We start from the raw sequence: 72089 nt of genomic DNA, 5'->3' as shown, positions 1-72089 counted from the left end.
ATACCTAGCTGGAATGACGGATAACAAAATCCATTAATATTGCCAATCTTTGAGGGAGAGGACAAGGAGACCCCTCACCCAGCAGCTTCCCATTGTCCCAGAGTCACTGAAGCTGAAATATAAGGAGAGGAAATAGCTCTGGCCTCGGCCCAAATAGGGCAAGGGAACAGAAAGTAGTTCAAATGGCTGGAAAAGCCTAAGGGAAAGAGTAACCACTAGCTATGCAGAGGGCGGGAGGGGCAGGGGACAGGGAAAATGGCAGGAAGAAGCCCAGAAGCAGAGACATGTCAGCAACGTCATCAAGTCGAATAAATGCACACGTGCAGCCAAGGGCAATTTCCAACTGGGTTAAAGGATTGAAAGTCAGTAAAGGTGACACAATGCGGATATGGAATGATATATAGTTCCAAACATCTGAAGTTGCAGATAGAGTGGGAAAGTATAGACCAAGTGATGACAGAAATTTCTACAATATATGACAAAACAAATGACTCCGTGAGAAACCAGATGAGAGCCAGACACCGGATAGGCTATCAGAATAAGCGTGTGGCAGAAGGCCAAGGTAGAACATATACAGCATATCTCAGTCGTGATGGCAGCTGGACCAGATCAGTGACCAAATGTAGTCTGCATTCGGGGACCATAATCACGAGATGACCTTAAAAGTATATAACTTCGTTCATCCCAAATGTTGCCCAATATACAAACAGAGCAGAGGCTGACTGACTCTCCTACTGAAAGGAAGGAGCTAGTTCTCGAACAGCTAACATCATTCTGAAGCCACTTGGGAAAGGAAGGACTTTTTTCTGGCTAAAACTGAAGGGGGACATTATCTCTGCCTGCTACAAGCATGGCGCAGTGGACAGAGCATAAGCCTGGGAATCAGAAGGACCTGGGTTTTAATTGCGGCTCCGCTACTTGCCTGCTGTATTACCTTGGGCAGTTCAATTCACTTCTCCGTGCCTCAGTCACCTCATCTATGAAATGGAGATTGAGGCTGTGAGCCCCACATGGGACAGAGGCTGGGTTCACCCCAATTTGCTTGTATCTACCCCAGAACTTAGAGCAGTGCCTGGAACATAGTAAGCGCTTAATACCATAATATTAATTATCATTATTATAAGTGGGTGAAGAGAGGCAAGAAGAGGGATTGTCTTTGGCTATTTGCATGCAATCATGCTGGTGCCCAATCCTGCACTCTAGGAAAGATTGAATCCCACCTCCATGACTTCATGTTGGGTGTGAATGGCTGAGGAAAAGATTGGCACCAGAGTCAAGTGTGAGTCAATGAGGGCAGAATTTAGCTCCAGAACTAGAGGTCATGGAGCAGAAATGAGAAACCTACGATAAGGTTCATGGTGCCCACAGTCTGTCTCCCCTCCTGTCAGCCCTGGCTCCATGACGGTGGAAAGCAGGATCCTCGCCGGAACTCGGACCCTCTGGCCCTGGTCCTGGGGTGGGTGGAGGAGTTGAAACTGCCCAACTCGATTTGCTTGCATTCATCCCAGCGTTTAGTAGAGTGTCTGACACATAAGCACTTAAATACTGTAGTTATGAAACAAAAAGCCTTGGGTTTGTTGTCTAAAACCAGCAGTGGACACCCCAGGTCAGGAAGACCCCCAGATTGGAGAGCACCGAAGCTACTGCCCAGCCTAGCGGGGCCACATCAGTGCCTCTATCACCAGGCCAGCGTCAGATTGTACAATATGACTGTCACTGGGACGCAGTGCCACGCTAGGCCATAATTCAACCAAGATACCCGTAGCGAACACGAGCGTGGAACTTGGCTACTCAAGCTTAGATCTGAGCCCAAAGCCACTCCTTTCTAGATGCAGAATCCTAGTTTAGGAATCAATCAATCAATCAATCGTATTTATTGAGCACTTACTATGTGCAGAGCACTGTACTAAGCGCTTGGGAAGTACAAATTGGCATCACATAGAGACAGTCCCTACCCAACAGTGGGCTCACAGTCTAAAACTCAGCTTTAATCTTCATCTGTGGATAAGCCAACTGTCCTACCCAGTAGAGCAAGCCTCTGCATCCCGTCATTCTGAAGTTGTCAGAATGTTTCCTTGCTTAGTGGACTTTATGGTAAAATTACATTACAATTCCCATGGAATTACTTTTTACGTTTTCATCAGTGCCAAAATGATTCATCGTGATTAATTCTATTACAGTGAATACCAAAGAAAATATGTATGATTTTCCATTTTGTATAGAATACTGTCACGTGAAAAAGCACCAAAGGGAGTTGGTGAGTAATGTCGGAGGGCTCCAACAGTCTCATAGGAAGTATGAGGAGTTTAAGAAATTATAAGACAAACAAATCACTGTGTGACCTTTGTCACACTTCCCTTGTAATGTAGTTAACATAAAGACTCTCCTGAAAGGATTTCATGTGTTTGATGTCAAGGCAACTCCACAATTTAAAGCACATTCAAAGCTCTTTGACAGAGCTTCGTGTTGTATTTAGATAATCAAATTGCATTTATTGAGCACGTACTATGTGCAAAGCACTACACTAAGTGCTTGGGAGAGGACACTATAACAATTTAACACACACATTCCCTGCCCAAAATGAGTTTACATTGTACCAGGGCAGACAGACATTAATATAAATGAATTATGGATGTGTTTTATAGATACTCCTCCAGTTAATTAATAACCTGAGCTCCATTTTCTCCAGGGATGCAGGTTTGCAAATTAGGAGGCCAGAGAAGAATAGAGCCTCACTGGGTCTCCAACCCATTCAAAGTTTGAAGTGGAACAAGTGGACATCAGTCACTGAATCACCAGGCTATGAAGACCTTGTGCTCCGGGCACTGCCATGGTCTAACTGCAGGCCACAGCTGGCTCTTGGGCCACAATCCATGAGTCCCATTGTCTGTGCATTTGAGAAGGGTGCGATCTCAACCAACCCAGCTCGAGTTTTTTCCCCACTTTTGATAGAATGTACCCCACTAGGTCCCCATAACAGGGGAAGAGACTAAGGCCAGAAAGCAGCATAGGGCAGGCCCTCTCGAGGCAACCTGAGGTGATCCCTTCAAATCAATCAATCAATCATATTTATTGAGCGCTTACTATGTGCAGAGCACTGTACTAAGCGCTTGGGAAGTACAAATTGGCAACATATAGAGACAGTCCCTACCCAACATTGGGCTCACAGTCTAAAAGGGGGAGACAGAGAAAAAAAACAAACCAAACATACTAACAAAATAAAATAAATAGAATAGATATGTACAAGTAAAATAAATAAATAGCCCTATTGAGAGCTCACCTCCTCCAGGAGGCCTTCCCAGACTGAGCCCCCTCCTTCCTCTCCCCCTCCTCCCCCTCCCCATTCCCCCCCACCTTACCTCCTTCCCCTCCCCACATCACCTGTATATATGTATATATGTTTGTACATTTTTATTACTCTATTTTATTTGTACATATTTATTCTATTTATTTTGTTAATATGTTTTGTTTTGTTGTCTGTCTCCCCCTTCTAGACTGTGAGCCCGCTGTTGGGTAGGGACCGTCTCTATATGCTGCCAACTTGTACTTCCCAAGCGCTTAGTACAGTGCTCTGCACACAGTAAGTGCTCAATAAATACACTTGAACGAATGAATGAAGGTTACTTCAGAGACCCACGTTAAAGGAGGAAGTATGCAGGATTTCACCCTGGCTGTTGGAGTTCACTTTGGCAACAGAAGCACTAGAAAGAGTCTCCAAGCCCCTCCTTATCCCCAAATGTTCTATGAACCGTGGTCTTTGCGTAGTGCCGGAGTGGAGGCCTCCTGCATAATCCAGGCCTGCTCGGGAGAGATTAGAGTTCAGTGTTTTAATGGCCCAGTGTGATCTCTGGACAATGCTACATTGACTCTGACTGGTGAGAAAGTATACTTGGAGGTAAAATTCAATCCACAGTTATAAAACAATCACTGATGGATCAGTATGATCTGATTTGAAGTCTGTAAACATTTAATGACGCTTCACAAGTCTAATGATATGCCATCTTCATATAACTTCCTCATGCTACCTGAACCTACTTATTCAAACAAATCTCATTTCTCCACCCTCCCCCTTGGATTCCTGTCTGATGTACATCCCTGATCAGAAGTGGGTGCAGAAGGCAGGGGGAAAATAGTCTAGAAAGCTGTGAGAGGGACCAGTTCTTGGCAACATGCCAGAAGCTGGAATGGCTATCTTCCACAAATAGCACATGACTGAAGCAGCCAGCCAGGAACAGCAATATCACCACGGGGCTACTTCCCTCACCACCTTTTGAGGGTGATGAACAGGGAGTCAAATGTCTAATTTAACATGGGAATTCTGCACTTACTGCAGGCTGTAAATCCTACAGGAGATTGCTTTCATTTTGAATAGAACATGGTGGAGGAAGCCAGAACACACCGGATCAGGCTGCACCAAGAAAGCGAGAGCCGAACAACCATTCCGCCTTCACGGACCCATACCAGACCTCACAGATCTGGAAGCAGCACACAGGGCCCTGGCATGTAGGGATATAATAATAATAATGATGGCATTTATCAAGCGCTTACTATGTGCAAAGCACTGTTCTAAGCGCTGGGGAGGTTACAAGGTGATCAGGTTGTCCCACGGGGGGCTCACAGTCTTCATCCCCATTTTACAGATGAGGTAACTGAGGCCCAGAGAAGTGAAGTGACTTGCCCACAGTCACACAGTTGACAAGTGGCGGAGTCAGGATTTGAACCCATGACCACTGACTTCAAAGTCCGTGCTCTTTCCACTGTGCCACTCTGCTTCTCTGGAGCATATGGAGACATATGGCACATGGAGACACCCACCCTTCCCACAGGAAATCCTCGACGACTCTGGGAAGCGGGGGAGCTAGCTGAAGCTCATTGGGGTGCTCGGTGGGAGTCGGTTAGACAAATGGAGAAGTAGAAAGAGTTGGGTCTAAGCATGAGATGTAGTTCCACCCTGGATGACTAGCCCCCTCTCCCCCAACTCACTTGAAGTTCTTTGTGGGGAGGGATTGTGTCCACCTACTTTATTATAGAACACTTTCCCAAGCCCTTAGTTCAATGCTCTGTATGCAGTAAGCACTCAATAGATACCACTGATTAATTGACCAAACTAGAGGGATCAGGGTCCCCTCTTGGGAGTTTTTCATCTCACCCTGACCAGTGGAGCCCAACCCATCCCCAAGTTTCGCTATGTGCCTGGACTAAAGGGTGACATCATGGGCATACAGGTCAGAGACATTTAATTCAAACTCAAATACAGTCTCTGCAGGGTCCTCAGCATAAAAGATTTTGATCTGCCCTGAAACTAGTAAAAAGTTCCCCCCCACAACATTTACTCCTTCTTAAAGACTCTGATAATCTAATGAGGTGGGAGAAGAGGGGAAAGGTTCAGGTCTGTTTTCCATCTGGAATACATTTTATCATTTAAAGGAGTGATAAAGCTATTTTGAAGAAGAGAATGCAAAAACAAAATCAGTAAAATTGCATCATTTCTTCGGATTCAGTGGGAGGGGGGACTAGAATATGCTTTTCTCTGCCATGAGTTTCCCATAAGGCAGAACAAAAATAGCATCCAGTGTGGTCTAATTCCCATTGGAGTCTACTTCTCTCCCTCACCCTGATGAAGTTGTTTCATTGACTAAATCCTTACTCTCCTCTTTGTTAGGGTGTTCATGAAAGAGCCCTACAATGGGGATAGGTCTGAATGGAATTGGATATGTGTAATAATTTAATTTCAAAGAACCCCCTGGTGATTATTATTTCTGTTTATCCCATCTTCCAAGGAACTATGTCCTGTTATTGAATAAACTCAGAAATAAAAAAAATGATGACAGAATAAATGCTCCATATACACTCTATAATTCATTCCATCTCTGGCAGGAAATGGTCTTCTATTTTCTTTAGGGAAATATACAAACATCTGGATAATCTTGATGTCTCCTAATACCAAAAAGTGGTGATTACCCCAAACTTATTGCACTCCATTTTCATTTCCCATTTTCAGTGATTGGAAATATCTGTTTCAACAAAGATTTCAAGACCACCTGCCACAGAATAATAGCAAAAACCCAAAACTACTTTATGGCATATTTGTAGATCCAACCCATGGAGGGCCCAATTCTTAGCCTAATCCCGCTGAAGTGTTCAGAAATGACATTTTTACCAGGTTTCTTCATAACAGCCAAGTGCCAAATTACCTAAATTTGCGGATGTTCTATTTGCCTGCATGACTTCCTGTGGTTTTGGCTGTTGGTACAGAAATGTATTTTTAATTGAATGAGCTGTATTCTATGACTACTCTCTAGCCTAACCCACTCATAACTACATTTCCATCCATCACCACCCTGTGAAGAATGTTTGTAGGCAACATGTAGACATGACATTCATACAAAAGCATATGTCAGAGATATGAAGATTCTGGGAGGATTCCATATAATTCTCAAAGAAAATTCCCACTGGGTTACCTAAAATGCAAAATCAGTACTGACATTTGACACCTCATTTGATAAAAAGCAAAATGCTATTTTGGAGTTCCTTACTATTTAGGCACCTTTGCACCACAAAATTTGTTTCCAATATGCTTCTTTGCCCTCCTTCACTGTGTTCCGGGGTATTGGTTCTTCATTATTTTATTTGTTCTAGCATCCTTAGGATGTGAAATTTAACATTTTCATTATCCTTGTCTACCTCCTTTTATTTTAAATTCCCATTCCCACTTTACATGTTTCTTCCTTGAAAGTTCAACTCATCTGAAATTGTCACAGGGAGTCTACATTACCATGCCTTCTGTTTTCCAGAACGGGTTTTAGGGTTCCATCCTGAAGGTGTTGGGGCGGAGTGTGAGGAGAAGCAAAGTGGTTTTGCTGCCTGCACTGACAAATAATCCTCGTTGAATAACAATAATTGTGGTATTTGTTAAGCGCTTACTATGTGCCAGGCACTGTTCTAAGCGCTGGAGTGGAAACAAGCAAATGGGATTGGACACAGGCACTGTCCTACATGAGGCTCACAGTCTTAATCCCCCTTTTACAGATGAGGTAACTGAGGCTCAGAGAAGTGAAGTGACTAGTCCAAGACCACATGGCAGACAAGTGGTGGAACCAGGATTAGAGCCCAGGTCCTTCTGATTCCCAGGCCTATGCTCTATCTATTATGCCAGGCTCACTTGGTATTGCTAGGGAACCTAAGGCCCAACAGTTACCTGAATTGCTCAAGGTCATCCGTAAGGCAATAACAATGTGGATAAGGGTACTAGCCTAACTCACAGAATGACATGTGACTACTTTTCTGAAAAGTGTTTTAAGTCACAAAATGTTATATGACAGTTTCATTTAGCGGTACCAAACCTCCCTCTCCGCATCAAACAAAAACTCCTCACCATTGGCTTTAAAGTTCTTAATCACCTTGCCCCATCCTACCTCACCTTGCTACTCTCCTACTACAACCCAGCCCGCACACTTCAATCCTCTAATGCTAACCTTCTCACTGTACCTCGATTTCGCCTATTTCACTGCCGATCTCTTGCCCACACCCTACCTCTAGCCTGGAATGCTCTCCCTTCTCATAAAAGACAGATAATTGTTCTCCTAAACTTCAAAACTTTATTGAAGCTACAGCTCCTCCAAAAAGCCTTCCCTAAGCCCTCCTATCATCTTCTCCCACTCTTACTTGCTCCTTCATTCATCCTCCCTCCCATCCCCATGGCACATATGTATATATTTGTATATCTGTAACTTATTTATCTATTTGTTCATATTAATGTTTGTCTCCCCCTCTAGCCTGTGAGCTCACTGTGGGCAGGAATGTGTCTGTCTGTTATATTGTACTCTCCCAAGTGCTTACTGCAGTGCTCTGCACACAGTAAGCACTCAATGAATAGGATTGACTGACAGACTGACACCCTACCTCGTAGGTGAGAATTGTCCCTGTCCCTCACCTTGGGGTGAGGCAGGGGAGGAAAAAAAAATCACACTCTAAGAATAAAGAGAAAAAGGGAATAAATAGATAAGGAAGGATAAAACAATTAGGACATGGAGATAAATACAAAAGAAAAAACCCAGTAGGATGCTTTGGCTATCAAAGCAGGGTTTTGGGATCCTTGAGGCTCAGAGTCCAACACTCAAGTGCTATTTATTGAGCACCTACTGTGTGTGAAGCGCTTTACTAAGCAGTTAGGAATATGGCAGGATTTTGTTCTTACCTGCAAGATTGAAGGGGATTCAGGGACCCGAGAATCATCTCACTGAGTACGGAAACAGGCTTGCCTGCTGGACGAGTTCTAAATACACTCTGTGTTTCTTTATCCTCAGTGCAGTTTGTACCCAAGCAACTCCTATAACAAGAGGGCCAAATCATATTTGCCCAGTGAGCTCTAGGAAGATGCGTTTACCCACACACACTAGCACCTGTCTCTCATCCCATCTGCAGCTGGCTGAAGATAATGGACTCAAAACGGCCCATATACAATGAAAACTTCCGTTGTCATCACTGATCTGTGGGTGGATCTAGCCAGAAGAAAATGCCTCCAATTGCACATTTGTCGCTCAACTGCTATGTCCCTGTTGATGCCATGCTGCTCTCTCTCCCCTTCATAAACTCATTTGATGCCCTCCTTCTCCACTGGCACCCAGGGTCAGTCAAGCTCTAGCTTAGATGTGATCATTACTGCAGATGTGATCAACCTGCCCATCTTCAGTAAATTGATTGCCAGAAATGGAATCCAGGATGTTTCATTTCTAAACCTTACTTTAGTGCTCACTGAACAGTCCAGAATAGATGCCTTCAGGAATTGGAATTCAGCACATTTATGGGGGTCCTGGGGACATTTTAAAACCATCTTCCCCACTCCAGCTTACTGGAAACTTTGAGGGGGTATGCGCCTTCTCCCAGTCCTTCTGCATTGCTCCCAGGAATAAAGTGGAAAAACAGATCTCAGGGTTGGGGTGTGGAGCAGAAGGAAAGGGGGAGGAATGGAGGCACTGCACTCTGTGGCTCTGCCCTGTAAGCAAGAAGTAAGCACTTGCGTGGACCCTTTGTAACCACACCCTAAGGGAGTGGGCAATGATAATAATGGTGGTCTTTATTAAGCACTTACTATGCACCAGGCACTGTGCTAAACAATGAGGTAGGAACAAGATAATCAGGTCAGACACACTCCTTGTCCTTCACTGGGCTCAAAGTCTAAGTAGGAGGGAGAAAAGATATTTCATTCCCATTTTACAGGTAAGAAAACAGAGGCACAGGGAAGTTAAGTGATTTGCCTGAGGTCACACGGCAGTTGAGTGGCAGAACCAGGATTAGAACCCAAGTCCCTTGACTCCCAAGCCCAGGCTCTTTCCACCAGGCCCCACTGGTAACAGGGACAGGGGGCGGGAACCAAAGCCTGAGTGCTCTGGCTGAAGAGGCAGAAGAACAAGAACCACCAGGGCCTTGGGAAGGACCGGGGCTGATCCAGCTCAGCCTGGTACCAAGGAGAACCAGATGCAGCTCACGAGCTGTTTGTTGGTTGCCGACCCCTACACTATGCTCTACTCTCTTCTCATTTGCTATGTGAGCCAATGATCCTATGCTGAGGCTAAACTATCAGGGATTTGGGCACATTGCTGATGATCTGGATTTAGGTGTAGTCCTCACTCCTGGACAGAAGCAGCATCCATGAGCTGAAACATCGCAAAACACTCCAGCATATTGGCAGCCCATAACCTATACCCATTGGCCTGGTATGGGTTATTTTCCTCCAGGATGGTGAAGTTGAAGATCTGAAAACACTTGGCATTCACAAAGCTAGTCAGCATCCTTCCATACACACCAGGTAGCTTGAGACCAAAACCCGATATCACTCCCAGTGCCCTCCACTCAGAGATATTCCATTTACAGCAAGAGCAGCCCATGGTCAGTGTGGTAAATCCAAACTGTTGCCAAATTCCAGTCTACTTCAAATCTGTCAGCAAGGCGTCCTCTTGGGTCTGTTCTACCTCCCAAGGGTGAAACTGTCGACACACTGGGGAAAATAATAATTTTCATCGCTGACGATAAACAAACTCCTTGGCACAAAATCTCTCCTCTGACCCTCTGTTTTCTACCCATAATGTAATGCATCAGATTGTCTTGAAAGGTTTTGGACTAGACAAGGTCATTTACACCTCCATCCTTTACAGCAGATTTGATGTGAACACTCAAAAGTCAATGCAAATGGACACTGATGAACACTGCCAACAATGCCTTCAGTCTTGACCTGCTGGAGTCCCAAAATGCGTATTAAACGGAGCCATGATTAGACTACCTCCTGCTTCTTAGTGTTGGAGATTTACAAAGGGGTAAGGAATGAAACATTATAGACAACTGGCCCAAAAAGATAAGACTGGGCATTCTCTGGAAAGATCTTTCTGGATAACCTAGAACGGCTACCAGCCATGGCAGCTGGGAATTATATGTTAGCATCACATAAGGATTAAGTTTAATATGTTGCTTTCCTAGGCAGTGTTGTTGATTCCACAGAGATCCAAGTTTCAGTGGCAGGTGAATACTGGTTAATGTGTTGCAAACAAGAGTTGAGCAGTGCTGTAGGTTTGATTTGCATTCCTGTGCCCAAGGCTCAGAGTTTAAGTTCAAAGTTTGACTTGGGGGATTTTGAATGAACTGACTTGGTTATGAGTAATTTAAAAATACCTCTTTGAGGGTCCTGCTTTGCAGAATTCCCAAGTTCAAAGAAAACATTGTATTTTCAAAAGAAAAGAAAATCAGGTAAGAATGAAGTACATAATTTAGTTTTCTCTCAAATGCTTAGTACAGTGCTCTGCCCACAGTAAAATACTGAATAAATGCAATCAGTAGATATGAGGAAGGGATATTTGAATGCATAAGATATTTGAACAGCTAATTATAAATATAACCTCTTTTCCTGGGCTTTATAGAGATTTCTAGGAACACCTCTTCAGACAAATCACTGTTTATCCCTGCCCTCCATTTATCAGCACTTAGAAACAGTGCTTGGCACTTAACAAATACCATTATTATGATTATTATTATCACAAGGAATTCTCAGAGAACAGAATTGACAGAGTAGTCAATACAGAAAGACCCCATTACCAGCATTGATTTCACTGGGATATTTTGAGCCAAATCTCTTTTTTTCCTCAGGGATTCTATTCTCAAACCACAAACTTCAGTAAAAATACCCATTTATTAGACAAGGATATTTCAAGGAGAAATACAATCATTCAATCAATGGTATTTATTGAGTGCATACTGATGGCTAAGCATTGTACTAATCAATCAATAAATGGTATTTATTGAGTGCTTACTATGTGCAGATCACTGTACTAAGCACTTGGGAGAGTACAATACAACAGGATTGACAGACATGTTCCCTGCCCATAACGAGTTTACATCCTAATCATTCACTAGGGCAGAAAATAGTAGCAAGACGTGCTTCCTGTCCCTCAAGGAGCTTATAATTTTATGGAGGCGGCAAATCAATCAATCAATGGTATTTATTGAGTGCTTTCTGTGTGCAGATCACTGTACTAAGCACTTGGGAGAGTACAATACAACAGAGTTTATAGACACGTCCCCTGTCCGCAATAAGCCTACAGTCCAGAAGGAACAAAAATTATTCACAGATCATGAAAGCTGTGAAAAGTACACAGATAAATCAGGAAGCAGCACAAACACATCAAGATGAAACATATGTGTGTATATACACATATATACACACATATTCAAGTGCTGAGGATAGGCATAAAATACACAAATACAATTTCAAAAAAATATTTTTATGGATATAAGTCTACCCTGCAGACTTTAGAAATGTTAGGTAACACTGGGCAGGGAATGTGCCTGTTATATTGCACTCTTCCAAGTGCTTAGTACAGTGCTCTGCACACTGTAAACACTCAATAAATGTGATTGATTGACTACCACAAATGAGGAATTTTAAAATGAAATGAAGCTTCCTTAACAGAAATATACCCAAACTTCACTGCTCAAGAGCCTTGTTGAGGAATTTCATAATATCATCAAAAACCTTAGCAGTGCCAAAACCCTAGGGATAGCAAACCCCTCCAGGAATTGTGTTCTTACTAAGCTGGGATTCTACCAGGTCACTTGTTAGGCCTTCGCTGTAAATCTTTAAATTATAATACTCCCAGATTACATCTTTTGAGGGGATTTTATATTTGAAAAGGAAAGACCTTTGCAATTGCATTGGCTCGTTGCCTTCTAAAACAGCAATTTGGAAGATGCAACTAAAATCCTTACCTGGAAGGTAAAACTCAACAATGATTTCTTTCACTCCTAAGTATCCAAGCTGGTCAATGTCAATCAGAATCTCATGAAGATTCTTCCCTGCTCTTTCACCAGGGTCTTTTCCTCTTAGGGGCAAAGTGGACTTCAAAAAATTCCTTTCATCAGTCAGAATTTCCTGAATCTTCTAACGAGGAAAGTTTGCAGTAGAAATGTGTGACTGTCCACATATTCTGACTAAAAGAGGAAGGCTAAAAGGAGACTAAGCCCTCATGTCCTCTTCTCCCACTCTTGCACTTGGATTTGCTCCCTTTTTTCAACTTTCCACAGCCCCAAGTCTCTTATATACATATCCGTAATTTATTACTATTAATGTCTGTGTCCTCCTCTAGTCTGTAAGCTCACTGTGGTCAGGGAATGTGTCTACCAACTCCATTAGATTGTACTCTCCCAAGCACTTAGTACAGCGAAAAGGAAAGACCTTTGCGAGTACATTGGCCCATTTCCAGTCAGCGTTCAATAAATACAATTGATTAATTGATTGAGAAAAAGCATGGCCTAGTGGGAAGAGTATGGGCCTGGGAATCAGAGGACTGAACTTCTATTCTCAGCTCTGCCAATAGCTTGATGTGTGACCTTGGCAAGTCACTGAACTTCTCTGTGCAACAGTTCTCCTGTTCGCCCTCTTACTTAGACTGTGAACCCCATGTGGGACAGGGACTATGCCCTACCTAAATGACTTCTATCTACCCTAGTACTTAGACCAGTGTTTGACATTTATTAAGCACTTAAATACCATAAAAAATGCTAAAGATTGAATATGAGTTTCTTTTCAGTGGCATCTGGACCCAAATTAGGAAGTTAGGGGTGAGGGATATTATAACATATTTGTTGAAGGAGGTGGTCTATCAGAACGCAATTTAGTGATAATCTTTTTTAAGTATTGGGAAGACCTAGAAGTTGATGTTCAAGAGATAGTTTTATTAACAATACTCCACAATGACAAGTGTGATCTAGAGAGAATGGCACAGATCTAGAGATTCTAGCCCTAAGTTTGTCCCTTTCCTGCCACATACTTTTGGGCAAGTAACTTAACATCCCTACTCCTCAGTTTCCTCATATGAAAAATGGGGATAATATTTGCCTGTTAGTAAAGAATAACAGAAAAGTGCCGTACAATTTAAAAGATACCCTATAAAAAACAGATCCCAAGTTGGTGATCGATGAGAAGCAGTGTGGTTTAGTGGAAAGAGCCCGGGTTTGGGAATCAAAGGTCATGGGTTCTAATCCCAGCTCTGCCACTTGTCAGCTGTGTGACCTTGGGCAAGTCACTTAACTTCTCTGTGCCTCAGTTCCCTCATCTGGAAAATGGGGATTAAGACTGTGAGCCCCAAGTGGGACAACCTGGTTTCCTTGTATCTACCCCAGTGCTTAGAACAGTGCTTGGCACATAGTAAGTGCTTAACAAATACCATCATTATTATTATGAGAGGGCTTTTAAAATTCCTGTGAAGGTGTACATCTAAATAGAAGGAGTTCTAGTATCTTGATTAATAGGACTGTTGAAAGACCTACTTTAAAGTGTTCAGACTGCGGCACATATCAACAGCATTGTAGGCCAGGAAAAGAGAAAGGGAGAGGCAAGATCCTCAGCTCTGGTCACAAAAACACTAGGGCAGAACCTTAGGCTTCTTCCCATCAGAAAATCCTCTCACACACTTAATCTAACCAGGTACTTGTGCTTTTTACCTTATATAGGCAATATAATTATTCCTTCCATGAGTGATCTTTAGTTTGCCAAGAAGAAGCCTTTAATGTCTAAACTCAAAATCACTACTCCTGGTCCTGCACTATTATGCTGGTATAGCCATATTCCTGATCATCAAATAAACACTATGTCCCAATTTCTTCTCCCTTTCCAGACTGTTCCCTTTTCATTTTCAAAAAGACCAGGCTGTATGAACATTTTATATCTACTTGACTGAAAAAAAAAGACATCAATCAGAATTTTCCCTTTGATATTAGAGTCACTGGATGGCCTTAAATGTCCTGCCATTATATGCTACTCCCTTGCCAAGAACAGGAGATAAATCCTAGATTATCATTTCGCCAAATGTAATATGAGTTGGCTCCAACTTGAAGGGGTATAATGCCCTGCGTTTGTTTGCTGTTGAATTAAGCTCAGTACTTTCAACTGATCACCTCAAAGACTTCTCACCTTCACAATAAATTTTTACAATACTCCCATCAAAAAAGAATTATTAACTCCACTTTCCTGGGAGAGAAACTTAAGCCCAAACAGACAGGAAATTTTGTTCAATTCAAAGAAGATAATGAGCAGAGTTAGTCAACAAATCCTCTTTTTCCCCCTTCTCAATCTTAGTTTTTATCTGTTCACCACTGAGACAATCTGCTTAAGCATGTTTCTCCAAAACATACCACATCTCTAGAAGTGTCCGCTGGAAGACTGACCAAATATGGCCCCAGCATGGAATTAAAAATTTAAACTAACTGAAAGCCTATGTGTCCAATAAAGTCTTTTTTATGGCTTTGAGATTTGATTCTATAAGGCACATCCAATTTCTAGAGCAGTTCCACTAATGCATTTAGATACAACTCATAAAAGCATTGGCAAGACAGTAATGTGTTAGTCCCCTCACACTGTAGTTTAGGACATGTCAGAAGAATGGATGACAACAGAGTACCAGAAGAGTGACTCTATGATAAGCTGAAAGGGATAAACAACAAATATAATGGCAGAAGAAATATTTTCAGGACACAATGAAGCACAGGCTCAATAAAACGGCTTAGCCATGGGGAAGACAGCAGCAGCAAATCAGCCTGACATAGAGCAATTGGAGCAGAGGCTTTGAGAAGATGGTGACCCTGAAAGAGGGAAACCCAGTACAGCAATGCACAATGAGACAATTTCTTGATATGCACCCAATATGTAAGGAAGTATTCATATATTGGTCCCAACAGTTGCAATTGCTCACATCCATAAAAATCTCTCTATGAGTCTTGCCTTATGAAGTCTAGTCATCTCCGAGCTATAGCGATGCCATGGACACATCTCTCCCAGAATGCCCTACCTCCATCAGCAGTCATTCTGTAGCATAGCCACAAAGTTTTCTTGGTAAAAATACAGAATTGGTTTACCATTGCATCCTTCCATGCAGGAAGCTTGAGTCTCCATCCTTGACTCTCTCCCGTGCCGCTGCTGCCCAGCGCAGGTGAGTTTTGACTTGTAGCAGATTGCCTTCCACTTGCTAGCCACTGCTCAAGCTTGGAATGGAATGGAACGGACAGGCCTCCGCTTGACTCTCCCTTCCATGGTCGAGACTGGTAGAATACTGGAAACTCTCCAGGTGTGACCCTGAGAGGGGCCCCATCTGTAGACTTAGCATAAAACTAGAAGGATCCATCTTCAACTAGTTTAGAAATAAATCTTAGAAGATAAAATGACTTGTGACACTAGACCTACATACGGTATGCTTACATGGTACATCACCTAAGGGTAGTTATAGCATTTATTAAGCATTTACTGGTGCAGACCTCTGTACTAGATGCTGGGAACAAATATATCAGTGAGAATTAGGCATGGTCCCTGACCTCCAAGGGGTTAGGGTCCAATAATTATAATGATGGTGGTATTAGATGAGTGCTTATCATATGTCAGGCACTTTATTAAGTGCTGTGGTAGGTCAGATCCAGCTCTAGTAAATACATAGAAACAGATATGATAATAGGAAATATAAAAATGAATGGAAAAGTATTGATTGGAGATAAAACTAATACTAAAAGGAACTGAAGCAAAGTTGCTGCCTGACATGGATGGCCAAGCCTATATAGCAGCATATTTACAACATACTAAAAATTAGATTAGAACTACAGAAGAGTTTAGTGGCAATAAGCAATTTTTATCATTATTAAAAGGCCAAATGTGGCTATTTGGGGATTTAAAATATGTGTACCAGTTGAATTGAAGTATATTTTTTAACTTAAGTAGTGTAAATGCTAAAGATCGATAAAGAAATTTGAATGCATCTGGAACTTACACACCAACTTATTGGGATGTAATCTTTTGAAAACTCAAATGAATGCACCATAAGCTTTAAGGAAAAAATTGAAAGGAGGAACTTATTAGAAATGCAAGGAACAATATAGAAAGTTGACAGACCTATGGAATTCATTAGTGATGGGAAGGAGAGATCACTTAGATTGTGTTTGGATTGCCCAAAAGTTGAATAAAGGAATTGAGATCTCATTTTCCCATCCCTAGAAGAGAATGCACTTTTGGTGACATGGTAAGAGGCAAATTACTGTCCTCTCTAAGAAATATCTTCTGGGTTTGACAAATACTAATGGAAGAATCATGAAAGCCAGTTGAATATACTCAGTTAACCATTTGAAAGGTAATAATTTACAGGACTTCCCTTCAGCTTGTGTTTGGCTCCTGAGTTTTCATAAAAGAGTCACCAAATGCTGGATAGAAGTTCAAAATTCTCAATAACACTGATTTGGAGTGCATCACTAGGGGAACCCAATAGGAAACTTGAACGAAGTTTGATTTATATACGTAAATTGAGGAGTAAACTGAACAAAAATAAATGTAAATTTAAGTGGAAAGAAATTTTGAATTTCAGAAGAAAAATTGTCAGCAGATGGTGCAGAAATAGATCAAAACAGAATTTGGGCGATTACAAACATGACTGTTCCAAAAGAGTAGGAAAGGTTACAGAAGGCACTGGGTATGTTTAACTTTGTTGGAAAGTACATTCCAAATCTGTCACAGAAACAAGACATTTAAGGTTGTCTTAAAAAAATGCAGTGATGTTGGGAGTAAGATCATCAGAAAGATTTTGACAGGCCTATTTCACTTTTTTAAAAAAAGAGTACCAATTCTAAATAGGGTACTTTGATACTAAAAAAAAGAAATCTTCATGGAACTTCAAAACAAGGGCAAGGAGTAGCACTCATGGAGAAATGTGGGTCAGAGTGGAAGCAGTGGCCCAGTCTAGTCTATAACAAAGAAAGAGACACATTAGGCTCAACAGAAAAAGGAGGTTTTAAAATTTGTCTTGCATAAAAGCATTTTATGTGTTGTGGAATAGAAACCCATTCCCCATTCCTTACAAAAACTTATCATACACCACTAGCAGCAATTTTTAATGAAACCATGGGACGTTTCCACAATTCACCTATATTATATTAATTTGTGTTACACTCCAGGGAGGTAATTATTTCAGACCACAACAAATGATGGCAATATACAGACCAGAAATATAAACAAATTTAAAAATGAACTGGGATGGCAGATAAAAAGTAAACGATGTTTGCAGAAGGTGCACATCAAGAAAATACCCTGGAAAAAAAAGTGATGAATAAAATTCAGTTGGACTGTTACATAGGGAATTACATTAGTCAAGTTACAAATATAATAGATGGGGCATTTCTCATAGGCAAATGGGCATAGTGACTGCTACTCTGAGCTGAAGACAATCACAAATAAAGAGGTCCTGAAACACATCCAGATCGGCAGCAACACAGCAATACTTGTCATATCATATTTAAGCTACGAGGGACATGAGGAAGATAGCCGTCAATGAGACACTGTTACACTTTACTCCCTCAAGCACTTAGTACAGTCCTCTACACATACTAAGCGCTCAATAAATATGACTGCTTGACACCCAAACTGCTGATCTGTGAATTCAATTGGTAAAACAAATATTATCAAAATCATTCAGTGAATACTTTCTGTATATAGAGCATCATACTGAGCTCTTGGGAGAGTAGTCTAGACTCAGTAGACAGGATCACTGCCTTCATGGAACTTACACTCTAGTGGGGAGAAGAGACCGGAATAATTTACAGGTAGGTTGATGTAAATGGAGATATGAATATGAGTTAGGGCTTTCTAGATAGGGAGAGCTCTAGTCTTCTGGATTTGAATAGGAGGAAGTTCCAGGTAGTGGGAGAAAGTGAGCAAGATGTCAGCAGTAGAAATAATGAGAAAGACACGCAACTAATAGGTAAGCTTGAGAAGAACAAAGTGAAAACCTGGGTGCAGTGGGAAAACAGAGTGGTTAAGTAGGATGAAGACAAGTGCCTTAGCACTAGTCAGGAATTTTTGGTCGATTAGGGAAAGAATGTGTTACCACTGAAGGTTTCTTCTAGACTGTGAGCCCACTGTTGGGTAGGGACTGTCTCTATATGTTGCCAACTTGTACTTCCCAAGAGCTTAGTACAGTGGTCTGCACACAGTAAGTGCTCAATAAATACGAACGATTGATTGATTGATTTGCTGAGTATTGGGATGTGCACAGACTGATGTTTCAGAAAAAAAGATCAGGGCACCAGAGTGAAATGCATACTGAAGAAGGCAGAGACAAGTGAGGAGACAGGATAAATCACTGAGGAAGTTGATAACAGTAATCAATCCATTACATGACCTGGAAATGTTGTGAAGTAAGAAGTGACATGATTTGGTTCCAGACAGACTATGGGGATTGAAAAAGAGGTAGGCCTCAAGCATAATGTCAAGTTTGTAGGCCTCAGAAATAGGAGTAATTGGCATTTGAGAGAGGAAAGTTAAGTGGGAGAATCAAAAAGTCCACATTGAGGTAGTACTGATGGGAAAGATAGGCATTCCAAAGGAATGAGTGTAAAGTAAAATTAGAAGAGGACTCGGAACAGAGTCTGGAGGGCTATTTGCAGTTAAGGTGTAGGAGATAGAGGAAGACCCAGCGAATGAGATGGAGAAAGAGCAGGTAGAGAGGTAAAAGATGAGACAAGAGAAAACTATGTCAGTAAACACAAGATGAGATAGCATTTCCAGGAGGAGTAAGTGGTCTATGGTGTTGAGAACAACCAAGAGGTAGAGGAAGATTAAGATAGAGTAGTGTCCAGTGGGTTTGGCAAGAATGACATCAAAGGTGACCTTGGAGAGAGCAGTCTCAGTGGAGTGAAGAGAGCAGGAACTAGACTGTAGATTGTCAAGAAGGGAATTGGAGAAGAGGAAGAGGTGGGTGGACACTAACTACTTAAGGAGATTGGACAGGAAAGTGAGCAAGAAGTTGGTGTGGTAGCTGGAAGATAATGTGGGATCCAGAGACTTTTGGGTTTTTTTTTTTTTTTTAAGGTTAAAGGAAATGTTATCCTGTCTAAAGGCAGAGGGTAAGTAGTCATCAGAGAACAAGTGGTTGAATGGGAGAAGAATGTGCTCCAGTGTTTTAGAAGGTGAGTAGGGATGGGGTCAGAGATACAGGTAAGGAGGCTAGATTTTGAAAGCAGTAGGGGATGATCTCCATAAAAAAGTCAGATAAAAACACTCTAGAGATTTGACAAAGCAGAATTTCATACAATGTTATTTGGCAATGGACAATTGAGAGGCAGTAGCAGAAGACAGAAAGATTAGCCTGGCATACCACAATTAGAAATAGGCTGGCCCACAAGAGGAAATGAGGAAAATGGAAGAAAAGCTGTGTGATTGACACTAGGAAGCCTGGAGAAATGAGGGGAAAAAACATGAAGTCAAATAGAGCAAAAAGACAACCAAATAGACCAAATGAATTGGTTTCCAGTTTTTAAATTGTATATTAATGTCAGAATAACAAACGTGCTAATATCAATTATTTCACAGGAAAAGAGGTTAGTTTCATCTAGCTCTAAGAGGTCAGGAAGTGCCAAGCAGCAGCAAAAATAAGCAGACCCAAGGTTTATTTGTACCAAGTTAAATCATATAAACTGACAAGTTATTAGTCATTTAATTGATTCCAAGGGAACATATACAAACAACAGCAATTCCAGAGAAAACTAAGTTGTTGAGATCAGTCCCTGGCAGACTATATATGCATGCACGCGCTCACATAGACCTCCTCCATATTCCAACATGGCATTACTGACTAAAATTTTTAACAGTGGTCTTGACGGTCAACCTCGACAGACAAGCCAACTACTTCCTTTGAATACAGTAGGTTTTGGCTTGTTTTTATGCCAGCAGCAACTATATTATAGTTGGAGTGAGCCATCAATCAATTAATCAGTCATATCAATTGTACTGAACACTTACAATGTGCAGGGCACTGTACTAACAGCTTGGGAGAGTACAACACAATAATATTACAGACACATTCCCTGTCCATAACGAACTTACATCTAGAGAGGGAAGACATGAAACCAAAGGATAGACAGAAAAGGGTCTGTTTTCATTTTAGGAGGTGGCCAAAATGGACACCAACAGCCAGCTATCCCAAGGCAAGAATCAGGAGGTACTGCCTGGGCTTTTTTCTTCTTCCCCATGTCCCCATCATGCAGAGAAACCATGCTACATAAGGGACAGACTTCAGAGGGCTAATGGACCAGAAAGCCACATGAGGGAGGCTGGGGAAAAAAAAAAACTGTGGCGCACCAAGACCTGGAGAGCCCAAACCTGAAAGTTTGGAAGCTCCAAATCCTCAAGGAACTCTGATGGGTTACTTACATCCTCCTATTTGTAATTTATTTTGGTAGATGATAAAATCCTTGTGGACAGGGATCATATACCAATTATTCTGTAGTCTCCTAAACACATATTATAGTGCTCTGAATACAGCAGGTGCTCAATAAATAAGGACTAATTGATTACTAGCATGGGCATCCCTTCAGGGTGCTCTCCAAACTCCTTTTTGCTCCACCTACCCAGAATTTTCCGCATCCCAATTTTACCATTGTATAAAGCTGCTAACAGTTCTGGTTACCACATATTATGAAGAACATAACAGAGCAAGAAAGGTTTCATAGAGAATAACTAAAACGATCAGGGGAATAGAGCTGCTTCTGTACAAGGAAGTCTAAAAAGATTAGGACTCAGTGTGGAGAGATGAAAGCTAAGAGGGGCATGATTGAAGTCCACAAAAATCCTGAAGAATGCAGACAGAATAAACATGTAATTGTTGCTCACCAAATCCCACAGCACCAGAACTAGGGAACTGCCTTTGAAGATTGAAGATAGCAGATTCAAGACTAACAAGACACTTCTTCACAGAACAAATAGTAAGCTTATGGAATTCAATATCTCAGGAAGTTGTGCAGGCAGAACTATCAAGGATAGGAAGGAAGTGGATAAATTCTTGGACAATGGATCATTAGAAGGAAAACATAGAGATGTTGGAAGATACACATACCTAACCACGAGGTTGGGTAGTAAATCTTCCACAATCTCTCCTTTAGTGTCGAACACAGAATAGTGGTCTGATTGGACCACTGATCTAGACCCCTAGGGTATCCATTAGGAAAGCAAGAAATGCTTTAGCATGCTGACAGAGAGAAGGCTGAAATATGACCAGAGAGGTGGTAGCTTCTCCCTGGAAAGATTCCCCAAAGATAGAGTCACTGGCAAAATTGGAGGCGCTAATGCCAAAGCTAAAGTTAAGGCTGCAACTTCCGCAGTTGATTGGAATGAGGTTGATATTCACCACCAGATTCTTCGTCTCTCTCATGTTTTCCATCTATCTGCCATTTTCCACATTTATATTTTGCTTCACATTCATTTTGTTTGCTGGATTTTGAGTGAACGTGCACTTTCAAATCCATGAGAATGTGTGTGTGTGTGTGTGTGTTTCTGTGTGCTTGCACGCACATGTGGAAGGTAGGGGTTGGGAGAGAAAAGGAATAGCTCAGGCTCTTCATCAAAAGCTTGAGGACTATTTTCCAGTAGCAAAATCTCTCTTAAAACACCTTCCCTTCTTTCTGCCCAAAGTTCTTCAGAATCCATTGTAAAAGCCTCCCTGTATTGGAAAGATAGGGATAAGTGATGTCTTCCAGAAGTGCAAAATGTTATATATTTTCTTAGCTTACATCAATAAGAATGAGCATACTGGTTTCCAACTCTAAAAGAGAAGATCAAGTTGGACATTAGGAAACAAAAGTGTGCCAGTTAATGGATTAATTCCCCAAAGGGAGGACTGAAATAGTCACTCAAGTGCATTCAAAAAGACTAGATTAGAAGCAGTGTGGCTTTCTGGAAAGAGCAAGGGCTTGGGAGTCAGAGGTCATGGGTTCTAATCCTGGCTCTGCCACTTAGCTGTGTGACTTTGGACAAGTCACTTCACTGTGCCTCAGTTACCTCATCTGTAAAATGGGGATTAAGACTGCAAGTCCAATTTGGGGCAACCTGTTTACCTTGTATCTACCCCAGTGCTTAGAACATGCTTGGCACATAGTAAGTGCTTAACAAATACCATCATTATTATGATTATTATCATTATCCACAAATATTTTGTAGGGTGGCCAGGACTTGGAGGTTATTTTCAGTACTAAAACCCAGAGGGGTGAAGAAAAAAAAGAGTAACAGGAGGGAACTACTCTCAATTATCAGCTCCAAAACATATTCAAGTGGTATAACTAGGCGGCAATGACTTTCTAATTCAAAAGATAATCTGCTGATGTCAATGAGGTTCTCATCATCCTGAGTTTTTTATTCCATCAAAGGAGAGGAAAGAAAAATGCCTGATTGTGATATAGCTCTAACAAAAGGACACCTAGCATACAGGAAATGCTACTTCCTCTTGACTCACTGTCACTAACCAACAAAAGGCTAACGGGAGGTGCAGGTGTTTCCTGGGGAATAAGACATATTGGAAAGGGATTTTTTAGGCTTCAGAATTGGCCATGAGTTACCTGAATTGACTTGATATTTTGTTCTTTTGAGGTAAGCTTGTCACAGCAGGCCTGGTAGAATCTCTGTTTGCTGAGTTGTTCCCCTGCGGAGGACCATTCTCATGGCTCTTCATAAGAGGGGAATCCTTGCTCCATATCACCCTTGATGAGTCTCTCGCTCAGGGTCGGGGCTGAGAACCCAGCAAGAGGTAAACCAATCAGTTGTCTTTGTGAGGAGTCTATTTATAACATCGGGCCAGGTGGCAATTAGCCAAGTCAAAGGGAAAAGGTCTTTTTGGCCGTTTTACCTTAGCGGTCAGCCCCTGCTAGAGGGTAGGGCCTACTCTGATGGCAAAGCTACTAAGGAGATGTGAGGCTGCACTTAGGCCACACTGACTGATATTATTTTTTTTCCATGTTGTCATCCAGATTAACCATTCACTGAAGTAGACCCTTAGGTGCACCCAGGATTAGTCACTGTTTGTCGTTTTTTTATGCTGATAGATTTGATCCCTTTTCCCCTTTCCCCCTCCCTTAACCCCAGGACCAGAAACAAGAGGGCTCCGGGCTTGCTCTGCGGCAGACGTGCCTTCCCCAAGGACTAGCAGTACTTTCCCAGTTTGTGTGTCCAAACAGAAAAATAGAGCTGCCGACGTGGCCTTGACCCAGCCTCTTCTTTCCCCCTTGCGATCACTCCTTCGGAAGAACGTGCTTGCCTGACAGGACACACAGCATGGGCACTCTTCAGGACATCACTGTCTGTGAAACTGTTTCATTAATCAGACAGCTTTCACAGGAGAAAGTCCTTGGTTACCATGTCTTCAAAGCCAACTCTTTGGGGAATTTATTGAGCTCAGGGTTAGAACTTCAGCTCGATGTGGATAATGGTTTATAGTATATTAAGAATTGAGACCTGACAGTATTTTTTTCCTATAAAACCAACGAACTTTACTGTTGCTGAGAGAAGCAGTAGCACTGAAGTAGTCCTATTCCCCACTGGAAAACATGGAAACCAATTCTCCTTTAAGACTACTTGAAAATGTATTTCAAAGGTCTTTTCGTAGACTTTGAAGATAGTGGTTTTCATGGGGCATGAATCAATCCAAGTTTTAGGTCACAAAAGACTTTTTCCCAGCAATTCTCATCCCCCGCCCTCAGTTTCCCATTAGAAATTTCTTTCTCAATCTACTTTATTTTTCATTTTGCATAATTACTATTTATGCCTCAGGAGTTTTGAGGCCTTGGAAATGAAAAGATGCATATATAAACTTGTCTTAAAGGGGAAAAGCTTACTCTCCAGGACAGCGAAGTAAAAATTCTGCCAGTACAGTTGGGGTTTCGGGAAAGAAGCGATGGGGGGAGGGGGCGTGGCAAGGGAGCAAGGCTGCTCCAGATGATTGCAAATACCAGTGTGTTTTATGGGCACAATCCTTCCAAGTTTTAGTCCCTGTAATTAGAGGGTGAGCTGTACTTCAAAAAGAAGGACTAAGTATGAAGCACTTGTACATTTCGATAGCTTTATCTGAATTGAAATGAAAATGATTCCTTCTTTCCTACAGAAGGTATGTTTCTAACATATTAGAGCTACTGAAAGGTAGCACTTGAGGGAAATAATCAAAAGCACTAGAGCACTGTAGAGTATCCATTTCTCAATGAATGGAATTATCCAAGGCCTGAAGTTTGCTCTCGTTCCTGTCCCTTCAAGGCTAGCCTGGGAAGATGGAAGAGAGGGTTACATTCTCTAATCAGTGGCCTGTCACCAGTGAGCACATCAGAGAATTTGTGGCAGGAGTGAGGGAAATGGGAATGCAAGAGGCAGCTGAGGAGAGCAAAGTGGAAAAACATGGGGCAGGAGAGGGCCAAGGAGCCGAAAGCAACAGCGCTTCAGCAGCTGCACAACATGGACTTCGTTAAATTTTAAGAAGACTTTAAAAGCATTAAAAAAATTATCCCTTAAAAAAAAAACAACAAGCCCCTGTTAGGTAGGAAACAAAGTAAACCAAACAAACAAATGATTCCGGAAGAACTCAGGCTGTGCCATGTTTGCCTGTTTGGAACTTTTCTGAAGTGCGTGAAAGCAAGCCAGTATTCACATTACAGCTTTCGGGAGCAGAAATAATATCTCCAGAGAAAAACAGAATATTTTTTAAAGGACCTGTTGAGGAAGCAGCTGGTTGACCGGGGTACATACCAAACCCATAATCTCCTTCAGTCAGTGAAAGCTTTTGAAAGAATTTGGTATTCATGGGAGGTAACTAAGTACCTTTTCTTGAGCAGTGAAGTGATGAAACAGAGTTGAACTGTTTCTGTTGTTCGTTTAAAAATAGATTTGTTTCTAAAATAACAATGGTTCGGAGACAAATTATAAACCCATTTGGAGAAACATTTAACTTCATTCTCTATACACCGACTAGCACATTGTTGGTGGTCAGTGAATGCTAAATCATTTTCACCCATTTTATTTCTGTGCTATGTATGGTCAATTTCCTAGCCCTAATGACCATTTCCCCAAATCCCCTCAGTTGAAAAGAAAAGAAGAGGAGCTTAAAAAAGCTCCCAACCAAACAAATCTATGCCAGGGGCTAATGAATGTGAAATCAACAGGGAGGTCTCCATGATTTCAACCAAGTTCTAGCTCTCCTAATTGTGTCCCTAAATTTTGGGCAGCAGGCCAAGGGGCTCTCTAAAATATGGCAAAGAGTCTTCCCAAAGTATAACTCCAGAAAAAGCCAAACAGCAAACTTCTGGATAGCCACACATCTCCCTTTCGAGAGGCATCGCTATACCTCTGGAACCAAATTACATTTCTCAGTTCTTTCCTACGTATAAGAAGACTGAGATGGCATCCCCAACTAACTCAGCCCTTATCCCCAAGTTTAGGATTTAGCACTCTTTGAAACCAGCTCTCAACCATTCCACTAAAAGCCATTTTAAATGTCAACATTTCATCCCATCTTAACTACTAAATTTTAAAATAACTTTTTCCCCCCATTTTAGTCCTCTTTCCTCCAACATCGTCCTTTAGGTTCAGTTTAAAGATATTCAGCATCCTGTTGGCACAAATTCATAAACTGGACTTTGACTAACTATCCTGCCTTTTGAGAAGGAAAAATTCAATCCTCATTCATTCACTCGTTCAATCATATTTATTGAGCACTTCCTGTGTACAGAGCACTGTACTAAGTGCTTGGAAAATACAAACCAGCAATAACAACTATTCAGTTCATGACATTTACCTCATCAAAATATAAATAATAATCTACAAAAAAACATATCTCCTGGGTGGCAAATCCTGTTAAGGTAGCAAGAACCCTGCTTACAGAGGACAGCCAATAATACCATGATCTAGAAAAAACAAAAACACCTACTAGTTCATTTAATAAATGATTTTGAAAACAAAGAAAACCTTCCCAGGTTTTGCAACAGTACTGGCGGTCATACTAAATCCAACGACTTGTCTCAAATCAGGATTATAATTCCTCCAGGCGTCTAGCAGGTCGCTGGCTTATAAAATGGAAGACAATTCTTAGTCAGAAAGTGGGTGAGGTTCCAGATGGTTTCTGTTTCTCCATTGATTGTACAATAAAATCCCCTCCCATATGCAGAGAATGAGGAGATTGTCAGTTGCTAGGGAAAAAAGTTGAAAAGGAGAAATCCCAATAACTCCTCCTCCTGAATAATACACCTAAATCAAGATCTGGTGTTGATCTGGTTTAAGTTAGCTTAAACCTTAATTTTCCTTGGACAATTTCCTGCACAGCAAACCAAATCAGGCTTAAAGTGCTCTGGGAACCAAATAGCAGCCCAAGTTCTGAAGTTGGATTTGTGACTAAACAAAAACCTCTCCCTCCCAGGCAAAAAACCAGTCTGCTTGGTTCAAGCCACGAGTGTGTGTTCTTGCAGAGAGAGAAGAATTAACTCTTTTGTAGCAAATAGCCAAATTCCAACATTCATTTGTTTAGGTTCATATCAAATTCTTTCAACTATGCATTGTGTACAAATCGTGTAAAAGTCAGAGAGGAGAGAGGAGAGAGGAGAGAGAGAGAGAGAGAGAGAGAGAGAGAGAGAGAGAGAGAGAGAGAGAGAGAGAGAGAGAGAGAGAGAGAGAGACTGATAGAATGAGAAGGGCAAAGGAAAATAGCTTAAGGGAGGAGAGAGCATGCACTAGGATTCTGAAAAAAATGCAAATAAAAGGTTTCTTCCAGTTTCTAACACCCATTTTGGGCAGAACAATATAATTTAGCCATTGATTCCTATAATTGTTTAATCTATCTTCTCTATAAGCATTCTCCTTGATATAGGAATCAAACATGAAGAACTTTGGGGTGTCCTTTCTTCCATCATACTTTACCTCAGAAAGGTGTTTAGCACAGTCTTGGCACTGTGAGCATGCTGAGTAAACTCAATAACTAATATCTGCCTCTCCAATTCAATAAGGCTGACAACTGAAGGCTCTGGAAAGACAAGGGGAAAGAAGAGGAGGGCTGAGGGAGGGGAGAGGGAGACATGGTAATGCAGCTCAAAGCCAAAAAGCAGCTGTTGCAACAACGGAAGTATTAAGGCAAGACTGTCCTATGCCAAGGACAATACTGGTGCTCACCAAATACATATTATGATTAAATGAAGCTGCCTGCACAGCTCAGAATTATTTTGAATCTTCCACTTTAAGCCTGGATACTGTTACCAGCCCCCGCAACACCAGATATGCTCTTTATTTCAGCAAGCGGATTGTCTCTCTGGGGGTAAATCAGCAGTGGGAGAGAGGGAGATTGGGGGCAGGGGCAGCATCTGCACCCCAGTGTCCAATAATTTGCAATCGGAGCAGCAGCCGGAGGGTGCACTAGTGAGAGAGATTGTTCTCTGAACGGAAAAGGTAATGTTTACCTAAAACTACCCTCATTTATGCTTCCAGGAGATGTAACACACAGATTGCCTGTAACCATAGCAATCAGCTTAGCTGTGAAAGACCTCATTTATTCAAAGCACCAAGGCAGTCTAAGACAGCAAACACTACTGCAAACAGGAAAAGTAAGGGTTGGTTTTGGTTTTGCCAAAACCTTATTGCTTGTATTTACAATTCATCAGGAAATGGAGCACTTAAACTTTCCTGGTTTCAGCCTGTCTTGGAACATTCAAATGCACCGAGAATCTCATTTTCTTCCAGAAGTAATGATTACCTTGTTTCCAGAACTACTGAGTAAAATGAAAACTATGCAAAACTCAGTATCAGCAATGCCAAAACGAATGAAAAGGGCTTGAGATAACAAGTCTTCCCATTGGAGGTGCATGTTACCTAGAAAAAAATCTTCACTGCTATTGTCTCCCCTGTTGAGGCTAGTGAGCAATAAGTCATAAGCTTGGGTCTAATTCCCTCTCCCTGCCCCTTTCTTGCTTTCTTATGTATAGAAGTTGAGAAGAGGTTCCTTCACTCTAACTCTGCTTCTGGGAGACAATAGGTGCCTTGGAACCTGTGTTCACGAGAGATTCATTCAATCGTGTTTATTGAGCACATACTGTGTGCAGAGCATTCTTTATGGTTCGAGTTAATGACACGGACTCTCACTCCATTTCTGAAAAGGGTCTAGAATGCACCCTTCCAGGTGGAAAAGAAAATGTATCTCTACATTCGTCCTATATTCTCTCATTTAACTGGATCAAAGTGAAAAATTGTCCCTCAGGGGCCACAGGGAATCATGGCTCATGTCGAAAAAGAATTGTCAAACTGCTCTATATGTGGTATTCTCTAGAAGATATAGAACAGTGAAATTCTCATAAGAAACTCTAAGCAAGCAAGCAGGAGGGCTTGGGACAGTTTGAGGAGGAGCAAAAAATCACTTCAATTTCCATCTGCAATACCACTCTAACTGGCTCCAAGCCAGTAGTCATCCTGAGCCAGATGCAGATTGGGCCTTACTTTATGCACCTGCAAAATGGAGATTCACTCCCTGTTCTAACTCTTACGTAGACTGTGAGCCCCACATGGGACTGTTGACCACCTGATTATTTTGTAGCTACCCCAGCTCTTTGGTACCATCCTTGGCACATAGTAAGTGCTTAACAATTACAATTATAATTATTGTGGATGCCTGCCCCCTGGGACTTTCCAGTTGGCCCCAATATGGCCCTGATCCCTCCCTCTCCTGGCACCCCGCTCTGGGCCAGGCACAGATTAACCCACCCAAGGTCATGCTTTAATGAGTGGAGGGGGTCGAGTACTTCTCATAATCTTTGACAATTTTTTTCCTACAGTCAGAAAGAGAGGGGAATTGAGCAGAATATAATTTGTGTCAGCAGTTTTGTACAGGCAACCGAGCCCTTATTGAATCAACCCAATAACAATCTCATTAATCATGGAAGTACATAGAATAATAAGAAGAGAAAGAAGGCCTCTTGAAAGGGAAAACCAAGACCAAAACTTGCCGCCCTCAAGTGACCTAGCAACCAGACCAACAGGGCCACAGAAAAGAATGTTTATTGCACGATTGTATTTGAAGCTCTTAGGCTAATGTAGTCAATTGGGATGACATGTTTGTCTCAATTGAACATACTTGGGCAAATCTTCAAAAATTTTCAATAAAATACTTCTAAAGTTTCAAAAATACCAGTTTCATGTCCCCAAAGCTCACATCATCATTTAAACATTCACTCTGCTCATTTGACTGTCCTACTGATTGTGCTTGACAAGGGACAGGAACAAGACTGTAAGCCCTTGAGCACAGGGACCATATCTCTGCCGTAATTTTAAGTATCCCAAACATAGAGTACAGTGTTCTGCCCACAGTAGGCACTCAAAAATGACTGACTGATCAAGAGGAGGGCCATCCCACTCTTTTCAGGAGAATTTGAAATCATTCCAGTGCTTAGTACAGTGCCTTGCACATTGCCTTGCAAATACCATAGTTACTATTATTATTATTCTGATATCTTTAGGGGTTAAATCTGGACCAGAGATACACAATCTTACTCTCCCCACTTTCAAAGGCTTATTAAAAGTGCATCTGCTCCAAAATGACTTCCCCAACTAAGCCTTCATTTCCTCTTCTCCCACTCCCTTCTGCATTGCCCCCTCCCTCAGCCTGACAGCACTTACATATACCTGTGTGTAATTTATTTACTCATATTAAATGTCTGCCTTCCACACTAGACTGTAAGCTCATTGTGGGCAGGGAGCTCTGCTATACTGTACTCTCCCAAACACTTAATACAGTGCTCTATACAATGTGAGCACTCAATAAATGACTGATTTGCTCTGTTTCTCTCTCCAAACACTGATTTCTCACTACTGCCAGCCAATGAACAAACTGAACGAATGAACAAGCCTCTTCTCTTGTCAAAGTTCCTGGAGAGTAGGAAAGTCAAGGTGAGGGTACAGTGACCAGAATTATTCTGTCCTTTAGCCAGGGACAGATATAATTTAGGAAGGTGTCATTTTTATAGGATGTCAATACTTCCCAGAAAAGTTGATCATGGCCCATTTTTTTTGAACAGCAAAATAAAAAGAGCTTTAATAAATGGAATTTTGGTCTCCTACAAATGAACAAAGTATTGCAAAACTACCTTGCAAATTTTAGTTAGCAATTAATTACCATAGAAATCAATTGACTATAACTCCTCAAACCCATCCCCTAATTTTCGGAAGGCCAGAAGCAAATCAGGCCTCTGACTCACCCAACAGTAGTTGAAGGCTACTCTTTCGTATTAAGCAACTCTACAGTACTGTGTGACACTGCCCATGTTGAGTATTGGGGTTTTTTTATTTGTTTGAAACTGGCATTGTTGTTGTATCTCCACCCCATTAACAAAATAGTGGTGATAACAGGCATGTCTGAAGCTACTCAAAGCCCTTTTAAATGGCCCATACCTCTGGAGGCCTGGTTTTGGGGGACCAAAGGAGTTTGAGTTGGAGAGGCCAGTGAGACAGGAGTCAGGGGAAACCCAGTCAGCTTTCTGATGGCCAGGTTTGTCACTGGTCCCTGTTTCTGTATGTTGATTGCCAGAATCTTCTGGCAAGTGTGCTGAGATCCTTTGTGTGTAATTTAGGAATTGGTGGGTCTAATGCAGTTTTAAGGGCATGACAGAGAAGAGGTGCAGCTGTGCCCATGTCCTGGGATCAAAAAAGTCTGGGATAGCCAAATCCCAATTTCTGGAAAGTGGCCTCACTTTCTGATTTTGGTAACAGGTAACTCTACCCTCCATTACAGACCTATATAATGTATTTAGTACCTTAATCTGGCTTGCATCAAGACCTATCCATCTGTACCCATTCCCACATCCCTCCTGCGGGTGTCTATGATAGGCCAAATTAGGTAAACTGTAGGCATCTCAGGCTGCCATGGAAAGATGGCTGCTCTAATCATCATCATCATCATCATCATCATCAATCGTATTTATTGAGCGCTTACTGTGTGCAGAGCACTGTACTAAGCGCTTGGGAAGTACAAGTTGGCAACATATAGAGACAGTCCCTACCCAATAGTGGGCTCCTCTTCCCAGTGTTTAAGTGACCGTCTCCTGCTCACCCTGCTTTCTTCTCCTAAGGATGGAGTCATCTGCACCAAGTCCAAGGCAAAAGAGGATGTTTAGGAAGGGAGAAAGGAGGAAGGAGGAGAAAAGAAAGGGAGGAAAGGAACGACTCTAGGCTGTGACACAGCACTGGCTATGACTTGGTTTGGCATTCTGATGGTGGCTGTGGCTACTCCTTCATTAATTCGAACAGCAGATTGGGCTCACATCTGACCTATTCCCTCATCTTGACCCAAATCATCCAATCCAAATCCCAATCTTTTATGGGAACCCATAGGCCAGCAACTTGAAGATACGGCTTAGTGGAAAGATCACGGGCCTGACAGTCAAAGGATGTGAAGTTCTAATCCCGGTTCTGCCACTTGTCTGCTGTGTGACCTTGGGCAAGCCACTTAACTTCTCTGTGCCTCAGTTACCTCATCTATAAGATGGGGACTTTGACTGTGAGCCCCACGTGGGACAACCTGATACAAGGTAATCTAATCCAGCACTTCAATGCTTGGCATATAATAAGCACTTAACAAATACCATAATTGTTATTATTACATAGGTCACAGTCACCAAGACAATTAAACACCCTTTGTGATGGTCACTGAACCTAAATATTTGTTCTGAAGTGGCCCAATCCCTAGAATATTAAAAAAAATGATTGCTAACATTTTGGGGGAATAAATAAATTGCACCTTGCAACACCTTACAACTAAGTCTTCAAAACAACTCTTAATTTTCTAATGAATCCCCAACTGAGGCTAGAAAACCTTTCCAGAGAAAAGAAACATAGAGAAGTAAACACCTCAGGTCATTGAGAGAGTTATTGATGGATCAGGAATGGAATTTCTAAAACCTAGACCTTTGTCAGATCTCCCCACTCTGATTTCTGGAGCTGGAGGCAGGATCCCCCAACCACTCTGATCTCTGATGGTGGGTACCAGATCCCCTCAGTTTTCAGACAAGCCAGACACATTATTGCCAGAAGTCACTCATTTCCTTCAATTCTAGTCATGAACAAATCAGTCTTACTCCTCTCCCGGGGGAAGCTGATAAATTGACCATAATGTGCCTGAACAGTAGAGTAATCTTATACTCACCAGTTCACCCCTTTCCTTGAATTTCTTATGAAAAGGCAGGATATGGAGGTGAAGCAAAAACCACAGTCCAAAAAAATGAGCAGCCTATTTCATCCAGTAGCATATCAGCTGGCATTCCTGTGGCTTCATTCTTCCTGTTTATCAGTGGCTCTTGAGCACACAGTCAGAGCTTGGAGGGAGATATGAGCACCTCTTGATTGGATGCATATCATGTACAGTAAGATTTTTATGGGCTTAAAGTAAATCTGCTCTTCCTCCTCTGAGAAATCAAACTGAGGGAAGCCACTCTGTGAACCTGTACCATAGATGTCGTCTCAAGTGTCTGCCTCCTGAGTTTGCTCCGCAGAGGCCTGATCCCATAATCTCTCCCACTGATGTCAGTGGGAGTTTTCCCTAACACCTGGCTGGGCCTATGTCGATTTTTAGCCAATAACTGTGTGTGCACTTTGTTAGAGGATTATAGGTATTTTATTACAATCATTTAAAAATGTTTATAAGTAAAAGTAAAACCAGAAACTCCTGTACTATTTGTATTCTCCTTCTGGAAGGACAGAAAAATGAAGTCAGAGAAATCTCAAGTTGTGTTTCATTTAATATAAGTAGTTCTAACCAATAACTCTGTAAGAGAAGCAGCGTGGCTCAATGGAAAGAGCCCGGGCTTGGGAGTCAGGGGTCATGGGCTCAAATCCCAGCTCTGCCATTTGTCAGCTGTGTGACTTTAGGCAAGTCACTTCACTTCTCTGGGCCTCAGTTACCTCATCTGTAAAATAGGGATGAAGACTGTGAGCCCCACGTGGGACAATCTGATCACCTTGTACCTCCCCAGCGCTTAGAACAATGCTTGGCACATAGTAAGTGCTTAATAAATGTCATTATTATTATAACATAGGTAAAAATCACAGAACCTATGAGTTTCTGCCAGAAAAGATGATAAAATTAATTTCCAGAACAGAGGAGAAATATTTTTGTTGTTGTTGGTATTTCTTAAGCACTTACCATGTGTCAGACCCTGTACTAAGCACTGGGGTAAATACAAGCTAATCAGGTTGGACACAGTCTCTGTACCACTTGGGGCTCACAGTCATAATTCACCTTTTATAAATGAAGTAGCTGAGGCACAGAAAAGTTAAGAGACTTGCCCAAGGTTACACAGCAGACAAGTGGTGGAGGTGACATTAGAACCCAGGTCCTTCTGACTCCTAGGTCTGTAACAATAATAATAATAATAATAATAGCATTTATTAAGTGCTTACTATGTGCAAAGCACTGTTCTAAGCACTGGGGAGATTACAAAGTGATCAGGTTGTCCCACGGGGGGCTCACAGTCTTAATCCCCATTTTACAGATGAGGTAACTGAGGCACAGAGAAGTGAAGTGACTTGCCCAAAGTCACACAGCTGACAAGTGGGAGAGCCAGGATTTGAACCCATGACCTCTGACTCCAAAGCCCGGGCTCTTTCCACTGCGCCATACTGCTGTACTCTATCCATTAGGCAATGCTGCTTCTCATCTTTCCATTTTCCTTTCACAAATAATACCCCAGAGACTGTGCATAACAGAACTAGACTCATAAGCTTGCCCAGTGGGACAGAGACTTAAATTGGACAGGAAAAAAAAGTAATGCGTTCCCATATTTTCCTCCATATTTCCAAGGTGATGCTATAGTTCATTCATTCAGTAATGTACCATTATGGGATTTTTCCCAGAATTCCCTTGAACAGCTACATAGAGGTAAAGAGTCTTCTACAGATAAATGATTAAAATAATGTGCACCTAACCGATTCCACGGCCTGGGGAAAGAATAAATCCTCAGAACTAGGTCCACATCTTCAGGTATATTATTTTCAGGCCTAAACACTTAGAAGAATGAAAGCCTGCTTCTAAGGGCCGAGAAGACTAGTCTCAAGACTTTGAAAGAACTGCATAATCTTTGTGTCATTTTCAGAGAAAATGATTTGGAACTTGAATAAGAATTTAGCAAACAGTCTCAACTGGCCTGCTGGGCTCAACTCAGAGAAATATAGACAAAAAGTTGGTTAGGATAATTTGGTAAGTACAGCTGAATGTTCCACTATAGTACCAAGCTGTTCAAATGAGCCCGATTCAGCTAGGAAAGATATTGTCTTTATTCCATGAAAAGCAAGCAGATTTGGATCTTGTTTATAGCTTAGAAAAATCTATGATAGTGTGGAAGGTCTGTTCCAAGGGATTGGACAGGTTTGTTATAGATTAAACAAACTTGGCAAGGCATATGTATCCTGAAACAATCAATGGCCCCAGCCCAGTGGTGAAGGTTGTAGACAGGGGCAAGGGAGAAGCCATAGTCATCCAAGGGCAGTAGGAGCTCTTCCAGGCTGGAGGGAGAAATAATAATAATGATGGTATTTATTAAGTGCTTACTAAGTGCCAAGCCGTGTTCTAAGTACTGGGATAGATACAGGGTAATCAGGTTGTCCCAGATGGGGCTCACATTTTTAGTCCCCATTTTACAGATGAGGTAGCTGAGGCATAGAGAAGTGAAGTGACTTGCCTACTATCACAGAGCAGACAAGTGGCGGAGGCAGGATTAGAACCCATGTCCTCTGACTCCCAAGCAAAGCAAGCACCAGTCCAGAGAATTTTAAGGAAAGAGAGGCTGGAGGGTCGGCAAGAGACACACCCATGGGGAGGTTGGCTTCTCTTCGGCTCTTTCGCCAGGCAAGAGGGAGACCTGGCTGGAGACTTCTAGGTGAGAACAGAGGCACACAGTGGAGCCTGGAATCTCTCCTCCATTCCTCTTGTCACCTGACTTTCTCCTCTATCATTCTGTCCCTCCTGGAAAGTAGTGGCCGAATCAGCTGTAGTGCAATAATGTAGAAAGAGAATACACAACTGGCAATAAAAGCATTAATTTCAAATTCACCTGTATGATTTGGAATGATTGTCCTTATGAGGAATCACAGTGCCTCTCTGCAGCTCTGCTGTGCCTCTTGAGATTAACAACAGGGAACTAGAAGAAGGGGGCTAACCAAATAGATCAGCAGCTCCTTCTGTAATTTTACAAAATCGAAGTGCTTTGGCCAAAGGGAGGAGCACGAAGTCCATCAAGATGTAAGCATGATCCTGATTATGCTGACAGAATAAAGAGCTCTGGAATTTGACAGGGGAGTGAAGTTTGTTGGCATTTCTCAATTTTTTATTTATAGTTTAATCTTTTTCTGTTTTGAGCAGGAACACAGAGGCTGTTGTGATGTAATGGGGGAGGAAATATAATCTCCTGTTGCCACAAACATGTCCGTTCAACACTCATCCTGTGCCAGAGAGTGACACTGGTTAAATGAATCCCCAAGGTTATTAGAAATCTCAGAGATTAAGAATTTCAAAAGGAGATTGCAGGCCTATACATTTTATTGAATTAGATGCAGATGGCCCAGAGATAAAACTCAGTTCATCTGCAACTGCAACCATCTCTCTCACTCAATAGTATATATATTTGCCCTCCAGAAACTAGTAATATAGCATGAGAAGACATTCAAATAAATCAATTAAAGATAGGAGGACGTAATAGAGGATGCAAGATGTGAACATAAACAATAATAATAATAATTGGGGTATTTGTTCAATTCTTTACTATGTCCCAAACACTGGGGTAAGCATATTGAACATAGCCCCTGTCCCACATGGGGCTCACTATCTAACTAGTAAGCGCTACTTGGGTTGTAAATATTGAAGTTTTTAAGGGATGCGGAAGTGCTGAAGTGGCTGGCAGTTGAGAGGATATAAACTGGGGAGATTAAAAATTAATCAAGGAAGGCCACCTGGAGATGAGATTTCAGAAATGCTTTGAAGATGGGGAGAGCTGTAGTCTGTTGGCCACCAAGGGAAAGAAAGTGACAGGTGGAGTTTAAAAGGAAGAGTATGCGTGGGACAGGAGAGAGAGCTGATTGAGGGTCTGCAGAGAAGAACCAACAGGCTGTGGTGAAGAATCATGAAAGAACTGTGTTGGATAGCATTTCCAGTAGAAAGGAGTGGTCCAGGGTGTTGAAAGATGAAAGAGTCCATTAGATCTGGTAAGAAAGCAGTCATTTCTGATGATGGAAGTGTGGTCTCAGTGGAGTAGAGTGGGTAGAAACAGGATTGTAGAAGGGAGAGAGGAAGTGAAGTAAGCAGATGTCTATAATACATTTGAGGAGTTGCGATAGGTTGTGGGCAGGAATGTGTCCGGCATTACATTGTACTCGTCCAAGTGCTTAGTGCAGCACTTTGCACACAGTAAATCGGATTGAATGAATGAATATGGGAAGGAGGAGACAGTGCTGTGTGATCCACAGAAGGGTTTTTTAGGATTGCAAAATTGGGGTCAGTTTTGAAGGCAGAGGGGGAGGAGCCATCACATAGTAAGGGGTTAAAAAGGAGGCTGGGGAGGGAAGAAGAATGAGCGGAAGTTTTCTTAAAGGTGAGAAGGGATGGGGTTGGAAGCACAGGATGAGGAAGTAGCTTTTGACAGCACAGGGGAGATCTCTTTAGAGATGGCTGATAAAGATAATAGAGGGAGACGTGGATGGAGATAGGAAGGAGCTGCAGAAGAGAAGGAATTGTTTTGTCAACGAAGTACTTGGAGAAGTTATCTGGATTGAGAGAGGTGAGGAACTAGGGACTTCAGGAGGGAGTCTGAAATAGTTGGGGTGAGACTGAGGTCTCTCTGAGGGAAAAGAACAGTTCTGCGGGTTGAGAGGGTGCAGAAGAAGGGGCAGGTTAGGGAATTGTGAAAAGAGGTGAATTTATCTCAAAAACACTGATGGGCTCAGGGCCTCTTTTTTCAAACTGACCCTCATAGAAGACCTGTTCGGTTCATAAACAATACACTCTATATATTGATATCCTAAGAGCAAACTCAAAGCAAGTTCCTGATTATCTAGCCCTCTTTCACAATTGAGATATTATTATTGGTGACTTTTCAGCCCTCAATACTGGACTGTGCTGGATCATGCCCTCCTGGAGATATTTGGAGCATAATTACATTAAGATCCTACTATTTCTGCACATAGATTAACACACCAAAATCCCCTCTGAACCCCAGAATTCCACCAGTTACAAATTCAAGCCTGGGATCCAGAACTATCAATGCTTGCACTAAATGCACAATTCCCCTTTATAAATTCCCACAGTGCAGTAAACCAAATGCCAAGTGGGAATATGTCCTTGGGAATATGGGAGTACGGGAATTTGTTTTTCTTAGTTGGGTTGTAGCAGTTGGGTGGGTTTCTGTCCCTCTCCAGGACAGAAAGCAATTTCAAGTTTCCCAAAGTAGACAGTACCACACTACTACATTATACTGCTAATCCTGGCTCTGCCATTTGTCAGCTGTGTGACCTTGGACAAGTAACTTAACTTCTCTGTGTCTGTTACCTCATCTGTAAAATGGGGATGAAGACTGTGAGCCCCACATGGGACAACCTGATTACCTTGTATCTACCCCAGTGCTTAGAACAGTGCTTGGCACATAGTAAGCACTTAATACCAACATTATTATTACAGTAGAGCAGACCTGATTTTTCGGGGTCTTCACCTGGTCCCTCCCACTTAATGGTTGTATTGGAGTTGGTGAGACTCAGGACTCATTGAAAGCTGCTGAGCTCCATTTTCTGGGCTCCATGAATCTTAACTGGTCAAGTCCTTCCTGGTGTGCAGAGCAAGAGGACTGAAAGCAGGGAGAGTGCTGATGAAGGTGGAGAGAGAGAGGGTTTCTCAATCCCAGCAGGAAGATGGCTTTCCACTTTTTAAAAAAATGATTTAATTGTGCTGGGGGAAGCACAGCTGGCTTGCAGGGTGGCTGGGGAAGGGAGTTACCTACAGTCTCAATGACAAGACATTCCCTCCAGCCATTTCAACTCCCTAGTAACTGCTAGTTGGAGAAGAGCATGGGAAAGGGACTGTTGAAGTCAGGCAGCCCTCTCCATAACTCTTCCAGAACCTTCTCTCTTTCCTTAAAACATCATGGCCTTCCCCTTTTCCAGGCTGTGACTGCCTGCTGGATTGTAAATCCACTTAGGTGGGGGCTACTTCCAAATCAGATTACTGCGGATAAAAATGTAACTCAAATCTGGCCCTTGGTAAATTTATGCTTCTTTCATCATTCAGCATGTTTTAAGGTCTACTGTAGAAAGTGTAAATACCAGAGTCTCTCCAAGAACACGTAACAGCTGTACTAATTAGGCTGCTTTGGTAAACAGTTGCCATGTACTGCAAATAAATGGCTAACAAATACTGCACTCTTTGTGCCTTTGGCAGAAAGTTGTTCCTACCTGTAGAAAATTACTCCAATATTTTTTAAATGCATTATTCTTGTGCTATTTCTGATACCAGTACGATTAAGGAGCTTTGGCAATATTCACGAGAAAATTTGTTTTCATTGTATTTTACAGACCAATGAGGACAAAGATTAGGTCAAATAAACTTTGGAATGTCAGCCAAACTTCTGTACCTTTTGAGCATTTCACCTACTGTGAGTTAAGCTTTGCAGAAGAGAAGAAATTTGATGTCCTGAAATGACCTAACAGAATACTCAGTATCAAATAACACAGGGCATAAATTGTTCAAGGCTAATTTTGCTGAAGTGACAGTTCATTTGATTGTCCTTGATTTCACCTGCTGGGGTAGCCAATGGTAACTAAATGCATTTTATATTTTCTGCAAGGCATTGTAGACTTAAATGAAATTCTCCTGGGAATTGACTCCCTACGGCATTCATAAGTCTCAACTGTGAGTTAGAAACATTGTACTTCTGAAATGCTTCCTCTTAACCTGGAGTAAGTTTCTTAAATTTGTGGTACCCTGATGCTACTGTAAATTGTGCAGCAAGACAGGATTATACACAATGAAGTTCTGAAACAAAGTCAGTCTTCTAGCATTGAAGCTCTGTTCACCCCAACCCAGTTATGATGATGATGGCATTTATTAGGCTCTTACTACGTGCAAAGCACTGTTCTAAGCGCTGGGGAGGTTACAAGGTGATCAGGTTGTCCCACGGGGGGCCTCACAGTCTTGATCCCCATTTTACATATGAGGTAACGAGAACAGAGCAGTTAAGTGACTTGCCCAAAGTTACACAGCTGACAATTGGCGGAGGCAGGATTTGAACCCATGACCTCAGACTCCAAAGACCATGCTCTTTCCACTGAGCTACAGTGCTGCTGAGTGGGACACCTGAAAAGAAGGAACAGCAGCACGGTGCCCAAACAACTGCTGTATGGTGAGCTGGAATTGAAAACCTGAAAGCCAGGAAGACAGAGGAATTGTTTTAAGGAACCTGTGAAATGGAGCCTCAGATAAAGTTGCATCCCAGCTGAAAACTTTGAGTTAATTATAGAGGACGAACCAATAAGGAAAAAAAGCAGTTCTTTTTGAGCAAAGGCTCCTTAAGGAAAGAGAGACAAGGTGACAAAAGCATAAAGAACACCAGAAGCTTCAAACATGCCATCATAAGGGACTGCCTCACTGTAGGCAGGGAATTTGTGTACCAACTTTGTTATACTGTACCCTCCCAAGCACATAGTACAATGCTCTGCACACAGTAAGCACTCAGTAAGTATTATTGATTGATTGATTGTGCACACAATGTGTCCAGTCCTGCTTTGACATTTTCCAACTCACTCTCTCCCTCAACCTCAGTGTCATCTTCTTTGAACTTGAAGAATATATATATATATATATATATTGCTCCTTATTTCAACTGAAGTGAGTGAAAGTGTTTAACTAGGTGGCTTCCCCACCTCTTTCTCCAGAAAACATTAACTCAGAACTCTACTTAATTTGGCTTTTCAAATAGCGTGCTTTACAGCCCCTTGAATTATAGTAGAGTTTGTGTAAAGGTTATGTCAGCATTTCCATTATAAGGCCATATTTTTCATGGGTTTATAACTAAGCCATAAAAATTAATCCTGGCTGAAACTTGGCATACGAAGTCTTCACCTTGCAACACAAGATTGCCCCCCAAATTAAAACAAAAGAGCTGATGCAATTCAAATGCATCTGAAATGATGCATTTTCCTCTTTTAGAAAACACAAGCATCATCAATTTTCATGAAGAACTAGAATGAGAGAAAATTGATATTCTTGAAATGAAAGTAAATCATTTTATCTTCTAAGGTTTGCTAGCTATGCCTAAATGTATATTTTGGAAAATAGAAAATAAATTGAATGACAAATGATTAGATTATTTTCCAATCATATTTATTGAGTGTTTACTATATGCAGAGCACTGTACTAAGCACTTGGGACACTACAACAAACATGTTCCATTCCCATTTACATTCAATTTCCACTGACAAAGAATTTGAAGGACACTTTGAAGAGTCCAGATCAAGATGTCTATCAGTGCTTATCAAACAACTGATGCCTTGGCAGAAAATGTATGTACTTTTCTTTTGTACCACATACTAAGTCTCATACTGATCCTTTTGAAAAACACGATCTATTCTTTATGAATTAGATACTTTTGATTCTTATTTTATGCCAGCTTCATTCTAATTCACTTGCAAATTTGATCTACTGCCCTTGGAGCTGTTTATTAAAAAACTCATCCTTACAGCCACAAATACATTTGGCCTGCTCCTGTTCCTGGTAAGTCATTTAAGAGACATATTCATTTCCATGTTATATAAATCTTGCCTTTCTAGTATTTACCCATAAAAATAAGTCAAATTCTGGGACTAGAATTACTCTGTCCTATTTAAACTCTACCCTACAATCCAAAATATCTTTTAATCATGCTTTGTGTTCCCATTTGCGTGCTGTTTACTCTTTCTCAAAGGTCCCCACAAAATGTGAAATACAGTGCCGTGACCCTTTCAAATGCACATTTACATGCCAATGCATGATAGATGAATTATGAAATATCCCACCCTGAAAAATTTTACAGATCTGTATAGATTGGTTCAAGGAACAGCACTACCTGAAAGCAAGACTACAAACCAGATGACCTCTTGAGGTCTTTCCAGTCCTATGATTCTCTGTTTATCAAAACATATCCTTTCTGAACATGAAATCAGTTGTTTGATGACATGATGTGTAGATGCAAATGAGACCGGGGTTAGAATTACAAACTCTGGATCCAAAGAGCATGAAGATGTGGAAAAAGACTTGGAACAGTGCTTTGTGCAGTGAGTGGCACAGAGTAAGTGCTTAACAAACACAATAATATTAATGATAACCAAAACCATTATTCCCCCTTAGCTAGGGATAATTCACCAGACTAGAATACTGGGTTAAAAGGTATAATCTTTGCAAAAATTCCAGTTGTGGGAAAAAGGATAGCAGTCCAGTTACCAAAATGAGAGTAATTAGAATGTTAGGAGTTTCTAGCACCAGTAGAAGGGCACACTCATCTGAACTCCTCTCAATCCTTCCTGAAACCCCTAAGAGTTAAGTCTAGCGAGCAGGGAAAAGGGGAAAGTAGAATAAATCAATAAATGATATTTACTGACCACTTACTACCTGAATAACACTATATTAAGTGCTAGGGAAAATGCAATAGACTTGTCGGGTCGTCAAAACTACGGGGTGTAACTGACATTACAATAATTTACAGATAAGGGAAATAGTAGAGCTGAACATAGGTGCTATGGGTTAGTATCAAAATGCTTAAGGGGTATACTGCCAAGTTCACAGTTGATGCAGAGATGAAGGTGGAATAGAGGAAATGAGGGCTTAGTCAAGAAAAGCCTCTTGGAGGAGATGTGATTATAGGAGGGTTTTGAAGATGGGGAGAGTGGTGGATTGTTTGAGATGAAGTGGGAGGGAGTTCCAGATGGAGGGATTAGTGGTGGGATAGGCGAGATCAGAGTACAGGGAGCAGGTTGGTGTTAGAGGTGCAGAGTGTGCGGATTAGGTTGTAGTAAGAAATCAGTGAAGTAATGTAGGAGGGAGAGAGCTGATTGAGTGCCTTAAAGCCAGTGGTAAGGAGTTTCTGTTTAAAGCAGAGGTGGAAGGGCTTCCACTGGAGAGGTTTTTGAGGACAGAGGAGTTATGGACTGAACAGTTTTTCAGAAAAAAGATCTGGGCAGAAAAATGAAATATGGACTGGAGAGGGAATCACTAACAAAGACTGAAAATTTGATGAGGGGAAGGAATAAAACAGAGGTTGCTCTCCCAGGGCGTTTTGTATGACCATCTGGTCTTACCCTGGCCAAGCCAAGCCAGTATCCAATTGCACCGGAAAGCCTCCAATTCGTCTAGCTTTACCTAAAAGTGCCCATTTTCAGCCCCCTTCACAGCCACTCTCAGAAGGGCAGGAGGAAGAATGTCCTTTCCCTCAATGTCCAGCTGATGGCATTGGCTGGCCTCTGCCAGAGGTGGGCTGAAAACAGTTGCCTAGGATTCTCTAGGGCGTACACTATTGAACACACAATGAATAAGTCTTTTTAAGGACCCTCAGAGTACACAGCATTGAATTATATGCTTGGAGTAACCAAGTAATCAATGGTATTTAATGCTTTCTTTATGCAGAGCGCTGTACTAAACACTTGGGAAAGTACAGTACAATGGAGTTGGTAGACGTTATCTCTTCCCACAAAAAGCTTACGGTCTAAAGGGGGAGTTTACAAGTCCTGAGTATATTTAGACAAAATCAAAGCCCTCGAGAAACTTTCAGAATGAATCAGAAAGAGAAGACAAACGTTCAGTAAGCAAAATGGGTACTTAGTTGCCTGAATGAGAAGGGAGATTAGAATGGTTCTCGGATTCTGTTTGGTGGAGTGGAAGGTGAGGACACTTCCTAGAAGAAATGGTCCTGGAGGTATCATTAAAGGAGCATTGATCTAATGGATGCCTGGATCATTCTCTAGCTGTGGCAGAGCATTGAGAGAAGGGAGAAGCTAAAATTGAACTTCGTCTGTGCATAGACACCCTGTAGCACCTATGGGCCAACATGGCCCTTTGAAGGTCAGTCTGGGAGCAGAATGAGAGCAGAACAGTTAGCTGATGCGAGGACAATCCCACCCTCAGGATGAAAGCATGGCCTAGCAGAAAGACTTCAGGACAGAGGGTCTGAAGACCTGGATTTTGGTCCTGGTTTCACCACTTACCTGCTGTGAGAACTTGGGCAAGTCACTAAACATCTCTGCAGATCATTTTCCTCACCTGTAACACAGAGATAAAATATCTGTTTTCCCTCAGACTGTGAGTCTTGTGTGGTACAAGAACTTTGTCCAATCAAATTATCCAATATGCAGCCCAGTGCTCGGCACTGTGCTTGGTACATAGTAAGCACTTATTAAATCACATCACCTGAGGTTGTAAAGAACTGAATGGTGGGGTGGGGGAAGCAGAGCACAGCCTGCTGTTTGACCAGTAATGTCTTGCTTGAAGTGGGTATAAATCAAAAACTGAAAAAGAAAACTAACATAATCACCATCACAGTGACTTAATAAGATCACTATAAGCCGTGAATACCAAGTCTTGTTGGAGAAAATATAATAAAAATGAATAGAACCAGCCTGTGCCCTCAAAATTGCCTGACTTCCAACAACTATGTTCAAAATAAACCATAAACCAGTAAAAACGAGAAAAGGGCTGTAAATCTGTACAAAAATTAAGATCTCTTCCAGACACAACCACACACTTCTTGGTAATCCAATTTTGTCATCATCCTGTGAATTTGGAAACCTGCTTCTCTGGGTATGCACCACATGGTAGGTTTCTCTTGGTGCTCTCCAATAAGGCACAATATAATTTACATTTTTAGTGAAGTTTTATTTCTTAAGGAGAAAACCTGACACTATGCGGCCTTTCATTTCCATCTGTTGTGTCCTTCAAAGGCTAATTGCTGCTTACCATTACCTAAAGTAATGGAAGTATTTTAACAACATGGAAAATTTCCACAGCAACAACCCAGTCACTGTTCTTAGTAGCTTGAATCGTTAGCCAACTAACGAAAGGGGGATTGGCAACTAATACGTTTCCCCTCCATTAGGCATGGGAAGATGAAGAGACATAAGACTAGGCTGATGGATGGGGTATGGGAATCACTTCTTCATTCAAGTGTTCTGATTGGTTCATACATACCTTGGGCTCTTTAGGTAAAATGAAGTGACTCAGAAGGTAATTGAACCACTAGGTGGGTAGTGGAAATCAGCAAGATAAAATGGGGTTTACCTTGGACAGACCACAGGCCTGGGAGTCAGAGGGTCATGGGTTCTAATCCCAGCCCCTCCACTTGTCTGCTGTGTGACCTAGGGCAAGTCACTGCACTTCTCTGTGCCTCCATTCCATCATCTGTAAAATGGGGATTGAGACTGTGAGCCCCATGTGGGACAGGGGCTGTGCCAACTCGATTTGCTTGTATCCACCCCAGTGCTTAATACAGTGCCTGGTACACAGTAAGTGTTCAATAAATACCACTATCATTGTTATTATTATTACTACTTTAGTTTGCCTAGATGGTATGGTGAGAAGCCCCGGCTTTCCCAATTCCGATGCCTGCCTAGCATTTGGGGGCTGTACTGAGCCTCCCAGGAAATAGTGGAGGACAAAGGACAAGACCGAGAATGGAACAGCCTGAAATACTGCTGCAAGTAAAATATTATGTTGACATGAGAGTTTCTAGGACGGGCTCAGAAGCAAGACCAGTGGTACGTGACCAACTAATGTTTGTTTCGTCAGCACGGCTCAATCACAGATAACATAAGGTAGGTACTTAGAGTGGATTGTTTTTCAGAAAAAAATCTCTCCAAAACTACACTTTCCTTGTGCAGTGGCCCATCTGTCCATCCGGCTTACATACTTCTATGAGGGGATCTCTCAGACCCTCCCTGAGTAGCATACAAAATCCAACACCTGGAGGCACTCCCTTCTTCTGATGAACTTTAAATTAGTTACCTTCTTGGATCTATTGCTTGTTTCTTGAACTGTGTTATTCCACCTCCAGACAGAACAGATATATTTCAGATTGACGCCCTGGGCCTTCCACTGGTTTGAGAATGTGTTTCACTTCTCTGGCCTATTGGGAGATTTTTTTTTTCTTCAAATTTAAGACCATGCTGCTTCCGCAAACCTGTGTACATTTTCTCTGACTCCTTTCTTCTTATTCCTCAGTGCCTTTCATATTTCAGCAGAACAAGGAGAAAAGTTATTTTTTGTGGACATCCGTACAAGGTATTATGAAGGACTCCCTTATCTTGAGTGGCGGCTCACCGAGGTTTTTCCTTCTCTGTATTTTGACTGCTCAGTTACCATGTCTACCAAGCCACTCCTTGTTTCTGAGTTCTTATCAGCCACATTCCTTCCTACAAATCACTTTAACAGAGTTCGGTAAAATCTTCAGCAAAATGTCTCTCCAGCTGGGTTTCAAATCGCAGAAAGAACAAATGATAGTGACGTGGGTTGGTGTATTCATGATGGAAATCTGCTTAAAGATCAGTAGACCTTCCTAAAAAATGCAGCCTCACTATCTTCCAGAAGAATACATATATGTATATATAACATAAACCCCTCCATAGACAGAGGATGTGTCAAAGTAGCACTGTGTGGAATAAAACTAGACTTCTTTAAGACAATCAGAAATAGATACTAGAAGGCCATTCAGGAATTCACCCAAATCGTTGTTTCCCCTGATTAAATGGAGTCAGATTCAGCCAATGGATATCATCATCATCATCATTAATCGTATTTATTGAGCGCTTCCTGTGTGCAGAGCACTGTACTAAGCGCTTGGGAAGTACAAGTTGGCAACATATAGAGACAGTCCCTACCCAACAGTGGGCTCACAGTCTAAAAGGGGGAGACAGAGAGCAAAACCAAACATACTAACAAAATAAAATAAATAGAATAGATAAGTACAAGTAAAATAAATAAACAGAGTAATAAATATGTACAAACATATATACATATATACAGGTGCTGTGGGGAAGGGAAGGAGGTAAGATGGGGGGGATGGAGAAGGGGACGAAGGGGAGAGAAAGGAAGGGGCTCAGTCTGGGAAGGATATGATGAAGCAACAGTTAATACACTTTTCAAAATGCTTAATTTTTTCTGGGGAAGTAATTTGTTTGTTGGATTTGGCCAGGCAACCTGCAAAGCCTAACAGGCAGTTTCTTGAAGTACAGAAAAGAAGTTGTTTTGCGTTTTTCCTTGACTTCTCATTTGGTCAGTTAGACTAAAATGAATGGTCTCCCTCCCATCTACACAAGATTATCTCACTCCATCCCAAGTTGTCTGGAAAATGATGCTCATGGTTATTATGGGCCCTACTGCATTTTTTTCCATGATTGGTGGCACCTATATAGTCACACTGCAAGAGATCATAACGTAAAACTTGGTGGCAGTTTTTTTATGGTATTTCTTAAGCACTTACTATATGCCAGTCCTGTACTAAGCGTCCAGGTAGATACAAGATAGGTTGGACACAGTCCCTTTCCCACAGAGTGCTCATATTCTTAATCCCCAGTTTACAGGTGAGGTAACTGAGGCACAAAAAAGTTAACTGACTTGTCCAAGGTCACACAACAGACAAGTGGTATAGCCAGGATTAGAAACTAGATCCTCTGACTCCCACTCCCATGCTCTTTCCATTAGGACATGCTGCTTTTTCAGAGACCAGCGACCACGATTAGCTTCAGTGCCTGCATTTTCTCCAACCTTTTCTTCATACGCATTTTAAGTTTTGTGCTGAGTTTGGAAAGAAAATTGGAATCCAAATAGAACTGAAAATGCTTGAAGATACTGGAGTCATTCTTTTCCATATCTACATATACATGGGATAGATAGATATAAAATAATGATGGTATTTGTTATGCGCTTACTATGTGCCAAGCTTATATCTTCATTATTGCCTCGTTTTCCAAATGGACACTGCTGCTCTATGCTCTGCCTTAATTTGTATACAAATGACCAGCAGCAGAGAAAGCCAGAACCTTTGATTAAACCAAAGTATGACTTTACTGTTGATGTCTATGTTCACACTGGAGGCAGCCAAAGCACTGAGCTAGCCATGATTCTTTCCTTCAGAACAATAGGAAAAGGCTGGGGGTGTGTAATGTATTTGGATACAAACCTGATCCCTTCAAATTTGGTTCATTTTCGTGAACATTTTGTTCCAAACATGAGCTCAAACCAAGTACAAGGCAAATAAGATTTGGCAAAATTTCCCTGAGAATAGTTGTCTTGTGGTTATTCCCAGATGAAAAATTTTGCGAGGGGTCAGGGAAGACAAAAAAAAACCCACCAAAAAACCCAAAAACCTCTATAATCCTGGGCTCAGAGTTGCTATCCCTTATTTTATGGGCCCAGACCTAAAACAAAGGAGGAACTCTACTCTTTCTCCATTTATATATCCCATAACACTCTCTCCCATCCCAGTGCAGGCAAACCTCCTGTCCCAAATGACAATACACAAAATCCAGACATACATCATGACTAATTGATGACATACCCCAGGATCTGAAAGACCCATCCAACATTATGTCCAATCACTGCAAGTGATTCAATTCCCTTCCCCTCCTCCCTGTGTACTGTTCCACTCTGGCTCTCTCCTGCTCTGAACAATTTCCCTCTACGGATTCCTAACTCAGCCCCTTCCTTTTCCTGTCCCTTACCAATCTTTACTAAGAAAAAATAAAAGAAAGTGACCCAGTGCATTACTGACAGCTCACCTAACTAGTTAATCCCTGCAGGGAGTAAAACAGGGAGTAGGGTGAATCCCTGGGTCCTCAGGAGTTGAGAGAACGGACAGAAGGGAGGAGAACAGGGCCATCAGCTGCTGCACTGGGGGATTTGAGCTCCTGGGGAGTGGGTTGGGTGAGGGCCAAGTAGGGGCCAATTGCAGAGTCCATAGGGTCTGCAGACTGGGGAGAAGGAGATCAGAGCCGGACAGAGGCCAAGGATGCATCTGGGTCAAACAGAGCTCAGGGCTGGGATCCAGATCCCCGACCCCAGTAAGGGGAAACCTATAGGGTGAGAAGACCTGGGGAAACAAAAGTTGAGGGGAATAAAATCTGGGGGTATGAGTTCCAGAAGACTCCCTCAGAATAATGGAGGGGAAGAGATGAGATAAGGGCAGCAGGCTAAGTTTAATTTTTAATCACTTGTAGGACATGGCCATAATATCGTTCATTATGTTAGCAAGAGATATGCAATAAATAAGAAAATGCATCCACAATATGAGGGTTTGCAGGACATGGATATTTGGGCATTCCCACTTGTATCTAGTATTCTAAGTGCAGTAAACATTTGATAAATACTATTACTACTCATTTTCACTTCAGTGTCTCAAATTCTGAGAATGACTGTGAGACTTGGGTTTTCTTGCAATGCACTGCCATTAAAATTCCTCTGGGTTAGGAACTTTTTTCTGCCTTGAGACCTCACATCCCACCTCAATTCAACTTAGACTGTGAGCCCACTGAGGAACAAGGTCCAGGCCTAATTCCCACATGTATAATTTTTCCCTGCACTTAGTACAGTGTTCTTCACACAGTAAGTGCTTAATAAATACACTACTACTGCGTGCCAAGGAGTTGCTCAAATCATGCCAAGGAAGAGGATTCCAAAATTTCCCTCAGTGACCCATTCTACCTCACAGGCAGTAAATTCTTTCTTATAACCAACCTAAATCTCAGCTGTTGTTTCACTTTATTTATTCTTGTTCTCTCCTTAATGAAAATGACCACCAGATAGCTCAACCTTATCTTTCAAAGTCCCCGTTAAATTTTCCCCTCTTTCTGGTCTTCAGTAAATTAACTAAACTTATACCATTGATTGATTGATTAATTCCAGACAAAATCAACTCTGTTCACCTGCTCCTCCAATCCCATCGTTTCACATCTTATCAAAACACACACCCCCCTCCCTTCTTCCTTCCCTGATCATCTTCATCTATTCACTCTCCAATGTCTTCTTCCACACTTCTTTCAAAGGTTCTCCACTATTCCAAAAACAAAACCTCCCTTGACCCCATGGCTCCCTCCAGTTATTGCCCCACCTCCCTCCTACCATTCCTCTCCAAACTCCTTCAGTTGTCTATACCCACTGCCTCGACTTCATCTCCTCCAACTCTCTCCTTGACCCTCACCAACCTGGCTTCAGCTCCATTCTCTCCACAGAAACTGCTCTCTCATTCATTCAGTCAGTCATATTTACTGAGCACTTACTATGTGCAGAGCACTGCACTAAGTGCTTATCTCTCAAAGATCATACACTCCCTTCGCTCCTCTAACACCAGCCTACTCAGTGGACCTTGGTCTCATCTGTCTCATTACTGACCCCTCACCCACAACCTGCCTCTGGTCTGGAACTTCTTCCCTCTTGGTATCTAACACACCATCACTCTCCCCACCTTCAAACCTTATAAAAATCATTTCCTCTAAGAGGCCTTCCCTAACTAAGCCTTCATTTCTCCTAACCTCTCTCCCTTACACTTGATATTGTGCCCTTTACCATACTTTCAGCCCCACAAACACATTTACAAATCTGTAATTTATTTTAATATCATCATCATCATCATCAGTGGTATTTATTGAGCACTTTGTGCAGAGAAATGCACTAAATGCTTGAGAGATACGTTCCCTGCCCAAAATGAGTTTATAATTTAGAGGGAGTAATACACATTAATATAAATAATTTAGAATATATAATTCATATATATGGGGGGGGGGGGAGAGCACACTGTAGATAGGCAGATACAATGTCTGTCTCACCCTCTAGACTGTAAGCTGCTTGTAGACAGGGAACATGTTTATAAACTCTAGCACATTGTACTCTCCCATGTGCTTGGAATAGTACATAGTACACACAGTAAGCACTCAACAACTACAATTGATTTATTGATTCCAGGCCAGAGGCTGGATGTAATCAAAGGGTCAGTGGCAAGACAGACAAAATTGAGGTAAACTGAGTAGGTTGATATTAGGCAAAGTGAGCATGCTGAGTGGTAGTAGGAAATCACTCGATCACCTTGCCCCCTCCTACCTCACCTTGTTACTCTCCAACTACATCCCAGCCTACGCACTTAGTTCCTCTAATGCTAACCTTCACACTTTACCTCAATTTTGTTTATCTCATTGCTGACCTGTAGCCCACATCCTCCCTCTGGCTTGGAACGCCCTTCCTCTTCATATCCGAGACACAATTACTCGCCCCACCTTCAAAACCTTATTGAAGGCACATCTCCTCCAAGAAGCCTTCCCTGACTAAGCTCTCCTTTCCTCTTATCCCACTCCCTTCTGCATCACCCAAACTTGCTCCTTTTATTCATCCCCCCTACCTACTCCATGGCACTTGTGTACATACCTGTATTTATTTACTCATTTACTTATTTAGTTATATTGTCTGTCTCCCCCTTTAGGTAGTAAGCTCACTGTGGGCAGGGAATGCACCTGTTTAGTGTTGTATTGTACTCTCCCAAGTGCTTAGTACAGTGCTTTGCACACAGTAAGCGCTCAATAAATAAGACTGACTGAATGAAATCAGTGAGGTAAGAAGGGGGGGGCAACGTGACAGTCCCATTGGTAAGGAATTTCTGTTTGATGCGGAGGTGGATGAGCTATCACTGGAGGCTCTTGAGTGGGAAGATGTGGACTAGACTTTTTGTAGAAAAATGATGCAGGCAGCACAGTAAAGTTTGGAGTGGGGAGACAGGGAGGTCTGCTAGGGGTTGATGCAGTTGTCAAGGTGGGACAGTGGAGTGGCAGTTTGGATGGACAAGAAAGAGTGGACTTTAGCAGTGTTGTGAAGTTTGAGCCAGCAGGATTTGGTGATGGATTGAATATGTTGGATGAATCGAGAATATTGCCTAGTTTTCAGGCTTGGGAGACAGGGAGGATGGTGGTACTAGTTAGGAGACAGGGAGGATGGTGGTACTAGTTACAGTGATATCTGGGAAAATCAGGAATGAATTCTAATTCTTCAACTCACCCTCAAATATCTTATTTTTCAATTCTTTAGTAGCCATCAGTTTCCTACAAAATTATATGCAAGGTCCGCATTTCCATCTTCATTTGTGGGGTTCAGAACAGGACTCAATATTGTAATTTTAGTGGTATTTGTTAAGCATTTACTATGCGTCAAGCACTGAATTAAGTGCCAGGGTAGACACAAGATAATCACGTCAGACACCATCCCTGTCCCACATGGAGCGCTTGGTCTCAACAGGAAAGGAATGCCCATTTTACTGTTGTGGAAACTGAGAAATTAAGTGACTTGCCTAGTGTCACTTATCAGGCAAGTGATAGACCCAGGACTAGAACTCAGGTCCTCTGATTCCCAGGCCTATGCTCCTTCCACCAGGTCACACTTCTTCCCTAGTAAGGGTCTGACAAGCTACAGGAGGCTGCTTTTATATTCTGTGCTCCTTTTCAGGACTCAGCTGCAAAACCTTGAGACATCGAATGATCATTTGCCCATGCGGATGAGTACTAGAAGAATTAGAAAGGCCGTCTTTAAACTCCAGAGGGCCTTCATAGATGTACAGTACACACCCATTTAATAGCACCCATCTGATCTTTATAGATCAGCACTGAACACCAATAAAGTGTCACCCATCTGCTTTTTATGGATGTGCTGAGTGTCCCTAAGGTAATACTCCTCCAGCACTATAGATAAACCAATACAGATCCATAAAATGATCCCTTTGAATATCTGTAACTGGAAACCCAGGCATATATTTACTGTAAAAGTGAGTAATCAGTTTTCTTTTTCTTTGACTATTATCCTTGACTATTCCCAGGACTTCGGACAATAGAAACATTTAATATTTGGTTTGAAATGAAAAAGTTACTTCTTTTACTTTCTCATTCATTTGCTGATTGATAACCTTCCAGTTTAAACAAAACTACTTTCAAAGGGGAAAGGAATCAGAAACTTTTACCTCTTTTTAACCTTCTTTGAGTCTTTGTTCATGTGGCCCACTATTTACTGTCTATTCGTAATGTTGAAGAACCTGCTTGGCATGTGATACTGCAATACTGTCCATCAACTTGCACACCAGAAACAGCCTCAAGAATGTAAATCTTTTCAATTTATGTGCCTGTACACTTGACCTATGTATTGAAGTACCTGTACGTTTCCAGTGTAAAAAAAGATTAGTCACATTAAATGTTTTAGATATTGAGTGAAACAAAACACTTTTGAGATTACCAAGCGAACACACAAGAATGAATTCTTATCGCTGTAATGGTTTAGCCGCATGACATCAGTGCTTTCATAGGGTATAATGTTCAGTGTTTATTTTAGCAACTAAACCAAAGGTTTTCCTCATAAAAGGAAACTGCAGTGTTATATAAGATAGGCCTTGCATTGGCACCTTTCTCCCTTTGGCATGCTAGACCGAGGGGAGGGGTGGGAGAGAAAGGATGAGAGGGAGGTGATGTTAACTTGCCAGTGCTCAGTATCTAAAGGGCTACTAATCCATTGCCCTGTCCCTAAGCATGGGAGCAGGTTGGATGGGGAGAGAGCAGGAGGAAACCTGGGGTGGCAACAGAAATGCAGGGAGAAGAGGACAGAGAGTGTGGGGGATGGCTCCTGGGAAGGTAACATAAGCCAAGCAGCAGCCCGAGTTGGCATTCAAAATAGGATGGCATAGCATGCCACCCTCTGGACTGCATGTTGGGAATTACCAACCACTGAAAGAGATCATTTATTACAGGCCTGAATTTCTACTTCTTTACAGTCAAATCTCCTGACAGGGGAAACTTTTCCTAAGAACAAGCTACCAAATGCGGCCCTAAAATTAATTACAGGAAAGGGAGTTCTTCAAACTCCAGCCTTCTCTCAAACCTCAGATAAAATAGTCTCAGAAACTCAGTTTCTTCAGATAAAAGATCTGGGGATTGAGTACATTTCCAAAGTGGTAGGCTATTAATTCTTTGGGAGAAAAGAGATGTCTTGTGGAAATGATAAATTGTTTTTAATCATTAAACAGAATAGACAATAATAGGCATATGCCTGATTCTGCTCCACTACTAGGCTAGGCAGAAAACCCCCACAGGATTTCTTGGGTGTGTCACTCCGGTTTACACAGGGGAGAAAATGATTCCCATTAGGTTAAGGTGCAGTAGAGCTGGCCTCCTCCATTGTCTTTTGTTCACGTGGCACAAAGTGGGTGTGGAAGGAATGATGACTGCTCACTACCAGGGACTCTGTTGGCACTCCAGACCCCACTGCCACTGATTTGCTTCCCTACTATGGTCATCTCCCTTCTGGAAAGATTATCTTCCCTCTGCGCTCTGAAGGAGTGCTGCTCGGACCTTCCTGAGTTTAAAGAAGAGAACTGGGCTAAAACTGGATGGCAACAATTACAGAATCCCACACCCAACTGATCATTCAGTTGAGAAGCAGCATGGCTTAGCGGAAAAAGCACAGACTTGGGAGTCAGAGGACGTGGGTTCTAATCCCAGCTCCGCCACTTGTCTACTGTGTGATCTTGGGTAAGCCCCTTAACTTCTCTGTGCTTGTTACCTCATCTGAAAAATGGGGATTAAGACTGAGAGCCCCACGTGGGACAACCTGGTTACCTTGCATCTACCCCAGTACTTAAAACAGTGCTTGGAACATAGTAAGCACCTAATACCATTATTATTATTATTATTATCATTATTATTCACTGGTAGGATGGTGCAATATAAATGCAGCAAGCCTAAAGCAGGTCTTTCCCACTAGAGGCTTCATAACTTCGAAAATCATTCCCTTTTCTAACACCAATCCATCTACAAAACTCTGGCCAGTGCATAGCTTCCCATCATTCTCTCATCTGCCATATGAATCTCTTTAGGCTTTTAATTGGAAAATACTTACATGAAATAAGTTATATAATGAGGGTTTTTTAAGTGCTTACTATGTGCAAAGCACTGCTCTAAGCACTGGGGGGTTCAGGTGATCAGGTTGTCCCACGTGGAGCTCACAGTCTTAATCCCCATTTTACAGATGAGGTAACTGAGGCACAGAGAAGTGAAGTGACTTGCCCAAGGTCACACAGCAGGCAAGTGGCAGAGCTGGATTATGGCAAATATTAGTAAGCAAGCAAATAGCTTATAATACAACTTGGATTTTAAGAGTGCATAGAAACTCACACAATACATATATAATGAAAGAACTGTCTTTTGTCTAAGATTTGTGATAATATGTACAAACATGGTCAATGAGATCAGTGTGTATGACAATCCCTTATACATGTTAAGACTACTCTTTGCTGCATTGCTGCATTCATTACCAACCCTCCTCAGTGCTGATTTTCCTGCTCTCTCTTGGTGTCACAATCTTCAGACACTTCCTTCCAAGAGAGTCATTCCATTCTAGATTGCAGTAAATCAGGCAGCTCTCATTTTCTACTATTCTCCCCCAGTTAGCCACACATAAATCACATTATTTAAGGGCTTGATTCACTGTGCTATTGTGCTATTTTCATGTGGCATTTATTTTATAATCAGAGGCCCTGGGTTCCAATTTCATCTCTGCCACTAACCACTCTCTAAGTCATCTCCATTCGCAAAATGGGTATCCAATTCCTGTTCTCCCACCTACTTACTGTGTGAGGTCCATGGTGGACCTGATTATTCTGTATTTACCTCAGTGCTTAGTACAGTGCGTGACATATAGTATTTAACAAATACCAAAATAATAATAATAATAATAATAGTATTCGTTTAGCACTTACTATGTGCCAAGTGCTGTTCTAAGCACTGGGGTATTTACAAGGCATTCAAGTTGCCTCACTTGGGGCTCACAGTCTTAATCCCCATTTTACAGATGAGGTAACAGGCACAGAGAAGTTAAGTGACTTGCCAAAGTCACACAGCTGACAAGTAGCATAGTCGGCATTAGAACCCATGACCTCTGACTCCCAAGCCCGTGCTCTTTCCACTAAGCCACGCTATTATTATCATCATTATTACTTTCCTAGAGTTTTCTCTGGAATTTTCAAATGGCCTCATTCTGTTTAAATGTGATTTCCATCTCTGCTCTGAGAATTTTATATCATCTACTTGACCAAATTGTTAAATGTCTTCAATTAACATTCAAACTCTATTTTCCTCAATTCATTGCCTTAGTTTAGCAACTTTTTTGATAGTGCAGAAAGAGGTGAAATCATTTCTTTCACTAGTCATTGGGCACTCTGATCAAACTTAAAAACCAACCCTGCCCGTGACCACCACATCGAAAGAGCTCAGAAGCCAAAATAGGAATTTCTATTAGAATAAATTTACACAGAATAATCACATGCATCGGACTTTAAATATAACACTCCATGGGGAATAGGCTGAAATCATGATATAATATTTACTTATACAAGCCAACCTCATCATTGAATGCAAAGGCAAAAATGAAAACAGCACCAAAAAGTCTCAAGGAGGAGGTACTGAAAACAATGGCAAGAAGGGCATGCACGGAAGCCAAAGGAAAAAATGATGAGAATTCAAGATCCTTTGCAAGAACACTCAGAAGACAGTTTCAAAAAGACTTTTAAGAACTGAGTATGAAGAATTTGAGAATCAGAGAGCAGTTCTAATGAAGGAGAGAGTTGTAAGAGCAATAAGGCTGATATTGAATACCCCATTGGCATTCAAACATTAAAACAGAGGATAATACCCAAGATCAGAATAGAGTAAGACACTACAAAATTTTATAAAAGCTTTGATTCATGCAGAATCACACTGTCACATTCAACCAAGAGCAAACTTGGGCCTTTGAAGGCTAAAAAATTTAGAAAAAAGCTGAATTAGACCCAACCAGGAATTGAATATAACTGCAGTGTTTCCAAATAGGATTCATATCTCTATTAAGGTATAGCTCTATTATTCTCCATTAGAAGGCAAACTCTCTGTGGGCAGGGCAATTTCACTTCATTATTCTGTTCCTTATAACCACCTAGTACCAAATGGGAACTCAATAAATGCAGCTAATACTACTAACTACTAACTACTACTAACTACTATTACTACTACTATTTAAATTGTTAGCACCGTGGTTCAATATACACACCAAGAACTAGCTTTCCTTGCAAAGAACCAAAACAATGCTATTCATGAATACAGCTATTTTTATGAAGCTATTTGGAGCTATCATCCAATAACTAAACTCTCACAACTACAACAAAATTCTCACGATGGTAATTGCTAAATCACCTCAAGATAAATCTCGACTGCATACTAAAAGTGAAGAGTCTAAAATATGCTCAAGTCCATATCCATTCCTTCTCCTGGATCACCAAAAAAAATACAGGAAATCTGAAATCCCCTTTTGCTTTGCATTCAATTACGATAATATGTTTGATTAAGTGGAATTCAACACTCTTCAGTGTGCTTAATGGAACCGGAATCAACTCAGCATAATCAACTAGGCAACTGTTAAAGATGAGCCACAACTGCATGAATATATTCAAGAAGGTCAACAGTCCCCGTGTATAAACCTTCACCATGCAGTCAATCAGGAAGACACAATTTTGCCAAACGTGTTCACAGTCATATTATAGGTGCTTTACAACAAAGTCAGCTCAGGGAGAGGGAATTGATAATGATGACAAGCTATTAATGCACCTCCTCATTGCTGATGACTACCTTACATTTGCAAACAATGCAGCAGATTGGAAAGGAAAATGCAAGGACTGCCGATGCTGTAGAAAGTTGTGCTAGGGGTGACTTCCTCAAAGGGCAAATTGATGTACAGTGAATATTGCCCAGAAGCATCCATTCATGTAAATGGGGAAGAAGCTGAAGAAGGGGAATGCTCCATTTACCTCAACCAGGACTCGAGAAGACCACTGCAGGGGTGTTGCTGCAATTTGAGCAGGAAAGCAGCATGGAGTAGTGTCAAATGAAGTCAAAACATTACTGATAAGCAAAGAGTGGCCCAGTGAGGAGGTGAAATACCTACCCTATTACATTTGGAATGTTGCTTGATAGCTCAAGCCATGGAGAGAAGATAACTGTACCCAAGCAGCAGAAGTACCATATTTGTAAAGTTTCACTCCAAGAATATCTTTCAAATGCAGATCCTAGAAAGGTACTAAGTGTGAAATATGTGTTTCTAATGCATTCTTTAGAAAAACAAAGTCCAGGTCATGTATCTGTCAGATGGGAAGCTGAGGGAGCAGCCTGACCTTGTGAAAAGAGCATGGCCACTGAGTCACAGGACCTAGGTACTAAACCTGGCTCTACCGTTTGTCTGCTGTGTGAGCATGGGCAAGTCACTTCACTTTCCTATGCCTCAGTTACCTCACGTGCTTAGACTGTGAGCCCCATGTGGGACAGGTTCTGTGTCCATTGTGATTTACTTGTATCTACCCCGGCAGTTAGAAGAGTGCTTAACACAAAGTTAAAGGCTTAATACCATTATTATCACTATTATTATCTATAAAATGGGGTTTAAAGCCCCTCTTACTTAGACTGGGAGCCCCTGGTGGGACTGGGACCGTGCCCAACCTGATAATCTTAAATCTACCCCAGGCTTAATACAGTGTTTGGCACCTAATAAACACTTTAATACCACTTTTTAAAAAAGGGGGCCCCAGTCAAACCACTCCCCAAAATCCAGGGCTCAAAGAGCAGAACATTTAACCAGAACATCAAGAATGCACTGAAAATATCCCAAAACTAAACTTTTGTCAAAGTTGGATGCAACATGTTCTAGATAATAAAACAATGTGATGTCAACATGGTGTTTGTGCAAGAATAAGAGAGGAAGAGAAACATGAAAGGATTGTTGGCTCAGTGGAAAGAGCCCGGGCTTTGGAGTCAGAGGTCATGGGTTCAAATTCCGACTCCTCCAATTGTCAGCTGTGTGACTTTGGGCAAGTCACTTAACTTCTCTGTGCCTCAGTTACCTCATCTGTAAAATGGGGATGAAGACTGTGAGCCCCGCGTGGGACAACCCGATCACCTTGTAAGCTCTCCAGCGCTTAGAACAGTGCTTTGCACATAGTAAGCGCTTAATAAATGCTATCATTATTATTATTATTGTTTTTAAATCCTAGTAACTATCCCTAAACCAAAGTGACTTTACTGAATTATAGACAGAAGAATTCAACTGCATTTGGATCTTCAGAACACATTTTTACCTTTCAAGTTTTAGAAGTCTTAATAGATGAAAAAACATAGTTTTGTTAAGCATTCCCTTAAACCCCATTATCTATAAGGGAAACTAAATCCACATTTTTAATTTATTAAGCATGGCTTAGCAGATGTAGCACAGGCCTGGAAGTCAGAAGGACCTGAGATTTAATTTCAGCTCCATTGCATGTCTGTTGTGTGACCTTAGGTAAATCAATTAACCTCTCTGTGTCTCAGTTACTCATCTGAAAAATGGGAATAAGAGTGTGAGCCCCATGTGGGACAGGGACTGTATCCAACCTAATTAACTTGTATATACCTCAGTGCTTTGAACAGTGCTGGAATATAGTAAGTGCTTAACAAGTACCATTATTACCATTATTATTACTACTATTAATAATAATAAAATATATTTTAGGAAGTAGCAATTGGCATCCCAGAACCTTTGTTGGCCTCTTCAAGGTTTGATTCTGAGGGTCGGATGAGGTGGGGGCAGGAGGAGGGGAGGATTTGAACCACAGGATACAGATACAAATTCTCTAATATCATTGTAGTGGAGGAGTGGAGGCAAATATGACCCCTATTTCTTGGCATACGAACACCTACTTACAGCCTGCCCCATGGCACCTTGAACTACAGAATGCAGTTGCCATTATTCACTACTTACTTTTCATTATATTCTCCTCTTCCTATGGGTGGCTCAGAATTGACTCCTTAGAAATTGAAATCTGACAACAGTTCACAACTGTGACACCATGGTCAGTGTCCCAAGCCATAGCTGGGGCTTTTCAATCTTTCTTTTGAGAGTCATTCTGGTGGTCATTGGCCCCCATCCTATTCCAAAGGCAATCCCCAAGGAGCTAAGGCTGAGTATCATCAGGTGCATGGAGTATAAGCACTGTGGAGTAGCAGGCCCAAAACTCCTGCCCTGGAGAGAATTTACAGGATTTTATTTTTAAGGGTATTTGTTAAGCGCTTACTACGTGCCAGGAACTATACTAAGCACTGGGTAGATAAAAGTTAATCAAGTTGGACACAGCCCTGAATTAGAATCTAGGTCCTTTAGAGCAGCATGGTATAGTGGATAGAACATGGACCTGGGAATCAGAAAGTCACAAGTTCTAATCCTGGCTCTGACACTTGTCTGCTGTGTGACCTTGGGCAAGTCACTTAACTTCTCTGTGCCTCAGCTACCTCATCTGTAAAATGGGTATTGAGACACTGAGCCCCATGTAGGCCAAGGGACTGTGTCTAACCTGATTTCCTTGTATCCACCCAAGCGCTTAGTACAGTGCCTGCCACATAATAGGCACTTAAATACCATAATTATTATTATTATTATTTTGGCTTCCAGGCCTGTGCTCTATCCATGAAACTACACTGCTTCTCTTTGACCTTGTCTTGCTTTTTCAAAGTGTTTCTAAAAATGAACTTTAGAGACTACCCCAGCAACTATTTGGGAAGTGACCAACTGGAAGCTCTTTGCAAACATTAAAGTCTTCTTTTGTTGAGACAGTAGTTCTCTGCCTCAGAGAATCTGTAGCTGGTGTGCTGTTCCATGCTTGTGAAATGTGGCAGAGAAGGCAATTGACATCCAGTATGGTATCTTTAAGTCAGAGTCCAAATCCTACCATAGCAACCTGATCAGTCAATCAATCAGTGGTATTCGCTTATTTCCTGCATACATAGCATTGTACTAAGCACTTGGGAAAGTACAATTCAACAGAGTTGGTAGACTCATTCCTGGGCCACATGGAGCTTACATTTTGAAGTGACGATATCTGTCAGCTTTCCAACCTGCCTGGTGGTAACCATTTAAGTTGATTCTCCCTCTTACTTCAAAGTAGGAAGCAGGTCATTCCTGTTGGCACCAATGTGATGCTGCTTTCTGTATGGCATTAGTTTTACTTTGCTTCTCGCTGAGCTTAAAGCATAATGCTCGATTTAGAGGGCTGGGATCATGGCATACACGTGTCTGTGGAGCTCCTAGTACCGTGCTGCCAATTAACACTGGAAAAGAAAAAAGCATTTACTCTGTATTATCCAGCTATTCTCTGTGTAAGAGTTGGGCATTCTGTAGTCGCCAAATCATTTCAGGTAATCAGGCTTCAGCTTTCAGCGACCCACTGTGTTGCACAACCACAACGTTGGAGACCTTAGGTTGCTTGTCATTTGATGTTAAATAAAGAATTGAATCTAATGGGGCTCTTGACAGGATCAAAGATCCAGAGTCTTTGGGGGCCAATGTAGAGAGGAGGAGGGAAGAGAAAATTCCTCCTCGAATGGTTTGGAGGGAGACAAAGCCACATGTTACTATTTTAATCCATGGGAGGAGAATGTGGCAGGTAGTATGGGTAAAATGTTCTTTAAACTGAAAGAGACATTGGTAGTGGTTCCTACTTTTCTGAAATACCTCCTGTAATCCAAACAACAAATAATACTCTTGGAAATGTCTTTAAATGCAACCGCATATACAAAAGAAAATAACATCAACCTTGGGATTTTGGTGGCAAGCCAAATCAATTATTCCTTTTGCTACTGTCATCAAAATATCACCAGGGCAATTACAAATTCTGTGCCTTTTGAACCATTATTGATTCTTTCCATTTCAAGGGAACTATGTACATTTCCCCCCTAAAAAAGAAGTTTACATTTTAGTCAGCTGAAGCCACTCAATGTGTTTGGCTAAACCCTCCTAACATTTTCATAAAGTGGTTGCAGCTGTTGAAGCTTCAGAGTTAGTTTTTTTTTTTTTCTTCCCTCCATTAAAAGTAGAGTGGTAGAGTTTAATTATACTTTGGGGAGTCATAATAAGATATCACCAAAATTATCATGAGAGCTCATTAGGTTTACCACAAATCTTTATAATATCTGTGATAGCAACATTTCACGAGATAAAATAATGCTGTGGGATATGGTGAGATTTTACTAGATGGTAAATCAGCTGTGAAATTACCAGCATATAATGATTTACTATTTTTCCAGTGTAGTCACATTCAATGAAACTCATTAGTTTGTGATTCAGAGAACCCAAAAGAAATGTGAACTGCAAGAAAATTGACAGGGATACTGGGCCCACCCGAAAAAGAGGCAAGAAAACATGATAATGAGTAGCATACTAATGAGATTTCACTCAAGTGGATTTCCATGATTGCTTCACCTCAGTTTCAAACAGTGTCTGTAGCACGGAGGGTGGAACTGCAGAAATGAGGTTACGGGAGTTGGCAAGGTACCCACTGATTCTGATGTCACATCAATAAATATAAAATACTAGTAGGAGAATGATACACAAACCCAAGACAAGCTTTGATTTCTCAAGAGAACAAATATGAGCCAGCTGGGAAAAATGCCCAGCTCTAGAGAGAAACAATAATGAAAAGAGAGTATTGTGTTATGTACTAGGATATGCCCTGGTAGTAATGCCATTGATACATGGCTGAAAAACAAGGTCAGTTCAGGAAGAAGGTCCATGCGGTGGTTCTAATGGAACCAAACTTGGAAAGAGAATGTAGTAAGTATAATCATTCAAAATTATTGTATTTGTTAAGCACCTATAGGTGTCAAGCACTGTGCCAAAGGGGTAGGTGTAAAATAGTCACATCAGACACAGTGGCTGTCCCATACTAGACCAAGAGTCCCATTAGCAGAGAGATCAGGTATTTTATCTCCATTTCACAGATGGGGAGCGGAGCCTGAAGTCAGGGGAAATGAGTGATCTGTCCATATTCACACAGAAAGTGGAACTAGAACCTTCTGACTCACAGCCCCATGCTCTTTCCACTACTCCAGGCTGCAGTAATTATTGAATGTAACTCTCGGTGGTTCATCTGACTTGTATCACTAATGATCTGCTATACATCAGACAAGAAGTTGGTTTTGTGACTATAAAAATGGTCTTTTTCTTTCTGATTAGGGCTAACGAGAATCAGAGAGCCCTCTTTCTCTTAGATTTCAAACTGCAACAAGTCAAGTGGGTCATCCTGAGCTTCATTTCCAAGTTAGCCTCCAAATTTTCTAGGTCCACAACAGCTCACATCATCAGTTCCCTCGAGCACCAGAATATCACCCCATTCCTCTAAGCTTTTCTCCCACACTGCCCTTCCTTTTCATTGGCAGTTTCAAATTCAATTCCTCTTCTTTTTTCTCTTGATCTTGTTTAGCCCTGGTTTTCATTTACACCAATAGCTTTGTGCTGGAATGTTGATTTCATATTCCTTGTGGGACTCTAAGGCTATAGAGGAGTGCCAGACCCACAGTCGGGAGGCTGCAGCCTGATGTTTTGAAACCACAGAATCGCTCAGCATGGTCGGTGGCAAGCTCCCGATTCAACCGGGCCGGGGTTTTATGGCCCAGATGCATCACCTTTAGACCTGAGGGCAGAATGTCAAGATTTTGTTCCACTTGGTAGAACTCCTGGCTGTTCTGATTGCAGAAGGTGGGCTGTAAAGTCTTCCTCCCTCTCAGCCAGGGTCACACTTCGTTGGCCTCGCAGTCTGGGCGATGGGCCATGAAGCCGGGGTGGGACTTCTGGTGACTGATGATATCCCATATAATGTCACTAAGCAGCGGGTTAGGGGCAGGGCGCGGGTGGAGTTCAGCAGCCAGACATCGCCTCACTCCCACAGAAAACTGTGAACTCTCCCACGGGTCACCAGGCAAATTCCCAACCTCCCTCGGCTCTAGTTCTACCCTAATGCCTGACCAAGAGACACCTATTTCTTCCCAGCCTGTGTTGTAAGCTCCTCCAAGGCAAACCTTCACACTGCCCCTCACTGCCTGTAACTCCCTCCCTCTTCAAACTTCCATACCACAGCTTGATCAATCTTTAAACGTCCTCCTTAACTCTCACCTTATCCAGGAGGAATTCCCCAATTAGTTTCCCTCTTCTTATTAATCAGTGGCATTTACTGAGTATTTTCTGTGTGCAGAGCACTGAGCCCTTGGGAGAGTACAGAGTTGGTAGACACATTCCCTGCCCACAACAAGCTTACAGTCTAAAGTCCCTAGGCCACATCCACCCAGCTACCTCCTCAGCAATTATGCCTTCATAGCCAATCACAGTCCTTGTGCGCCTATCAGTTTACATACTGTATTACAGACCTCATTCATTCGAGAAGCAGCATGGCTCAGTGGAAAGAGCTCGGGCTTTGGAGTCAGAGGTCATGGGTTCAAATCCAGGCTCTGCCAACTGTTAGCTGTGTGACTTTGGGCAAGTCACTTAACTTCTCTGTGCCTCAGTTCCCTCATCTGTAAAATGGGGATTGACTGTGAGCCCCCCGTGGGACAACCTGATCACCCTGTAACCTCCCCAGTGCTTAAAACAGTGCTTTGCACATAGTAAGCGCTTAATAAATGCCATTATTATTATTATTATTACTCATGTATCTATATTTCCATTCTTTTTTCCACCTCGCTATAAATCATTTTGGGATGGCTTTCCCTGTTAGATTGCAATCAGCCTGAGGGCAAGAATTGTGCTTTCACCTCATTGGTTCCCTCCCAGTACTGTACCCTTCAGGCAGTAGGTGCTCAGTAGGTAATCCTAGCACCATTTTCCCTCCTAGGATGAGGGAAAAGGCCCTCATCAGTGGGTGGGATCCTGGGAGTACAAAATTCTACCCTGATATCAGAGGTGAGAGTCAGCTACAGCCATATGGGAAGGTCCAGCAGTGAAATACATGAAGTGCAGCTGTTCTGCATGATGATTGCAAATTAGTATTTGTTATGCAGCACAGTGCTCTACACACAGTAAGTGCTCAATAAATATGATTGAATGAATTATGTGCCAGATACTGTTCTAAGTGCTGGGGAAGACACAAGCTAATCAGGTTGGACACAGTCCCTATCCCACATGGGGCTCACAACCTTCACATTAGAGAAGCAGCGTGGCTCAATGGAAAGAGCCCGGGCTTGGGAGTCAGAGGTCATGGACTCAAATCCCTGCTCCGCCAATTGTCAACTGTGTGACTTTGGGCAAGTCACTTAACTTCTCTGGGCCTCAGTTACCTGATCTGTAAAATGGGGATGAAGACTGTGAGCCCCACGTTTGACAACCTGATCACCTTGTATCCTCCCCAGCACTTAGAACATTGCTTTGCACATAGTAAGTGCTTAAATGCCATTATGATTATTATTATTATTTTGCAGATGGGGTAACTGAGGCACAAAGAGGTTAAGTGACTTGCCTAAGATCCCACAGCAGACACATGGCAGAGCCAGGATTAGAGCCCAGGCCCTTCTGTCTCTATCCACTAGGCCATGATGCTTCTCGCAGCGAGTGACTGTAAGCTCATTGTGGGCAGGGACTGTGTGTGTTTATTGTCGAATTGTACTCACCCAAGCGCTTAGTACAGCGCTCTGCACACAGTAAGCATTTAATAAATATGATTGAATGGATAAGTGAAGTAACAGCATGGTTTGGATACGGTGTCAGTTTCCATCCCAGGCCATGATGAGGGGCCCCGGCTGTGAGGTGCCAGGTGGCCAGTTCAAAACTACCAACGTGATCTGCTCCCACAGCAGGCCCAACCTGGCTCGAGGCAGGGGGCAGGAGACACTCTGGGTTGGGGAAGACCGAAGTTGGCCTACTTACTGCTGCTCCAACTCTTTCAGCCTTGCAGAGCTCCCCCATGATGATGATGATGGCATTTATTAAGCATTTACTATGTGTAAAGCACTGTTCTAAGTGCTGGGAAGGTTACAAGGTGATCAGATTGTCCCACGGGGGGCTCACAGTCTTAATCCCCATTTTACAGATGAGGTAATTGAGGCCCAGAGAAGTTAAGTGACTTGCCCAAAGTCACACAGCTGACAAGTGCGAGAGCCGAAATTTGAACCCATGACCTCTGACTCCAAAGCCCATGCTCTTTCCACTGAGCCACGCTGCTTCTCTATCATCCTCACTGGACTCCAGGGGGAACAGAATTGGTTCTCTCCTCCCTTTCCCCCTCTGCTCACAATGTTTACTTGCCACCAGTTTGAGAAGCAGTATGGCTTGGGAGAGTACAATATAATAATAATAATAATAATGGCATTTATTAAGCACTTACTATGTGCAAAGCAGGGATGGAGCAGGGATTTGAACCCAAGACCTCTGACTCCAAAGCCCGTGCTCTTTCCACTGAGCCACGCTGCTTCTCTAATATGACAATTAACAGACACATTCCCTGGCCAAAATGAGCTTACAGTCTCACATTCTGAGACTGTGTCTAACCTGATTAGCTTATATCTAAGCACTTAGTTCAGTGCTTGGCACTTAGTAAGTCTTAAATACCTGACCACTCAGGTAAGAAACATTTTTACAGGCACCCTTGCCTGGTATGTCACCCAGACTGGATGTAGAGATAGTCCACAACACCAGGTTCTCTATCCTTTCTTTCCCTGGGAAATCTGGACCACCAAGTCTTCAGAAAAGAATTGGAGAATAAAGAAAATTCTAATCTTAGTTTGGTGTTTCAAAGCCTGGGGTGAAAAGGAAGAATACTAAATGATCAATGCAGCCTTTACCAAAGGTCTAGAATTCCCCCACTGATTAAAAAAAAAAAGATTCCTCTTCCTCGAGGCCCTCTTCATTCTTCTGAGTCCAAAAATAAAAAAAAAATATTCCTCTAACTCAGGAGGAGCAGAGCTATTGAGTCCAATTCCTCCTATGCATAATTTTTATTTAAATGCCATATCCAACAAGATGGAACAACATGAGACCCCCTTTCCCAAGACTGCAACTAGACAGATGATCTTTCTCTTGAGACAATATTAACTAATTCTACCTTGCACGTTTGGCCAATGTACTTAATATTACAGGAAGCTGTATTAAAAGAAAGTAAAGACCAGGCAGATCTAAAAATAAGATTACATTTTGAAAGAGATGCCAGCAGTTGATTTTTCTCTTCATTTGGAGGTGACAGATGTTCACTTGATAACCGATGTGTTCCCCAGTTTCACCTCTTGCAAAGTGGGATGAATAATACATCTATGCAAGTTCTTGAAGAGGTTAGGTGGCATGTTCCAGTCTACTCAATAAATTTGTTGCATATTGGAAAATGGACTCTAGAGTTCTTGGCTTCTAGCCTACTGCTCTAGGCCCATCACCTTTTTGGGATATTTCACATCAAGGTGTGGCAAATGATTTTTCACTACATCTACAAATCCCATAAAGTTGTAGTTTCCATACGGTTAAACGTATGAACGGACAGTATCATTTTGTGGAATATGAATGTTTTGTTAAGCAGGTATTGAGATACATTTGTTTTGAATCAAATTTCTTTTTCACTGCATTTTAATATTAGGAGAACTGTTTATTTCTCTTAAGCACTTATTTCTGACCAGGTATTTTTTTATTCTTACATCCAAATGTCACTGGCTTTATTTTTGCATTCTTTTCATGCCAAATGTAGAAGACTACTTTCTCACCCTATTTTCAGTTAAGCATCCTAAGTAGTTTGGGAAGGATATATTTTTTTAACTATCGAAATCACTAAGACAACAGTACTGAGTTCCCGAAACCCACACAAAAATTGGAAAACTAATGCTACAGGAAGCATGGGCTTGACTAAAATCTGATAGCCAGCAAAGCTAATAGTACATTAGAGGGTTTCATAGAGGTGGAATCGATCAAAGTATTAATTTTCTTACCTCACTCCTGGGACAAGCACCATTATCTTGCAAATGAGTTAACTGAGGTTCTGGAAAGGTAAATGACCTGCTCGAAAAAGTCACAAAAAAATCCTCTGCCCAACAAATTCTCCTACACCACCAAACTTCTAACGCTGCATGGTTGAGCTTAGAGGATTCAGCTCTCCTTGATGGCAGTGATTTAAGAAACAACTATGTCATACTGTACTCTCCCAAGTGCTTAGTACATGTTCTGCAAACAATAAGTGCTCAATAAATACCACTGATGGACTGATATCAGATCATGATTATTGCTATCAACCATACTGACTCCATAATATGGCACAAACAGCTGAAGCTGGAACAATAATAATAATAATAATAATGGCATTTGTTAAGTGCTTACTATATGCAAAGCACTTTTCTAAGCGCTGGGGGAGATTCAAGATGATCATGTTATCCACGTGGGGCTCACTGTCTTAATCCCTATTTTAGACATGAGGTAATTGAGGCACAGAGAAGTTACGTGACTTGCCCAAAGTCATATAGCTGACAAGCGGTGGAGCCAGGATTTGAACCCATGACCTCTGACTCTCAAGCCTGTGCTTCCAAACCCTTGGAACAGTTAAGAGTGATAGAAGGCTGGGATTGGAAAGAACAAGGAGAGTTTGGGCTCACCAGGCCCAGCTTCCTGGGGAAGAGCTATCTCCTTTCCCCACCTGTTCTGTGCAGAGAAGGATGCAGCCTCCAGGACTGGCAATCCCAGAGCTGAAATGGATTCTCAATTCACTTTTAAAAAGAGCAGGGGGCTCATACCTTTACAAGAGGGAAAGCTGAACAAGGTAAAAGGAGGTTTCTAACTTTTCAAAAAGATGCTTCTGGGAAATAGCATCAGAAGGAACTGGAAGGCCGACCTGAACTAAAAGCAGATTAAACATTTGACTAAGTCTGGAAGAATTCCTTTGAAATCTAGTTATTAAAAGGTAGGGCCAATAACAACAAAGATGTGCCAAGATGTTTACAGGAGGAGTATGTATTGCAGGTGAATCACAGCACAAACACACAAAACCACTGTATAAATTAGAAATGGTAATGTTTCCATGAATGATAAATAATGAATTTCTATGAATCCATAGGCAATAATTTAACTCTAGAACTTTAGCACTTATTTCAATTTATACTTCTTCTTGACATTTTGTGCTGATATTCAACATCATGTCAGAGCAAATGAAACATTATAGACAAAGTTGTATTAATTTTGCATTTTTGAAAAAGCAAGACAGATTGCTTTTGATTTTTATGAATAGGTAATTCTGTACTTCATCAATACATAATGAATCCTGGTATTATTTCTTTTTATTTAGATAAAAAGAAATAGCACCTTTAAATCTCAGATATGAATGAGGGGATGCCAAATCCTATTTGTTATGCCATTCGATATAATAAAGTGGCTTGAACTGCTCCGAACAAATTGCACTTTGCATTTCATTAATCAAGTCCAACATACCATCCTGAGCTGACGACTTCATAACCAGCCCGCCCGCCTCCCCAAGACACAAATCTCCAAGCTTGGCCCATCAGGGTCAGTCATCTTGGCAAGACATTCCCTCTAAGGGCATCTTATAATGGGACACTACATCCCTCTGAACTCCACACACATAATTCAGCAAGAATAAGGCTCTTTTTTTGACCCTACAATAGAATGTCGAGATGTAGAAACAAAAGGAAGTAAACTGGGAGAGCTCAGTGGGACTGAGCCTGAATCTGTCCTAAAATCCATTGGCTTTAAAACATTCCATCACCTTGATCCCTCCTACCGCACCTCACTTCTCTCCTTCTACAACCCAGCCCACACACTTCTCTCCTCGGGTTAGCACTGAATGAATGAATCAGTGGTATTCATTGAGCATTTACTGTGTGCAGAGCACTGTACTAAGCACTTGGGAGAGTGCAATACCTAGAGTTGGTAGATGTGTTCCCTGTTTACAAGGAGCTTCTAGTCCAGAGGGTTCCTATTACTAGTATTATTATCATCATTACAATTACTACTACAACTATGTGAACGAGCAGAATGTTCCCTTACTGGGCACGTACATCACCAGCCCACTGGGTAGCAGCCATGGCCACTCTTTAAAAGGCCAGTCGTTGTGGCCGTTTTGGCTCTGTCAGGGTCAAGCGTCACCTGGGCCCAAAAACAATAATCTCCATTTCTTTTGCCCGCACACAAGCAGGGTCATACTGCTGCTATTGCTTCCCATTTTTCTACATCTCCGATCTCTGACAATCGTCTCACCATGATGACGATGACAACGATGATGGTAAAGCCTCCCATCATGAACGGCAGATTAACCCCGGGCCCGAGAATTGAGAACCAAGAGCCTGCACAGATACATTAATTATAAAGCAAGTAGCTTGTGCGGTGTCACTCACACTCTCTTGTTGCTGCCAATCATCATCAATCGTATTTATTGAGTGCTTACTGTGTGCAGAGCACTGTACTAAGCACTTGGGAAGTACAAGTTGGCAACATATCATCATCAGCAATCGTATTTATTGAGCGCTTACTATGTGCCGAGCACTGTACTAAGCGCTTGGGAGGTACAAATTGGCAACATATAGAGACAGTCCCTACCCAACAGTGGGCTCACAGTCTAAAAGGGGGATCATGTTCCCACAAGGCACAGATTGCACTGAAAGCACATGCAGGCATGGGTGCCAGGACATTGTGAAGGACATGTGTGGTTCGTTGAGTAGGGACAGTCTCTATATGTTGCCAACTTGTACTTCCCAAGTGCTTTGTACAGAGCTCTGCACACAGTAAGCACTCAATAAATACGATTGAATGAATGGTTCGCCCACATTAGCCAGCTACAGGCAGAATCAGAACTAGAACCCAGGCCTCCCAATTCCTAGGACAACAGCACGGCTATCCCTCACTAGCACTTGGTATCCTCCAAGAAAATTAGATTCTCCTGGCATTTTGCAAACGGAAACCTAAAAATTCTAATTTTTTGTCCTAATGGGGGGCACCCATGTTGGCCCCCCAGAATTCCAAAATGGCTCTAGGGAAAGTTGGGGATGCCCGGGAGAGCCTGCTGTAATTAATCCACAACTAGTCTAGGTTCAGACTGGCCAAGCAATTGGGGTCCACAGGATATTAGGTGGGTAGATCCATTTTGTGACCACTCCAGCTGATCAGACCCAGGATCCCTAGGAATAATGGAGAGATTATACAAGAGAGAGCCCCAAAAGCCAAAGAGCAGCCTAGTTTGTAGGTCACCCCCAGCCCACCAGGCTGCACTTCCTTCTTTCCCTACTAACAGGGTCACCTAATGACACTAGCACAAGGCAGCAGTCCAGCACCCCAACTGTGGAAAAGGCAGTACCCATATGTGAAGCATCCCTCACCAGGGGCTGCTCCTCTCAGATTCTCCTTTCCCTACTCACCCACTAAGTCATCAGGCAGTTCTACGTCCGATGAGGGTTGGCATTTGGAGGAATAAGAAAATTCATGGACTCTTCCTACACACACAAACTTGGATTTGGAAGAAAATGGAGTCCATATTTTGACTCTACATAGACTAATTATTTCTTCTCTCTTCTATAATGTTACCAAAACAGCTTTTGGAGGAACTCCAAGTTAAAATTGCGTTCACTGGTATGAGCCAGGCTGAATAAGATCCTGGCATGGAATCAAGAGCTGAAAAAAGTGAGTACAGATTACAATATTTACCATAGGTGTCTTGGTGCTTCCAAAGACACTGTGGACACTCAGGAAAAAGAATTGGGGATTTTATTTTATATTCACCAAATGTTCATTCTTCACAAAGTACAGATCTAGGTGGTGAATAAGCCTGGAGAATGGATATTGGGATATCAATCAATGGTATTTATTGAGCATTAACTGTGTGCAGAGTACTTTATTAATAATAATAATAATAGTTATTATTATGGTATTTTTGATCACTTACTATGTGCCAGGCACCGTGCTAAGTGCTGGGTAGATACAAGCAAATCAGGTTGGACACAGTCCATGTCCCATATGGGGCTCATAGTCTCAACCCCCAGTTTATAGATGAGGTAGCTGATGCCCAGAGAAGTTAAGTGACTTACCCAAGGTCACACAGCAGAAAAGTGGTGGAGCCAGAATTAGAACCCATGACCTTCTGACTCCAAGGCCCGTGCTCTATCCACCATGTCATGCTGCTTTACTAAATGCTTGGAATAATACAGCACACCAGAGTTGGTAGACATGTTCCCTACCCACAGACAGCCTTCAGTTAAGAGGAGATAGATATTAAAATAATTAAAATTTATAGGACCATATCTCATAACTGCATCAGCCATGCCCTTGTTTTCAAGCAAATGAGAAAGGTTGATTACACTATCACGCCCATAACTTGCATCACCAACATCTTTAGAGACTTGGTAAAGCATTGTGCTTGCTTCGGCAGCACATATACTAAAATTGGAACGATACAGAGCAGATTAGCATGGCCCCTGCGCAAGGATGACATGCAAATTCGTGAAGCGCTCCATATTTTTATATATGTTTGTACATACTTATTATTCTACTTATTTTACTTGTACATATTTACTATTCTATTTATTTTATTTTGTTAATATGTTTTGTTTGTCTGTCTCCCCCCTTCTAGACTGTGAGCCCGCTGTTGGATAGGGACCGTCTCTCTATGTTGCCAACTTGTACTTCCCAAGCGCTTAGTACAGTGCTCTGCACACAGTAAGTGCTCATAAATACAATTGAATGAATGAACGAATGAATGAATGAATGTCTTGGTGGATTTCAATTGCTTCCTGATGGATGCACTGGTGGTTCTGGAACGTAAGTTTGAATTCATTTAACATGGACTCATCCAGAAAATACTTTGCCACTATGTTGTTCTCCTTCTGCTAAGCTATGCAGACTGGTAAGTGGCTGGCATCCCTCATCAAAGTTTTCAAAAGAGCCTGGTTA

At 41.8% G+C, this 72089-nt stretch overlaps 1 non-coding gene across 1 annotated transcript; it reads left to right on the top strand.

Annotated features, from left to right (window-relative positions):
• The first annotated feature begins 71552 nt into the window (after positions 1 to 71552).
• Positions 71553 to 71659, top strand: LOC119935921. The gene has a single exon (XR_005453519.1). It is a non-coding gene; the product is annotated as a U6 spliceosomal RNA (small nuclear RNA).
• Positions 71660 to 72089: the final 430 nt, after the last annotated feature.

The sequence above is a fragment of the Tachyglossus aculeatus genome, chromosome 12 (genome assembly GCF_015852505.1).
Source record: "Tachyglossus aculeatus isolate mTacAcu1 chromosome 12, mTacAcu1.pri, whole genome shotgun sequence".
NCBI lineage: Eukaryota > Metazoa > Chordata > Mammalia > Monotremata > Tachyglossidae > Tachyglossus > Tachyglossus aculeatus.
Note: the sequence above shows the minus strand (reverse complement) of the source record. Positions and strands in the feature narration are given on the sequence as shown.